Source organism: Malus domestica, chromosome 11, assembly GCF_042453785.1.
Source record: "Malus domestica chromosome 11, GDT2T_hap1".
NCBI lineage: Eukaryota > Viridiplantae > Streptophyta > Magnoliopsida > Rosales > Rosaceae > Malus > Malus domestica.
The window spans coordinates 17,461,244-17,525,510 of record NC_091671.1 but is presented as its reverse complement, the minus strand read 5'-3'; the positions used below and the strand labels follow the sequence as shown (position 1 = coordinate 17,525,510).

The window sequence follows — 64,267 nt, the reverse complement described above, 5'->3', positions numbered from 1 at the left end:
AACAGTACATGGCCATATTTGCCTCCGTCTCCAACCAAGGGCCAGAGGGCCAAAAGGCTCGTTTTAGCCCTGTCACAAAAAACCGTCTCCAACCGAGGGCCAAAGGGCCATAGGACCAAACATAATTTATTATTTAAATTTAAAAACTACAACAACTTAAATTTAAAAACAACAACTTATATTTAAACACTACAAATTAAATTTAAAAACAACATTAACTTAAATTTAAAAATTACAACGACTTAAATTTAATATCCATAATTAATATCATCTTCATCATCCGCCATTGTAGGAGTATAGTCAGAGGTAAACAATTGCCGCCGAGCCATAATTTCTTTTTTTTTCCTATCAAAATAGGCCTTACTCATTGGAGTGTAATCCGAAGTGTTCCTTTCCATATTCTTATCATCCATCTCTTCTTGTATTTGTTTGGCTCGCTCTTCATGTCTACACTTCCTTTCTTCCGCCTCACGGGCATTTTGCTCCGCCAGTAATCGAAATGAGGCCGCCACTTCATGTTGAGCGGCGTAATCAGCATTTGCCTTGCCATTTTCCCTCAACCTTCGGGCCTTGTTTCGTCCCATAGGCCTAGGTAAAGAAATTTCGGACGGAGTCGGATTTTCTACCCTTGTTTGTTGAATGGTTGGAGATCCATCTTCATTCATATCTACAGATGGGGATGCAGCTTCCAAAGGATCCACTCTATGTTGAGGTGGATCTTCAAATAACACCCACCCTTTACAAATTTCCCAACAACCGTGAAACTGAAAGGGTTTTAAGCTGCCCTCCATATACAATTTCTCCGCTTGGCGTACCTAGAAAATATAATTAAAAAAATTTTAGGAAATTAATTCACGAAATTAAATGTAATATAATTAAACATTTAAAATAAACTGTAAAAACACTAACTTCGTCATAGTAATTGGCGCCGCTTTCATGTCTACGTGCTGCTGCTAATAGTGCTTGATGTCATTTATTCAAACTTGGATGAAGATGTTTCTTCCATCTTGAAGAACAACTTTCGTGGTTTCGGGTATTTGGTGGAGTGGTGCCTTCGTAGAACTCTAAGTATTTTTTGGACACACGAGTCCAAACACCTTCACTTGTTTGAGAAATCCCCCTCACACTATCTTCTGAGATCCATCTATAAGCCTTGCAAAGAGCTTCATCTTCTTTTCGGGTCCAAGCCCTACCTTTCATTGCAGATGAGGCCATTTTTTTTGAAAAAAAATGAAGGAAATATTGAAGGAAATATTGCAAATGAAGTGAAGAAATATTATAGATGAAGGAAATATTGAAAAATTGAAACAAATATTATAGATGAAGGAAATATTGAAAAATTGAAACAAATATTATAGATGAAGGAAATATTGGAAAATATATTGAAGGAAATATTGAAAAATTAAAACAAATATTATAGATGAAGGAAATATTAGAAAATATATTGAAGGAAATATTGAAGGAAATATTGAAAAATATTGAAGAAGGAAATATTGCAAATGAAGTGAAGAATTGAAAGAACTTCACCATATTTATAGAAGAAAAAAATGTTTAAAATAAATTAAAAAAAAAAAAAAAAAACCAACGGCTAGTTGCAATGGCTAGCTGACTCAGCTAGCCGTTAGATTCAAAAATATTTCAAACTATTAGTGTCGGTTATAACCGACACTAATAGCAGAACTATTAAAAAAAAAAACCCTTTAATGCTGTCGGTTTTAACCGACAACAATAGGAAATATTAAAAAAAAAAATAGCCAGCCCTCCAGCCCTCTCCGATCCCGTGGGACCCTCCCAGATTCCAGAGCCTTCTGGCCTAGCCCTCGGTTGGAGACGGTTTTAGGGCTATTTTCGGCCCTCTGGCCCTCTGGACTCTTCGGTTGGAGATGGCCTAAGTGTGGGTAATATTGTTTGTTCAAAAGAAAAATTATTAAGATATGTAAACCATCAGAGAGTGACCTAGAAGTTGGGATGAGATTCAGACTCATATTTCACATGCATGTCATGGGTTCAATTCTTGATGTTGATGAATCACACGATGATGGACAGGAAAGGCTGAAATATTCTTGTAAATCTTCCTAGTCTCTGGAGTGGTAAACTGTTGTGAAGAAGCTACCAACTAGTCCCCTATTAAAAAAAAATATTTATATAAGTTTAATAGTCTTAATTCAAGATTTACTAATTCACGTTGTAATTCAAGATTTACGCTAATTCTTCAGATGGGGCGTGAAACCTACGTATCAGATAGGGTACTTTTAATTATTTGTATCATCATTTTCTTTTACTACTAGTCTTTTTAAAATAAAATAAAAAAATAAAAAAATAAAAAAATGACAATAATCCAAGAAAAAGGAGAATCACAAACCTATAGCCCCAAGAAGACTAACACCAAACAAAAAGGCACGTAGACTTGTAAAAAAATCCACAAAGAAAACAACTAGGCACGAAAGCCGACAAGCTCAAAAAAAGGCAACAAAAAAAGCAAGAGAATCATATCTAGATCAATTTTGTAGGGATCTTCACATCCTAACTGTTTATCGTACATAGTGCAATAAGTTTTCATCAAATACTATTTGTGTTTAATTTCAAATAAAAAAATCAAATGATTTATGACAATATGATGCACGATGAATGATTAAAATGTGAGAATCTTTAGGATCCCACAATTCGGATCCAGATGGGATCCATTTAAAAAAGGTACACCAATTCACCAAAGGCTTAAAATTGATAGAGATTAATTTAATAAAAAAGCACTACTTGGCTGCTAAAAGTTCAACACCGCTCCTGTTGATATCCAATTACGTTTGAACACGTATTTAAATAATTAAAGTTGTAAATACAAATTAAACAAGTATTCAATTGTCATTAGATATCAACAAGAGTGGTTGCGGAACTTTCAGCAGCCTAGTAGTGTACTAAATAGAATTGATGATGGTCTTTAGAGTCGTGCATTGAATTCTTGCTTTCATTTCTGAAGATCATTTTGTTTCTCTCTCTCCATATGGCATAAATAGTAGAAACTAGGCAAAGCTTTTTAATCAGATTTATCAAATGCTTACCCTTCCACTTATCAAAAACTTTCTCAATGAAATTTGGCAATGGACAACAAAGCCAATTCTCATTACACTTACTCAAAAGGCTCACACAAATCCCATCACAATAGGTGTAACTAGCTAGTAATGCTCGCACGTTGCTGCGGGATTACAAATTGCATGAATAATTATGTATCATTCTCTTCTAATAATTTCTCTAATTATGAGTTTTATTAAACAGGAAATAAGATTATTTTCTTGTCACAGAATTAGCATTTTCAATGCATCAAAGCAAGTGGTAATTATTAAAATGAATATGTTAACATATAGCATAAAATCAAATAACCTGAATAATAGTATTTTAATTGATATCAACAATCAGAAACACAATAGTAAATATAAAGTTGGGTGATTTAGTGGTTACAAACCATGTAAATCACCAAGACATAAAGAAATAAAAAAGTAGATGAAAATTAAGGATTGACTTGAGCTAGGAGTTCACAAAATGCTTTTAAAAGTAATAAATATTCTGTTGGATTGAGTTCCTTGTAATGAGATACTCTTCTCTGCACAAACTGCATGAATAAAATTCAAACTTTCAACTGCCTGTAATTTATAATTAAGTTAAGCAAATACATAGTAAGCACTGCACAATCAAAGTAATAACAATTTTCAAATAGCGTTACATCTATCAATTACTATGCATAGGAATTTCAAAAATGGATTACTAAGCTGTAATTTAAGATCTTTGAAATTGCAATTTTATAAGTCACTAAACCCAAATTACAAATTATGCAGTCAATCTCACTACCCTCCTTATTACACATCGAAAGTTGAAAAAATAAAACAATGTAGTTTCTTTGAGATTTGTAAGTGGAAGTACCTCATTGAAAGTCTTCTGGAAGCACTGCAACACCTTTTGGAACCTTTGCTTCATTCTGGTCCGGAGTGGCAGTTTAAGCATTTCCCAGCACCACAGCATCATATTTCCTATTATTAATCCACAATGCCTCCTCCAGCTTTGAAATAGCAGTTGGGCAAACAAACACAAATATACATTTATAAATTCAAACTCCCAAATTTATATTTCAACTACCATATAAAACATAGAGAATTCCTACGTCTAAAATAATTAATAAAAAAAGGAGAGATATTTCAAGAAAATTCAAAGTTAGCACCTTGAGTTAGCTTCATTGATTCCAATACATTCCAAAACTGAGACAGATTGCTCTCCACTTCTTCTCATAATACACACATGCAGTTTCTATTTTTTGATCAAGTAAAGCATAGTCGACATCTTTTACAGTCGCTTAGATTGCGTCTCCCTACATGATTGAACAAATAGTTGAATCACAATTAACATTTATTAACATAATTTTTAAATCATATATCCAATCTCACAGAGAGATCAAAATCAAACAGTTGGTGTTTGGTGGTGGAACTTAAAAACCAAAAGTACACTTTAATGTCCTAGAGAGAACAAAATTGCAAGCAAAAGTAGAATATTAAAACAATATCATGGTAGTCACGAAATAAGTTTATGAGTTTGCTAATATTGATTATTAGGTTCCATGTTTGTCTCAATATATCATTTTCTGTTAAGCTGAAAGTGTAAACATTTTGCTACTTACCAAGAAAAAAGCAATTAATTATTTGATGCCACTTACAAAACCTATTGGGATGTATAGGCTTTGATTAAAAGGTTACGTATCTACCAAAAGATTCCAGCTGCAAAATGCATGGAATATGTACCAAGTATTTGATACATCCAGACTTTGATTCTTTTTCTTCCTCCGTTTCCTTGCACCCCAAGAAAAGAAAAGCAATTTTGTGCCAAACTTTAAAAAGAACCTGTGAAATCCAGAGCAAACATTAAAGAAAGTTAACAGTGCAGGACATAAATGTTTTCCCAAATAAAAAAGGAAAGATGTATCCCAACTATATTTTAAGCAAGCTTACATACACAGAACATATCAATTCTATCATACACATGAGTCGGACAAAAGCATCAGAGCCAATAATAACACGGAATTGAAAACCCATCAATCAATTTATTAACATATTTTTGTGTAGATCGCTACCTCTGTATTCTTAATTTATCAAACTGATTAAAATTACTAATTCTCTTATTTCTGACAATACCCCTCCCACTCCAGAATGATAAACGAAAAATTTCTCAATTTCTTATAATTCACAAAGAAAAGCACATGCATGTCCATTTCAGCTCTTAAAACCAAAAGAAAAGATCAGGGTTTCTTAGTTTCTTACCCAAATCCACGAATTTGAACAGTTTAATATCAAACCGTTCATTGTCGCTAGTTATACTAAAATATCAAGATTTTTTGTTATTAATATCGATAAAACTCAATTGAGACCTCTCGATCATTCATTGTGCATATTTGCCTCCGTCTCCAACCGAGGGCTAGAGGGCTCGTTTTAGCCCTATTACAAAAAAATCGTCTCCAACCGAGGGCCAAACTTAATTTATTATTTAAAAACTACAACTGAAATTCAAAAAAAGTTATAGAAAAATATAAGTTATAGGGCCAAATTTTGTAAAATATAAATTATAGAAAAAAAGTTATAGGAAGTTATAGAAAATAAATGGTTTAAATTCATAAAAAAAAAAATTGAATACAACAGCTAGTGACTGGCTAGCCGTTGGAATTCAAATTAGAATTCAAATTAGTGTCAGTTATAACCGACACAATTGGAATTCAAATTAGAATTAGTGATGGTTTTAACCGACACAGTTCAAATTGCTATTATATTAACATTGCTATTAGTGTCGGTTATAACCAACACTAATAATATAGTATATATTATTTCTGTTGGCTATAACCGACAGAAATAACAAAACATTAAAAAAAAATGGCCAGCCCTCCAGCCCTCTTCGATTCTGTGGGGCCCTCCCAGATTCCAGAGCCCTCTGGCCTAACCCTCGGTTGGAGATGGTTTTCGGGGTATTTTCAACCCTATGGCCCTCTGGACCGTTCAATTGGAGATGGCCTTACATCCCAGAATGTGAATCAACCTACAATATGTCCTCGAAAAGAATTGAGTTCGGATTAAAACAGCTCTTTTAAGCAATTTTATTTCAAATGTTTATATTTGGCTATTGATACATAATTTGACGACAGAAGCAAAACAATTCGAGTCACTAATTACAACACGATTACCTTATAGTTCGATTCAAATGTTTATACTTGGTAAAATCAATCACAAATGACTGTTCGTATGTATCTAAGATCACCAATTAGGCATAATCACTCAGGACTAATAATATAGGCACCCAAGCATCCCATGACACACTATGACTGAATAACCTGCACAAATATCCCAATAAACCTACATATTAGTACAAATAATAGAAGAGCGTTTGAAGTTGAATGTCAAAAATACATAAAGAAAGTAGGTGGACAGATACAAATTTCCGAAGAGATCGACATTGCAATCAGATGGGGATCCATAGAATTCAAGCCATACGTGGGAATCAAGAGGATTGAAGTTGTGTTTGGACCCGATTTTACATCATCAGCCCGAGCAATCGAGGCCGTTGAATAAGCAGATATTAAACCGTTGGATGATAAGGTGGTTGAAATGATTTTTTGAAGAGTAATATTATTTTAATCATAATATTATCTCTTAATATTAACTAGGATAGTTAAGACCTAATTTTTGATATATCCAGTTGGTTGTTTCGGAAAAGATATCTGATCTGTCTTCAAAGGATTGCACGGAGACATTTGAATTGGCTTATCATATCAGACTCCAAGTGTATGCAGTCTCCTACGTGTTCTGTTTCTGATATAGGAGTGGGTGGTGCAGTTCAAATGGACCTTGAATTCATGGACAAGGTTGAAGCACATGGTTTATTTTTCTTGGGATATGATGATGAATTTCATCAATTGTTTTTCAGAATTTAAGATGATGAAGGAATCATCATGCATGCATGTGGTCCTCGTGTGGGGAGATATACTTGATGGATTGGATTAGTGAAGTGATTGCATGGATATAAACTTGTTTATTTTATGGAAATAAACTTGTTTATTGGTGGTGATCTGATACCAAGCCTAAAAAGGGGGATAGGTCTTAACCTATGGCACGGAGCAGCTGCACTAGTTTGAGTTGCAGATGAACTCTACTTAATTATCTGACCGTGGAGAACAAGTATTTCAGTCCTATAAATACAAGATGCCGTGCAACATTTTAGAGGACCCCTGCAAATCAATACAAAATTGCCCTGCGCAAATTCTCACAACTTGTGATTTTTCTTTTTCCTTTTTCGCTGACACATCTTCCGTTGGCATCAACAGCACTGTGGAAGCAACCGGTGATATCTTAAGTCGGCATAGATAGCTTTGTCACCGTAGAATCAGTCGGTCTCGCAGTATCTTCCGTTGGCATCAACAGCACTGCGGCGAGAACGATTGATTATCTATCCAAGTCTCGGTCGAGAAGGATTTCTGAATCCTTGTTGGTCGAGGTCATCTCATCAGCCTTCTCGGCGAAGTGAGGTGTTACAAGTGACTACATTCGGCACGTTGAAAGCCGAATTTGATATTGAGCTTCGTAAAAATAGTAACCTTGTCTTCAGGTTCGAGAGCCCAAGAGGCCGAGACGTGTTCCTTTCTCGGCCGCAATGGCAAGACGCAGAAGTCAGTAGCGCGACCTAACGCAACATCAACAAATTTACTCCTCGGCCGAGCTCGGCCGACGAGTTGGCACGCCCCGCATTCATCGAATGACGTAGTTAGCTCATTAATTACTCGGCCTGCGCGCCACGTAGGCTCTGTAGTTTTTAGGGTCAACAAGTTGTCAGGCATAAAACATAGTTACTGATTAATAGAAGAAATGGAAATGTACATAAAAGATAAGATATAAAATAAGAAGAAAGTATACTCACTTTCTGAAAAGTGACTTTGAAGGCAAGGACACAATAGGTGCATACTTCTTCATTGAACCCAACCTTTCAATAGAAAGCTAATAAAGGAAAACAGTAGTCTTGTTAATTTCCTCATTGCTCGAACCAAACATAATATTCTTTCAGTAAATTTAAATAGCTATTTGTCAGATTCATAGATGTCACCTCGAAGCCAATGTTACCTTGAGTACAGAGAGCAAAAGCCCCAAAATCTGAAAGAAAAAAAAGAGTCTCCTGAGTCTGAAAACAAAACCAAATTAAACACAAAGATATAGAATCCGAGGTTAGAAACAAAACCCCCCAAAATTACACAAACAAAATTTGAACACAAAACCTATTTTTAAATCCAAATTTACACATCTAAACACATAATATTGAAAACACAAAATTACTTTGGCGGAGAACTCATAGAAAACAATACCTTTTATGGGCTAAGTTTTTATTCAAATCGACACCAGATTCACTATTTTCAGCGAGAAGGCATTATGGTTTGTAGTTTAAGAGTGAAAGTACTGAAGAAACAATTGTTTTCAGCAAGAAAATGAAAGAGAGAAGTCGAGGTTTGAGAGTGAGAGAAGGGTGGGAGAGAGACGAACCTTCTTGCATGCTTGAGAGAGAGCTCGGCTTTTCCGTCCATCTTTCCTTCCACGATGAGCAACACATGTATAGGAGTGTGGAACCAAATGCAATAGCCTGAATAACCTGGTCTCCCTCGTTTGGAAGAATCCTATAAATACCAAAAAAATCTCTACAAATAACCATATTGGCATTCAAATTCTAGCAAGAAACACAACCGGAAAACATAAATTTTTCAGAGACCAAGTCTCCCACCTAACATGTAAATTACATATAAAGAATTTGATTTTAGAAAAAGTGAAAATGTAACATCCCACATCGCCCAGGGGAATGAATTCTGTAAGCCTTATATGTATATTCTCATCTCTACCTAGCACGATGCCTTTTGAGAGCTCATTGGCTTCGGGTTCCATTGGAACTCCAAAGTTAAGCAAGTTCGCGCGAGAACAATCTCAGAATGGGTGACCCATTGGGAAGTTCTCGTGTGAGTTCTCATAAACAAAACCGTGAGGGCGTGGTCAGGGTCCAAAGCGGACAATATCGTGCTACAATGGAGTCGAGCTCGAAATGTGGTGGGGGCCCGGGGCCGGGAAGTGACAGAAAAGGCTTACACAAATAGAAAAACGTATTTGAGTGGCGGTTGTGGCGCCTGTGTTCAGCCAAAGACAATTTAAACAGGAATTAAACAACCAAGTTATGGGTATATTCAAGACTGCTTAAGATGCTAAAAATATTTTCAAGATAACTCTAAATTTAACTTGTACCAATTTAAAAAAATAGATAGTCATTCGCACAATATCTTGCCAATATGGCAAAATATATCATGCAGCAATTGCTAAGCAATTAAAAGCTTGGACGTGCATCCAAGTCCTTATCTTGTTCTTCTTTGCGGGCACCAACCCAAACCAAAACCAAATTAAAAAACTAATTCAACTTGCATATTAATTAAACAAAAGATTTGTATATTAAAATATTATTGTAATTCCGGAATAAATAAATAATAAAACTCTAATTTTTCTTATTCCTGGTTTAAGGAAAAGAAGATAAGAACGTAGTCTCATTGCAATGCTACTTTATTCAAAATCTGAAACCCAAAATCTATGCAACGATAGCTGATTTTCACAAAAAAATTCATTACATCTGCATACAAAATACAAGTGGAATTTGCTGGCTGATTGTCCCCTATTTACTCAGAAGTGCAACATTTGTTTAAAAAAAAAAAAAAAAAAGGTTTGCACCTACACCACCAACAATTTTCAGAACACATTTCATTGCATATAAGGCGCAATCCGTTCTGGCATAACTATATTTAAAACACTGCATATCAACGGAACACTTGCAGACTTCCTACTGCATCATGAACCTTCCTTTTCAGCTCCTACCGCCAGAAACATCTGGACTACTTGCACTGACATATTCAGTTGGACTAAACAAGTCCCTGTGACCCAACGGAGCCCTTCCACGCAGTACAGGAGATGAAACTGGATGAGGAGATCCTGAAATTGTCTCACTTGTTCTATGCGTCTCAGTTTCCAATTCTTCACTTCATCAGTGAGTCTGCTATCTGTTTCAGCAAAGGCCATTCAATTATAAATATAGTTTGCAGTCATAGCCAAACTCTTGCTATATAAAAGCTACAAGCAAATCATAAATTAACATCAATTGAATTGCTGTCCAGCAATTCATCATCATCTTCTCAACTGATAAATGCTTTTCTTGTCCTTAAGTACAACCAGTTGCCTATGTATTGCTTATTTATTCAACATAATGCAATATAAAAACCAAAATGAATTACATGGGAATCACTGAAGCAGTTGATGAAATATGAAGGAAATGAATATGACCAACAAGGGAGAACGAAAGAGGGTTTGATCCGCCAATCGAGGAAAGCAGTACAACAACAACAACAACAACAACAAAGCCTTTTCCCACTAAGTGGGGTCGGCTATATGAATCCTAGAACGCCATTGCGCTCGGTTTTGTGTCATGTCCTCCGTTAGATCCAAGTACTCAAGTCTTTTCTTAGGGTCTCTTCCAAAGTTTTCCTAGGTCTTCCTCTACCCCTTCGGCCCTGAACCTCTGTCCCGTAGTCACATTTTCGAACCGGAGCGTCAGTAAGCCTTCTTTGCACATGTCCAAACCACCGGAACCGATTTTCTCTCATATTTCCTTCAATTTTGGCTACTCCTACTTTACCTCGGATAACCTCATTCCCAATCTTATCCTTTCTCGTGTGCCCATACATCCCACGAAGCATCCTCATCTCCGCTACACCCATTTTGTGTACGTTGATGCTTCACTGCCCAACATTCTGTGCCATACAACATCGCTGGCCTTATTGCCGTCCTATAAAATTTTCCCTTGAGCTTCAGTGGCCTACGACGGTCACACAACACGCCGGATGCACTCTTACACTTCATCCATCCAGCTTGTATTCTATGGTTGAGATCTCCATCTAATTCTCCGTTCTCTTGCAAGATAGATCACAGGTAGCGAAAACGGTCACTTTTTGTGATCTTCGCTAGATTGCTCCGGTCATTAGTGTGGATAAGTATATAAATGGATAGAGATAGGAAAGCAAACACAAGATGTACGTGGTTCACCCAGATTGGCTACGTCCACGGAATAGAGGAGTTCTCATTAATTGTGAAGGGTTTACACAAAAGCAAACACAAGATGTACGTGGTTCACCCAGATTGGCTACGTCCACGGAATAGAGGAGTTCTCATTAATTGTGAAGGGTTTACACAAGTACATAGGTTCAAGCTCTCCTTTAGTGAGTACAAGTGAATGATTTAGTACAAATGACATTAGGAAATATTGTGGGAGAATGATCTCGTAGCCACGAAACTTCTAAGTACCGGAGTGTGGTATCGTCTTGACTTGCCTTATCTGTCTCATAGGTAGATGTGGCATCTTCTCTGGAAGTACTCTTCCTCCATCCAGGGGTGGTATCTGTAACTGGTGGAGATGCACAAGGTAATGTATCAATTTCACTTGAAGCTTACTTGTAGTTTCATGCTTGGTCAAGCGCGATACAAACCATGTAGTAGGAGTCCCCCAAGTCGCCGAGCTAGGGGATCTGCTGAAAGAGGTGACAGACAAGGTAAGCAATCAGAGCTCCGGCTGATTGTTCACATTCTCCCTATCTTGCAGGCAGCATGAAGGATAAAGAGAAGAAAAATGAGGAGATATGATATGGGATACTTTTGCTTTTGAAGAAGTAACTTTCCACAGGCTTATTCTTGAACTGGGCTGGAGGGTTTTCTGGTTTCCTCCAGAGTATAAGGCCGACTGAAGAATTTGAGGGTCAAAACAAGTCCATCAAATCTAGAGTACGTTCGACCCTGCTGATATGGGATACTTTTGCTTTTGACAGAGTAGTGGATGTATCGGCACGTGTGCTGTTACGCTTGTCTCCACATGCTTCCTTGTATCCTTCTCACTTGCCCTATTTGTTCCTCAGGCAGATGCGGTATCTTCCCTGGAAGCATAAGATGTTGAAGATGAGTACTCGAGAGCAATGCCAGGTAAGTAATCAGGTAAGGGGTTCCAGGCAGTCAGTTCCTGGCTGGAAGCTTGGTTCCAAGTGTTGACTGATTGCTCTCTTTCTCCTTGTCTTGCAGGTAAGAACAAGGTCAAAGGAAAAGACAGGGAAAAAGCATGATATGGGATACTCTTGCTTTTAACCCTGATGATATGAGATATTCTTGCTCTAGTATAGCTTGTTTACAGAGGTATTATCGAGGGGAAAGAAAGCTGAATATTTCGAAAGGCTTCGTTAGGAGTGCCCTCTCAGATAAGAGAAAGGGTTGAGCATTTTTGCAGGTCTGCCTGTCCGTTAGGGATGGAGGTCGACATATATAGGAGTCTCCCTAACATCAAGTAATAATGTTATTCATTTACCCTGCTTGGTTATAGCACGGTAGTGGGAGCTGCCAGCTTCACATGTTTTAACTCTATCAGAGCACTTTGAAAAAGTGGTCTGTGGTATCTGGAAAGCTGATGTTGCGTGTGAAGATTACAGACAAGCTTTATCCAAGGAGATCCAGCTCTTGAAGTTGGGAAAGTGGTGCCTCTTCGATTTTCGAACAAGCAATCCTATCGGGGATCTGGCTCTCGAGATTCGGAGAACGATGCCTCTTCGATTTTTGAGAAAGCAATCCTGCTGGGGATCTGGCTCTCGAGATTCGGAGAGCGGTGTCTCTTCGATTTTTGAGAAAGTAATCATGTTGGGAGTCTGGCTCTCGAGATTCGGAGGGCGGTGCCTCTTCGATTTTGGAGCAAGCAATCTTGTTGGGAGTGTTTTCTCGAATGTGAGTAAAGGTTTGACGTGTTTGCTAGTCTACCTTGCCACGAAGCACAGAGGTTGACACACAGGGACTTTCCAATTATCCAGCAGTGGTACTGTTCCTTTACCCTCTCTTCGATTTTTGAGAAAGTAATCATGTTGGGAGTCTGGCTCTCGAGATTCGGAGGGCGGTGCCTCTTCGATTTTGGAGCAAGCAATCTTGTTGGGAGTGTTTTCTCGAATGTGAGTAAAGGTTGGGCCTGTTTGCTAGTCTACCTTGCCACGAAGCACAAAGGTTGACACACAGGGACTTTCCAATTATCCAGCAGTGGTACTGTTCCTTTACCCTCTCTTCGATTTTTGAGAAAGTAATCATGTTGGGAGTCTGGCTCTCGAGATTCGGAGGGCGGTGCCTCTTCGATTTTGGAGCAAGCAATCTTGTTGGGAGTGTTTTCTCGAATGTGAGTACAGGTTGGGCATGTTTGCTAGTCTACCTTGCCATGAAGCACAGAGGTTGACACACCGGGACTTTCCAATTATCCAGCAGTGGTACTGTTCCTTTACCCTTATGGGTAATAATATGGTAGCTAGACCTTCAAAATTTATGTGTTTAAACTTTGTTAGTGTTGTTTCTTTGCAATTCTTTTACCCTTCTTGGTCAGAGCGATGTAGTGGGAGCTGCAAGCTTCACGTGTCTCAACTTTGTCAGAGAACTTTGGCAAAGTTATCTGTGGTACTCATGAGCTACTGTTGCGTGTGGGAAGTGGGTGATTGAACAGTACGATTCATGTGCTTTCTACTTCGTCAGAAATCTTCGACAGAATGCCCATAATTTCCGCAAAGCTGAGTGTGCGTGTGACAGGTGTTGACAAGGCTGGAAAAGTAGGTGCCTCTTCTATTTCTGAGATCGGCCCTCGTGGTATCTGAGCATCCCAGCTTTTGAGAAAGCAAGCCTCTTCGATTTCTGAGATCGGCCTTCGTGGTCTTTGAGCAGCCCAGCTTTTGAGAAAGCAAACGCCTCTTCGATTTCTGAGATCGACCCTCGTGGTCTCTGAGCAGCCCAGCTTTTGAGAAAGCAAACGCCTCTTCGATTTCTGAGCAGGCGCCTCTTCGATTTTTGAAGCTTCGTCGAGTGCAGATTTTTATAGGGGCTGACATTAAGTTCCAAAGCACACTTGAATATCCACCAGTAGAAGCTCCATTCTTGCACTTCTAAGATCTTGATTTGTCCGACCTCTTCTCTCTTCAACACCTTTGAAAATGTCTGGTCCCTCCGACCGTCGTTTTGACTTGAACCTTGTTGAAGAGGCAGCCCCGCCTTCTCCAGACAACATATGGCGCCCATCCTTCGTCTCCCCTACTGGTCCTCTTACCGTTGGGGATTTCGTGATGAAGAATGATATGACCGCTGCGGTAGTGGCCAGGAACCTTCTCACTCCCAAAGATAATAGACTACTTTCCAAACGGTCTGATGAGTTGGCTTTTAAGGATTCTCTGGCTCTCAGTGTTCAGTGTGCAGGTTCTGTGTCTAATATGGCCCAACGCCTATTTGCTCGAACCCGCCAAGTTGAATCATTGGCGGCTGAAGTGATGAGTCTCAAACAGGAGATTAGAGGGCTCAAGCATGAGAATAAACAGTTGCACCGGCTCGCACATGACTATGCTACAAACATGAAGAGGAAGCTTGACCAGATGAAGGAATCTGATGGTCAGGTTTTACTTGATCATAAGAGATTTGTGGGTTTGTTCCAAAGGCATTTATTGCCTTCGTCTTCTGGGGCTGTACCGCGTAATGAAGCTCCAAATGATCAACCTCTGATGCCTCATCTTTCTAGGGTTCTGTCCAGTACTGAGGCTCCGAATGATCCTCCTCCGGTGCCTTCTCTTTCTGGGGCTCTACCGACTGCTGAGACTTCTCCTAAGCAACCTTTGTGAAGGCTCCCTCTTGTTTGTTAATTTTGACTCAAGTATATGTACATATTTGTAACTTATCGGGGATATCAATAAATAAGCTTTCCTTCATTTCAACGTATTGTGTTAAATACACCAAAGCCTTCTTCGCTAAGTTCTTTGAATTTTCTTTTGTTGAAGCTTGTATGTTGAAGCTTTGTGAGTGGAGCATATAGGTTGAGGTAGTGTTCCCTTAATTTCCCGAGTGAGGAAAACTTCTTGGTTGAAGACTTGGAAAATCCAAGTCACTGAGTGGGATCGGCTATATGAATCTTAGAACGCCATTGTGTTCTGTCCTGTGTCATGTCCTCCGTTAGATCCAAGTACTCTAAGTCTTTTCTTAGGGTCTCTTCCAAAGTTTTCCTAGGTCTTCCTCTGCCCCTTCGGCCCTGAACCTTTGTCCCATAGTCGCATCTTCTAATCGGAGCATCAGTAGGCCTTCTTTGCACATGTCCAAACCACCGTAACCGATTTTCTCTCATCTTTCCTTCAATTTCGGCTACTCCTACTTTACCCCGGATATCCTCATTCCTAATCTTATCCTTTCTCGTGTGCCCACACATCCAACGAAGCATCCTCATCTCCGCTACACCCATTTTGTGTACGTGTTGATGCTTCACCGCCCAACATTCTGTGCCATACAGCATTGCCGGCCTTATTGCCGTCCTATAAAATTTTCCCTTGAGCTTCAGTGGCATACGGCGGTCACACAACACGCCGGATGCACTCTTCCACTTCATCCATCCAGCTTGTATTCTATGGTTGAGATCTCCATCTAATTCTCCGTTCTTTTGCAAGATAGATCCTAAGTAACGAAAACGGTCGCTCTTTGGTATTTCTTGATCTCCGATCCTCACCCCTAACTCGTTTTGGCCTCCATTTGCACTGAACTTGCACTCCATATATTCTGTCTTTGATCGGCTTAGGCGAAGACCTTTAGATTCCAACACTTCTCTCCAAAGGTTAAGCTTTGCATTTACCCCTTCCTGAGTTTCATTTATCAACACTATATCGTCTGCGAAAAGCATACACCAAGGAATATCACCTTGAATATGTCCTGTTAACTCATCCATTACCAACGCAAAAAGGTAAGGACTTAAGGATGAGCCTTGATGTAATCCTACAGTTATGGGAAAGCTTTCGGTTTGTCCTTCATGAGTTCTTACGGCAGTCTTTGCTCCTTCATACATATCCTGTATAGCTTGGATATATGCTACTCGTACTCTTTTCTTCTCTAAAATCCTCCAAAGAATGTCTCTTGGGACCCTATCATACGCTTTTTCCAAATCTATAAAGACCATGTGTAAATCCTTTTTCCCATCTCTATATCTTTCCATCAATCTTCGTAAGAGATAGATTGCCTCCATGGTTGAGCGCCCTGGCATGAACCCGAATTGGTTGTCCGAAACCCGTGTCTCTTGCCTCAATCTATGCCACTCATTCGGCATCTTCTTCGTTTTCAAAATCCTATTGAAAAGGTTAGTGAGCCATGTTATACCTGTCTCTCCCAAAACTTTCCACACTTCGATTGGTATATCGTCTCGGCCTACTGCTTTTCTATGCTTCATCTTCTTCAAAGCTACACCCATTTCTTCCTTCCGGATTCTACGATAAAAAGAGTAGTTTCTACAGTCTTCTGAGTTACTCAACTCCCCTAAAGAAGCACTCCTTTCATGTTCTTCATTGAAAAGATTATGAAAATAACCTTTCCATCTGTCTTTAACCGCGTTCTCTGTAGCAAGAACCTTTCCATCCTCATCCTTGATGCACCTCACTTGGTTTAGGTCCCTTGTCTTCTTGTCCCTTGCTCTAGCTAGTTTATAGATATCCAACTCTCCTTCTTTGGTATCTAGTCGCTTATACATATCGTCATAAGCCGCTAACTTAGCTTCTCTCACAGCTTTCTTCGCCTCTTGCTTCGCTTTTCTATACCTTTCACCATTTTCATCGGTCCTATCCTTGTATAAGGCTTTACAACATTCCTTCTTAGCCTTCACCTTTGCTTGTACCTCCTCATTCCACTACCAAGATTCCTTTTGGTGTGGGGCAAAGCCCTTGGACTCTCCTAATACCTCTTTTACTACTTTTCGGATACAACTAGCCATGGAATCCCACATTTGGTTAGCTTCCCCCTCTCTATCCCACACACACTGGGTGATTACTTTCTTTTTGAAAATGGCTTGTTTTTCTTCTTTTAGATTCCACCATCTAGTCCTTGGGCACTTCCAAGTCTTGTTCTTTTTTCTCACTCTTTTGATATGTACATCCATCACCAACAAGCGATGTTGATTAGCCACGCTCTCTCCTGGTATAACTTTGCAATCCTTACAAGTTATACGATCCCCTTTCCTCATTAGAAGAAAATCTATTTGTGTTTTTTACGACCCACTCTTGTAGGTGATCACATGTTCTTCTCTCTTCTTAAAGAAGGTGTTGGCTAAGAAGAGATCATATGCCATTGCAAAATCCAAGATAGCTTCCCCATCCTCGTTTCTCTCCCCAAAACCATGGCCACCATGAAAACCTCCATAGTTGCCTGTCTCCCTGCCCACGTGTCCATTTAAATCTCCTCCTATAAATAACTTCTCTGTCTGAGCAATTCCTTGCACCAAGTCTCCAAGGTCTTCCCAAAATTTCTCCTTCGAACTCGTATCCAACCCTACTTGAGGTGCGTACGCACTAATCACATTGATAAGTTCTTGTCCTATTACAATCTTGATTGCCATGATTCTATCTCCTACCCTCTTGACATCTACAACATCTTGTGTCAAGGTCTTGTCCACGATGATGCCAACACCGTTTCTCGTTCTATTTGTGCCCGAATACCATAGTTTAAACCCTGAGTTTTCTAGATCCTTTGCCTTACGACCAACCCACTTAGTTTCTTGTAGGCACATAATATTTATCCTTCTCCTCACCATAACTTCTACTACTTCCATAGATTTTCCCGTCAAGGTTCCTATATTCCACGTTCCTAAACGCATTTTGCTCTCTTGAACTCTACCCTTCTGTCCTAACTTCTTCACCCTTCCCCGTCTAATAGGATCAAAGTACTTCTTTTGTGTGTCCCGTGTAAAGTTGATAGGAGCATATGCTCCCAAACAACTTTGAGTGGAGTCGTTCGAAAAGAAGTTTCTATAGCCCCCTTGCTCATTTAACACTGCATCCGGGTGCCGATGGAGATACAGCGACCCTTGCTCACTTATCACTGTGCTCAGGCCACACAGCGCGCCACTTACGGGTGACGCCCTAGCTTTAGCGCGATTTCGTTCTGGATTCATTTTCATAAGGATTCGACGTGATCATGGAGTGCCGGCTGTCGACTACCTGACGCCCTCCCCATCCTCCTTTATCCGGGCTTAGGACCGGCAATGTAAGATAAACTTACACGGCGGAGTTCAATCGAGGAAAGCAGTGACATGAAAAAAATTGCTAATGGTTGTAGAAGACCTAACTCGAAGGTGTTCTTATTAGCACGTTTGCAGGTTGCAGTAGTCACCTAATATGATTCCCATATACTTCTTTGAGGCATTTAATCAAACAACTTGGTGGCCAAATATGCATGGTACCCACAAAAGTGGAAAGCGGAACTGGGAATGCCTTGTCACAAAACAAAGATAAATTGTGATTCCCATTTCAATCAACAACCACAAGTTCATTTTCGAAACATACAACGCATGAAAAAAAAATTATTCAAAGTTTGGAAGAAATGAAAAGAAAATTTTCAAGGTCTGGGTGAAAAATCATACCTGAGATATTTCAGAGAATCAACTCGACTGGAGTGGGAATGGCGTCGTACTGAGCAGAGAGATCAAAAGCCAAATGGCGTCGGACACTTTCTTCTGCTTGATATGAGCATCGGTGAAAAAGGCAATAGCTTGATAGATAGATGGAATGGCCTGTTCATCTTCGTCTGGCGTGAAAAGAAATCAGAGGGGTTAGGATCAGATTTTGGATGGCATTTGGTATTTATACCATCTCTTTCAAATCCATCAAAATCCTTCACCTAATAAAATCCTACTAAATCTTTGAGATTTTGACTGCACCTATACTTGTGTGGATTTTTTTTAAATCATAATTGATTACATCGGGATTTGAATGAATTTTTAAAACTCTCTTAAATCCTAATTTAACTACATCATGATTTCAAATCTTTTAAAATTCTCTTTTAAAATTTTAATTGACCACACGTGGATTTCAAAGTCTATTAAAATCCTATCAGATCTTAATTTGCCTAGAATGAATATGTGAAATCAAATAGTTAAACCCTAAAAAGCACCACTGCAAATAGCATAAGAAAATTGAAATTAACCCTAACACTATGTTTGGATGAGGGAAATAAACTTGGAATTTAGATTAAAGACAGAATTTATAAATTGACATGCACCAATTCCCTTGTTTGGATTCATAAACATGGAAATTTAGAATTTCCATATGGAAAAAAAACTTGAAATTTGGGACCTCCAATTCCCAAGTTTAAATTCCATGTAAATAGGTGTCATTTTCCAATTTCTATGATTGAGAGTTTAAAAACAACAAATTTCGTATTCAATTCCATTGTTCTTTTAGGTTACCCAAACAAGAAAATTCACAAATTCTATAGAATAAAATTCCATCATTTAAATTTTCGTCATTTTAAAATTCCTTAGTAATCTTAAATTTCTTCATCCAAACATAGTGTAAAGAAATTGGGAGAGAAGAATATGAAATGGAAATACCTTTCGGCCTTTGAGTTATTGGAAAAAAACCCAACAGAGCAAAAGCCTCCAACTCCAAAGATTGTTGTGGGATTTTGAAGAGAGCGAGAGGGAGAGAGAGAAAATATCAGAAGAAATAAAGCAAGAGCGGCATGGCCTCCCATCCCCGAAACCCACCGGCACGTCCCTACAAAGGACACCTTTGATCAATGTTGAAGTTGTAAACATGAATTATATCCGTAGTAGCAAGCCAAAGAACAAAGGCCTCGCTAGGAACATTTTGATTGAACCACGCCAGATTAGACCAAGAAACTTTAGGTTTAGAGGCTTTTGTTGCCAAGATGACCAAGCGAAGAACATACCGTTACTTTATCGGAGCCGCCTCACTTTATCATTAGAGTGGACATTAAGAATATCGTTGATGAAAATTCTGATTCCAAGGCTCGCCTCAAAAGTATTCATCGAACATCGTTTACAATCAACTCAAAACATTTTTATTATTTTGTAATTTTGTTCGTCGCACATTCTGATATGCGGAATTTTTGGAAGGAAAATATCATCCAACGAAACCTTAGTAGTATACCAGGTGGTGGTCTGACCAGTTGATAGGAAAGCCCTTCAACAATATTCTCTTGTCATTCGTTAGTTAATATGTATTAAGTATTGTAGTTTTAGAAAAAAACTATACATGCGTCTTATGGACATCGTCACTGCACACTTATATGCGGAATTAGATACGAATACCTATATGAAAGTGCCAAAATGACTAAATTCGCCGAAAACAACTACGCAATCATAGAACATGTACTCCATCAATTAGGACGTGGTATAATTGTCTTAATGAAATTTTGACTAGGAAAATTTAAATTATGCGTTTGCAATGGTGGTATATGATAACATGAAATTAATTGGAACTCTTGAAGAGATCAATAAGATTTTCAAATATATAAGAGCGAATTTGAAACGAAGGTCATTTCTTGAGAGAAGGGCATTTATTATTAATTATAGATTTATAAATTTCGTGTGATAAAAAAAAATTGAATGAATTCTTGTATAATTTTTCTTTCTAAAATTCATGTGTAAGAGTTTAAATTAAAAAAACCCAACTACATATGCCTACCCTTATTATCGTTGCTGCCATGACTACCATCACTGCCACATTGTTCATGACCACCACCATTGTCGCCACCACCATTACAAGTTCACAACACACCATTACTAGTACCACCACCACCATATTTCCATGGTTAGCAATCCCATCCCACCAACATTGTCGGAACCCCCACCTTACAACCATCGTTGCCACCACCACCCCACCACCGCAAGATAACAATTCACGTACGCAGGTAAAGTTTGTAGTAGATTGCTATCTGTCACATGCTCTGGGTTCGAAACTTAAATTTTATTAGGTTAATCAAACAAGAATCATCACAAATTTTAGAAAATTATATAAAATGATTTTAGAATTCTTTAGTACCAGAGTTGTTAATTAGCATGAAAGATTCTAAAAAATAAGGGAAATAAAGAAAGAAAAACAAAACAAACGAACAAAAAAGTAAAAACTACTTTTAGCAGCATATATGTCTTGAAGCCAATCCACACAAATCTTTCATTACTTATATCAGTTTACATTCACCCGTTAATGGAATTAATAATAATACACAATCGACAACATGCATGTCTGAAATTTACAAGTCCTAACAATACCATTGTACAGTAATTAAGCTCCTTAATTTCTCATTTTCTTTTAAGAGCAAAAGTAGAATTCACAACCAGAAACACAAAAAAGACTGCTGCGACAAGTGAAGCCACAAGATCCCCACTGAGTGCCTGGCAGAAGTCGTTGTCTTGCCTGCAAATAGCAAGCCAGTTTGCGTTCATGTTCCCGTTATGCGCCAAGTACACAATTGCAGATGAAGCACCATCTGCTGCTATGATTAGAGCAACCATCACCTGCAAAGCATTTAAGGAAATGTTTTCAGTAAGTCAATATATATAGATCAACATATACATAATTAAGGAAATAGAAAACGGGGAGCTCTTTAACGATAGAGTAACGATATATATCATGGTAGCTGATTTTCACATATCCATTTTAGTCTTTCATACACGACACATCCTTCTTTATTCATGGAAATCGGTTGATATCAAACCGATATAATGGATACGATCCAACATGGGTGTGTCGTGTGTGTGAGGAGACAAAGAGTTTACTTATGATTTCCCATATACATGTAACTGATAATCTCTAGAGCATTATTTCTTTAATAGATAAAAAAATTATTAGTTAGGTTTAAAAGGACGAATCACGTGACATGTTGATGTAGTGTATATATAGTGTGTAATCAACTCAGATTACCATGCGTATACAAATTAGTCTTAGATTTAGATTTTAAAAAATTTAAATACTAATAATATTTGACACGTGTGACAATTTGAACGAATACGCTCTCGTCAATCACGACAAAGAAATAAAAAAGGGGACTCATCAGTATGCCATGTGAGTATGGAATAGTAGAATTTGTTAGTCATATTACTGTGTCAAGTTTAACGAGCAGTAGCCTTAGCCCTATTGCATGAGGCCGCAGATTATAGAGAAGGGCAAGGAGAGGGCAATGTATCCCACAGCTACTGCATTCGCAGCCACAAAAACCCTGCCCATATATATCAAGGAATCCATCAAAACCCTAATCAACTAATTTGTTTGCTCAAAAGAAAATTTCAGAATTTAAACGAAGCGTATATATATGTTTCGTACGTCAAAGTTGGAAGATCATTATACTGAGCATGGAACTGGAATAACTACGTGAAGAAAGGAAGAATCTGTTCGGTATTCCCCGTAATGTAAGCAGCAGCAGGAGCAGCTGAACCGGCACCGAGCCGCAGCACAAAGTCTATGATTGCCAAACCCTTTCTCCATCCTCCTCCCGATTTTGGTAGCTTTTGTGGTGACCACAGCAGGAGGAGCAACTTCAGCAGTTTTTCCTTCTGCACCGTAATTCGCCTTCTCATCGATACTGATTGCTACAGATTCACCACTGTTTTTAGAGTCAATTAGTTTTTCATGATCAAAGGAATGCTGGGATGGGGTTTATATAGGGATATGCAGTGATTAATTAATGTGTTAGTTTTAATGTTGTTTTTAATTGGGAGATGAATAGAGGAACAGGAGTTGTTTAATTATGTAGATAAACCTAGCTAAAGCATTAAGTTTGATATTTATGATCATGCTGTGAGTATGATCCCTACTTAATTACTAGTATATATGTTAGTATATTCCCTCCAAGGAATCATTGTCTTACTTCTTTACTTCCTTTTTGTTACGAAACAATTGGAAATTATGTCGTCTAAGGTTATCTTCCTCCTTACGAACGACCTTTACTTTCCTAGAGTCCTCATCTCCCTCACGATCTCACTCTCCTCCATCACAATCTCAACATCCCTCATCTCCTTCGCGACGTTGCAACCTCCATCCACGCCTCAGCCCTGTCATCCGCACCTCCAACCCGTCATCCACTCTTTCTGTTTAACATCGTTGATGGATTGGGGAGCGAAGCTGGACAAACCGAATGAAATTGATTGAACATAACTTAAACGAACCAGATCAATTTGATTGATTTGGTTCGTTTTCAATCTTGGGTGTGATGGGTGAAGCAAACAGACCGTCACTGTGCCAAATCGAAGTCCAATCTCGAAAGACTTAAATGAACACTGGTTTACGAAGGACAATTCGATAATGTCAAACAGAATCTAGAAAATCACTTTAAATTACAAATGAATTATTTTTCGAACAAGAACCATCCCACCTTTAGACTAAAGAAACGCTCGCCCCTCTTCGTAATTTACAAGCCGCAGAATTACAGAAAGCCTTTATTCTATCTCAAGACCCCCGGAAGGGGAAGAATCAAAGATAAGAGCTACAACAGCCTTTAGCTGTCATTCCTATAAGTGCTATCACATAAAGCTTAACTTTCAATGGGTGTGTCTTTCAACATAACATTTGAGTGTGTCTACAAGTAACAATGGTTATCAACTCACTTGCTATGGTCGCAATCTCCATCCACGCTCCGCAAGTGCTTTATGCACTCGACTGGCTGCTTCTGCGGTTTCATTGAGTGGAGGGTAACTCCAGCTCTCTGAAATCTGTCAAAATATACAAAGCAACGAAGGTTGTAAGATAGAGAAAGCCAGAAGTATACTTGAGACCAATATTCATTCGGTAAAGATGGTGATCAAGAATAAATGAGAATGCGGTTAGAATCAAGAAAAAGAAAAGTACAAAGAAGTTAATATATGGAAGGTTTGTCAAAATATACGGAAGTTCCAACCATTCCAAATGCATATATTATCATTATTATCAAACTGAAGTCGGACATTTGTGACTCCACCAAGAAACGAAAACGTGGAAGAACCACCTTTAAAACTATTAATGGCCCATAAACCTTCCAACGAAAGAGAAAAAACTTTATCCTTCAATTGCATGACAAAATCCGCAATTACAATGTGTGCAAGCAAGAATATTTCCTTCAGTTTTGGTATCCTTTGGAATGGATAACAAAGCAATTTTATTTTAGCAGTTCTACAGAGAGTGTGTGTGTTAGTGTTGACAAGGGAAAAAAAAACAAATGACCTCTCCCCCTTGGAACTCCCAGTCTCTTTTATTTCCCAATGTTGTCTGTCAATTTATTCTATTAGCATCTACGTTGACAGAGAATGATGACGAATTATGCAATCCTAAGAAGGGCATCCTCTATAATCTGCTACCTTGTATGGAAGAGTTTTGGAAACAAATTGGTTTTTACTTACATTCTCAGAACCTGTGAATGGCCGAACTACTCCTCGATCCTTAAGTGATTTATGGAACTCTGAGAACTTCCAAGTACATCGCTCAGCTCCCATAATATAGACGGGCTTCCTAGAAATATGGACAGACAAAATTAAAAATGCTTAAATAAAGAATACATTAAAGAAAATATCATGAATACAGATGTAATTTCCTCAGTCATACCCAGTGCTGCAAACCTCGCTTATCATACTGACAGAATCTGCAGTGACAACAAAAGCATCGGCCCAGGCTAGATGGCCCATGTGTGGGTTTGGCTCTGGAGACCAAAATATTCATCAGTACAGCACAAAAAGCCCAATTCACATAAAAGTTAAAAACGACCACAAACCCAGAAAAAGTTAAGGGTTTGTTTGGTATCCTATTTGAAATTTTTTATCATTTCTCAAACCATTTCTTGAAAATAATTTTCTTTAAGACTAAAAAACTTGATTGGTTTGCGATTTAAAATTTTTAAATCTTACAACTTAAACTAGACAAAGAGATCTAAAAAGAAGGGGTCACAGGAGAAAGAGGAGAGAGGAGGAAAGAAAGTAAGAGATGATTGAAGGAAAGAGAAAGGAGAGAGAGGATTGGACGAGATAGAGAGGAAGAGGAGTGAGAGAACCAAGAGAATGAAGAAAGCGGATTGGAGGAGAGACGAAAAAGGTAAAAAAAAAAAAAAGAGAGAAAGAAGAAGAAGAAGCGAGAGAGAGAGAGATTTGGAGCAAGAGGGGAGGAGGGAGAGAAAAAGAAAGGAGTGAGTAAGTTTAAAAACTCTAAAAACTCTCTTTTTATATTTTTAGAGAATATACTATATTTTTGAGTTAGTCTTGAGTTCAATTTTTGAAAATAGTTCTACCAAACACGTTTTTAAGGCCTAAAACTTGAAAATTGTTTTTGAGTTTAAAAAGTTAGATTCAAGTAGAGTACCAAACATGCCCTAAATTTCACATGATACCTTGGCCATCCCAGATATAAACTTTTGGATTACCGCCAAGCTCTTTCGTTATAACATTAGATACCTGACGAGCAAAATGGAAAAATTGAGTACCACAAAAAACCAAGTAAGAACTTGTATATCTGTAGCAATACCTTTTCAGGAGTCTTATTAGAGAAACATATTCTGATACTCCCACAGCTAGGAAGAATACTGAGCAGGTTGGTAGTCAATTGCTTTGCAAGGTCCACACCATAACGACAATTGCCTATTAAATGAAAAAAAAAAGGATACAAATCATACAAGCCCTAACTGGAATAAGTAGACTACTGCAAACAAAAATAACAACGTAGAATGTTCCAAACATCCTAGAAAACTCAGAAAATGAATGATCTAATACTCCTCAAAGTAATCATCTCTCTACTAAATCTTGAACACTAACGTGCAACAAAAATCTATTTAACATTAAAAAAACATAAAACATTTTCAGATTTCCTACATTCCCTTTACTAGGCCATAATGATTTCAACTTGAGATTCAGACAAATTACAAAAAAAAAAAAAAAAAAAAAAAAAAAACACAAATTCCATCATCCTTCGTAGTATAAACTTGGATTCAAATCTAGGTCGGTGATATTACACAAAACAAAAGGTTATACCACGCAACACAAGTCACTCCCTTTGTCAAAGGGAATGCATTCTTCTAAAGAAATCCCGACCTCCAAAATAACATTTGCTGGCAGGATGGCACGAACTTGTGCATAAATAAGAACACAAATAATTTGAACCAAAGTTTTTCCAGAATAACTAAATGCTCGTTTGGTGACATTGAAAGACACATGCCAGTATCAGGTTATTGCCACATTTCATATTATGTCTATAAGAAAAATAATGAATTGGTAATGACTTCCAGACTCTGACTAATGGCTTAGACAATACATCTAATAAAAAACTAGTTGATAAAGGAAAATCCCAAAAGAAATTAACATATAAGTATCGATTGTTAGTTAATTTTTTGTATCCAGTGCATAGTGCCTTTTTTGTTAGCCATTCGGTGTTGAGTGTTGTCAAGGGTGCTCTTGTAACAAAATTGGGCCATTGACTTGGCAATCTACTCCTTACATAGTGTTGTGGACCCTTTCAAAGGAGAGGAATAGACGTATTTCGAGGACAAGAAAGTTACTGTTGTAAACTTTAGAGATATATTTTGTCTTCGCTTTGATTGTTCCAATGCTAGAACTATAGGTAGTACAGGTCCTTAAAGTTCATAGATACACTACACTTACAAATCATAACACCATGTATACTGAGCACCCATTCTAGTCCCCCTTTTCAGTAACACATTTAATATATAAAAGAATAAAAGAAAGGAGAAAGAAAAGCATCACATCGAAACACTAATAGTCTACCAGCTGCCCCACATACAGAGCTTAATCTAACCTAACATGAAGCAGGCATTTATATATGAATCATGATGTAGTACTCAAATACTTATATATCAATCCCATAAACCATTAAGCAACAAGGATTCAGATTATATCAAAACATTATACATCAAGTACTCAAAAACTTATATATCAATCCCATAAACCATTAAGCAACAAAGATTCAGATTATATAACAAATTACCAGTAGGGCCACCAATGTTCACAACAAGTAAGGGTTTCGGCAAAGGAGCAAACTCATCACGCCATGTACTAGCTGCATTACGAAGTGCACCAGCATCAACTTGATGTAAAGCTCCAACAGTAAGAACCTGAATTTAGAAGTTTTTAGTATGTCATACGTTGGAGGAGGGGAGAGAGGGGGGGGAGGGGGAGGGGGAGGGGGAGGGGGAGGGGAAGGAAATTAAGATAGCCTCCAGTTTCGAAGTACTGGGAGCAGTTGATATTAAACAAGGTTAAAGTTTCTTAAATATATGAAATGCATGCATATAATAAAGTCATCAATCATCGTACATACCACATGACTGTCAGGAGGTTCACGTGGAGTTATCCACCTATGAATAAACTGAGGAACCTGCTTTTGTGCTTCGCGTGTCAAAGGATAGTAATCATGCTTAGGGGTAATCACCAAGTCAAATCTATTTAGATGCAACCTGGGATGTAGTATCTGCGAAACAGATGGAAAATGGTGGTGTCAATAAAAATTAGAAGATAATGAACATTTTGGGTATTCAAATGACATGGCAAAAACTGCCGCAGCCACCAAAAGAAAAGAAGATTGGATTGTTGAGCCACTGAAAATTATGAACCTAGTCACAGCTAAAAGTCCTTTCCAGGCAAGCAAGCAAATGATTTCCATAACTGTACTAAAGAGGCATCCACTCCAAAGATCTCTCCAACCTTAGCAACGAATAAAGAGAAAATTGTGCACTTCTTTTGAAGAGAAAATTGTGCACTTCCAAAAACTAAACCCTCATTGCAAAACAGATGAGCAAAGGCATACTCAAGCAAATTCATAACATACTTGATGAAATCAATTGAAATTTTATAACAGAAATGGAGATACTAACTTCATGAAATCAATAAGAGAATATGACCCTAAAGACAAATCAAAGAGTACTGAAATCTGACACTAACCAATAAACAAAGAAAAGGGTCAATTCCAAACCCATTTGTGTACTCATATACCCAAAACTACTCACTCAATCAAAACAATAACATAGTACAGTTTAGATCCTGTAAGGTTGAGAAGCTGAGAAGATATGTAAAAACCACTTAGAATGCACAGGCCAAAAGTAAGTCGAGGAGTCGGGAAACCATGATATCCATAGATTTCAAAAACCAGATATTCAATCTAAAATCTTAAATTACCCTTTTTTAGCCATTACAACAGTAACGGTATATCTGGAACCAAAAATCTCATACAGAATTAGGTACAAAAGGCAGCGAGTAGCACTAGTAATGTTTTCCATAATAACAAGCATCAGTCTGATGTAGAAACAGCATGCAGATATAAATTCAAAGAGGCCATTGCTACATAATTCAAAGGCCTGGTAAAGCCAAGAAAACTATAAGAAAGGTAGAAGGAAATGTTGAAAATAAATATAATGGATGACTATATATGATCACCACCAAGAAGGTTGTTCTGTGTTAAAAAATAAAAATCACACTTCTAAACTAGTTTAACCACAAAAATAAAACTCGAAAGTAAAATATCCAGAGACTATCTCAAGTTGACCTAAACTCGAGCAAAACATACATGAAATCATTAGTGCAACAGGATACTGCAAGCGTACTGTCACAATAAATATAAACATTGTGACATATTCATTCATCGTCATTTCGGCATTTACCGCTAAACCATGTAACTTAATAAAAAATCAAGTCCAAATTCATTTCAGAATAGAATATATAGCTAATAACTGATACAGGAAAAACAAGGTCCCATTGACAAACCTGAACAACAAATACATTGTCAGATGCAAGTTGTTTAATAGAACTTGCAACAGAAATGGTATCCCTTCCAGAAGCTACCACCAATATAGGTCCATCCCTGAAAAAGAAAAGAATGAGTACCAAAAGTTAGACAGGTATCAAGTCAAGCACCACATTCTAAATTTTAAGAGGTAAACGCCATTGCCATTCTGGATATTAGCATGTTTATTTCCTGAATAAACTTTTTGATTTTTGCTTTTGTTTTTTTTTTAGGCTACCCAGAAATCTGTCTAACTGCATTGCCGATTCAGAATCGAAACTATGCCCCCGGCAACCGTACAATCTTTTGGACACAGGAAACTCCAGAAAGTAGCTAATAGGTTCCCTAAGGAATTGAACCCCAGACCGCGTGGAAGCAAACCTGAGGTCCACTCAACCAACTCACGCCACTGAATACATTATTTAGGCAAACAATTGAAGAATACACTTCTTATAACTAACAGTGAACTGTGAAAGAGGAGAAGAAATATTTACTTTTCAAAATTCTGACGAACCATTGTCACAATCTGCTGGACATCAGCTTCTAAAACACATTTCAACCCCACACTGCCACCATTTTCTGCAGGTCGAGGCAAAACTTTCTGCCCCCGATACTTTAATAAAATACAGATTTGTCTTACAATGTAATATAAATTTTTGTGAAGAGAAACTGGGAGCCAGTGAAGCCACTCATTCAATCCTCCTTTCGGCCTTGTAACCCGCTGCATGACATTGTCAAATTAAAAGATAAACAGAGTCAAAAAGTGAAACTGATGTGAGAATAAATTCTGGGATGGGGCGGGACTCTTAATTACAAAAGGTTACAGTGATGTTAACACCGTGTTTCCAGACAATAATTGGTTGCAACTTGTGATATTACTAGTATTTTTCAAATCGCAAGAACTATAAAGGCCTGATCTTTCAGATGTTATTGCTTCAAGTAGTTAGGGAATCACATGCATAATATAAAAACAGGAAGAAAGTAACAATGAAAGATAATAATTCAGACATTTGGATCACAAAGGATATATAGTTAACATGCATATTGCATGCTCAAATTATTAATTGAAACTTGCAAAATTTATAATAAAATTAAGCTTCAAACACGTATTAGAAGCAATAATTTCTTTACAGCAAGAAAGGTACTGTAACAAGCAATCACAAGGATGACCTCCAAACACAAGACACAAGTAATATAAAAACGAAACCTTTTCTACTTGCTATGGCTACCATCCTTGATGAAGACACCAATACATCAAAGACCACCTAATTATTCTTATCAAAACTGATAAACAGTAACAAAGCAAGGTACAGAACCCTCTGCCAATGACCAATAAAACATCTCATACATCTTGAAGAACAATGTAGCTTTTGAAAAATGTAATTGGTTCACACCAACTCTAGTTGGATTTGATAGAGAAATCTATTTCAGCCTAAACTAGTTTAAAGTCAAAGTGGGGATGAAATATTGAGGATGACATACAAAAGGGGCACATTTTGTAATCAACCATCCGGTAGGATTAATTGACAAAATATTGAATGTCATATGTTTTGCAGTTCATTGTTAGTCTTGAATGGTTATAATTCTTTAAGCGATCATATATGTTTTCCTTTTGGTCGATAAGATGAATTGAACTATTGTCATTAACTCCGTCCAGGTTTACAACTCAATGGATTGATGGTTAAACCTCACTTCCAATTAATGAAACCAGATATTGAATACCAACTTTCTACTGGAAAACTTCTGAACTGGCACTGACCCCAACATATGTAAGTTGACAGTATTTTTTCTTTTCAGAAAATTAATTTAAACTCGCTCCATTACAAGTAACCTGGCTGGTCTTGTGGATTGCCAAACATCCAAGTCGAATAGCAATACTGAGTTTATAACATTAAACAACGACAACAAATCATTCAGGTTTGCAAAAACCAAGCCTTATTAAGCTTTTAACGAAATTCAGCATAGAGAGCAACGTTCAACTAACACTCTAGAACCCATAACCACAAAACAGGAAACAATGAACGGAAACAGATTCAAAGAAGAACGCGGCTGCTTTTCAGTGAAAACACATTCAAAACTAGTATGCAACAAATAAATAAACCTATAACAGATTCGTGTACTGGACACCGATATAACATCGTTGTCTAACTGCTAGAGTAATCAAACATTATACTTCAGTAAGTTGCCAACACCTTTATATTCCTTTCAACTAAAATAATTTCAACAAACAAAAAGTACACTAATTTCTATTAAGAACCTAGTAAAACATGCATTTAGGTGGTAAAAGACTAAAATTCATACAAAGGCGATATGTTCTTGAGCTTGAAATTACAACCATCACACAAAAATTAGTACGAAATATTTAATGGGTAGTTTAGCACACAAAATTATAACCATAATTTGGAGAAATCAAAAGGATTAAACCCATGATTAGGTTTAATCACGTAACTTACATATAAGACATGCTTATCAGCGAGGCCGAGAGCACGAACCAAGCCGATGCTCTGATTCTCCGAACCCGGGGAGCCGTTGCCAATCACGACGGCGCGCCTAACGACGCCGTACACACCGCCTTCGAAGATTTCCGGCGTGCGCAGTTTGGGACCGGGCGGCTCCGGAAGCTGTATGGGCCTCATGAAAGTTAATAACTTCGGATTCGGATGTTCAATTCAATTCGAAGCGTAATGCAAAGGAGGTTGAAGGCGGAAAGATTTGGTGCGAACTCCCGGTAGTTAATTTCCCTCTGCCCGCTGTTTGGCTGTCAAGAGAGTCACCGAGCGACAGAAAAAGAAAATTATTTTGTGTACGCCTTTTGGGGTATTACAATTTCTTTGCAGAGGAATGGCTCGTTTGGATGTGATTTTAAAATGATTGAAAGTATTTTTAGATAAAATGTTTTCTGGTTCTAAAAGCACTAATTATGTGCTTCTTCTAGAAAGCACTTTAACTGCTCTTTCAGAATTTACTTACATTTTTATTAAGAATTGGTTCTAAAAATATTTTTACCAAAAGTGCTTTCAATTATTTTCCTAAAAAAAAAAATCCTAATGAAACACTTTGATATTGTTTACTTTTAAGATTAAGGACATTTTAACTCTAAAAAGTCACTCATGTATTACAACACTTTTTTGCCATTTTGATTAAAACTCAAAGTTTTTAAATCATTTTCATTAGTTTTCCTATAAAAAAAAGAAAAAGAAAAAAGAGAATAGAATTCATGTATGACTCGTTTAGAAGAGTTCTTTTAACATGTCCGATGTGGGGCATATTGTGGATGATGCGAAGGTTTGCTCCTCAGGATCACTGGAGCTATGGTTGCCCACACTTGTCGTGAAGCCAATTGTATTGCTCACCCATGGTGTAGCCAAGATTTTCAAATAATAAGGTCATAATATCAACTAATAAGGTCATAATATCAACTAAAAAGTTTCACCCATGGTGTAGCCAAGATGTCCCATGGTGTAGCCAAGACTTGCCAATATATGTCAAAAGTTTGTGTCAATATATGTCGACAATTACTATTATTTGTAAAGGCTTGTTGAGAGTGGATATGATACTATGGAGTAATGTTGAAGATTGCAAAGACTTGTCAACTAGGATAATTCATCGAGTACATGGTACGTACAATAAAGTCGCACATAAAAAAAAAGAAAAAAAAAGAAAGACAAATATAACATAAGAAAATAGAAGTAGGAGGATGAGTTTGTAAAAACCTCGCCCCAAGGCACGCCTAGGTGGCTTTGGAGGCGAGGCGGGAGGAAAATTGCCTCTATTTTCTAAGTAGGCAAAAAACTCGCCTAACTTTGTCGGGCGTGCTTGGACGGCTGAGGCGCGCTTGAGGCATTCACTGAGCATCCTTGTTTTTCTTTTTGAGTTGCCCAAATTTAAATTTTTTTAGTTGTAGGACGTCTGTCTTTCCATCGAAGAAGATGAATTGTGAGGGGTTTTTTTCTTTTTATTTTTTTCTCTTTAAAGTTTAAAATGACTCTACTTTATTAACATTTATTACCCTACTATCTTCTTTTATGTTCACTTTTTTATTTTTATATTATTTTTCTCATATACAAGATAGATAAGCATCTTTTAATTTTTGTTTTTATTATTTTTTTAAGATAAAGAAGCATATTTTCCTGAATATTCTGATAGTAGGAAAATAAACATCTTTTTGTTTTTATTTCTTTAATCCTTTATTATTTTTGAAAAGAAACATTATGATCTTATTTCTTTTTTTAAGACTACATATCCTACCCAAATATTACTCAAAACTCACACACACACACATATATGCACTTACTTAAGATTCTAGATGTCTAATTTCTACTCTATTTGTTTGATTGTTAATTGCTTTGTTAAACTTGTTTGTGATGTGAGTTTGTGACTTATGTGTGACTTATGCACTTTTGAATAACAGTGAATATTTGTTTTACAAAGTATTATATTATTTATTTATTATATATAATTGTGTGTATATATATATAGGTGAACTGCTAATTTAGTCCATGAATTATCACTTGAGTGAAAATTAGATCACTCAACTATTTTTTTCAGAAAAATCAGTCCTTGAAATTAAAAAAATATGCCAATTTCATCCCTAATATTATATTTGAAGCTATTATATTCAAATTTCCGTCAATTTAAGTCACGTTACTTGCATGTGATACACATTGGAGGGTAGATTGGTAATTTTTCATAAAGAAATAGTGCATGGAGTTAACTTTTGGAGGGTAAATTAGATGTTAGATTCACAACCTATATGAAATGTTAAGAGCTTATAGAAGAGAAAATGACGATATTACACTCTAAAGTGTGTCAAGTGACTTAATTAATGAAAAATTGGATAAAATAACTTTGAATATAATAGTAAGGATGAAATTAGCAATTTTTAATGAATTTAAGGACTTATTTTACCGAAAAATCAATTCAGTGACCTAATTTTCACTGAGGTGATAGTTGAGGGACCAAATCAGCACTTCACCCGACATATATATCTTAAAAAAATTAGGTCTAATGAGGATTCGCGTCACGCCTCAAGGCTTTCGCCTAGGGGGGCTATCCATGAAATGCCTTGCCTATGCCTTCACTTTTTAATACATTGAATACAACACACAAACAAATGTACATGAGTTTAAGTTGTTGGGGTCAAGGGCGACTAATGATCCCATACTTGCTCCCTCACTATTCTTGCCGTCTAGCACGTTATGCACTTCACAATGACTCTACCTTCTACTCATGGTTTGAGGAACCACCAGATTTCATTTTGAACTTGTTAATATTTGATTGTAATTGACCTAGGCTTTGCTTCTAAATGGCTTGACTGCATGCTGTTTTATCGATTTCTTTTCGTTGAATGGAATCTACTATCATTACTATAAAAAAATGACTGAAAGCGAAATGTTTTTAAAACCAATCCTTAGTAAAAATCTTATTTAATGGTGGAAAAGCACTTTAAGTGCTTGGCCAAAAGTGCTTTCAATCATTTTAAAAGCACTTTCAAACATGCCTATATTCTATTTAGCTTGTCACGCACTCTTATTTATTTATAATCATCAAATTAAATAAATAAATCAAATTAATGGGCAAAACTAAACACAAGTGTGTGAAAGTCCAACTTGAATGTCTTTTTTGTTGTTGAACCAATTTGAATGTCTTAAATACCAAAATTATCTAAGTGATAAAAAATAATATAGATTTTAGTAGATATGTATGTTGTAAACTTCTAGTTTAAGTGTGATTGTGTAAATCCTAGATTATATTTGATTTTAGTTATTCTTTCCTATATGGACTTGTATTCATTGGAGGAGAAGGATTTCTTTTCTCTCTTATTACTATAAATAAAGGCAGTGCATAAGGGGAATAACACACATATTCCTCTACACAACCCTACAAACACATCTCTCTCTATTTTCTTTCTCTGTGTCGCTGGCCCCCTTCCTTTGTCAGATAAAATAGGTCACAACACGTCATCAGCACGCTCCTACCACTACACTTAGGAATCTGACATGGAAGCTTTATGCATCAAACCAGTTCACAAATATCATCACGTAATTAGGTTTTTCCAAAACAATGGTTTTTATCTCGATATTTTTGCAGCTCTGATAGCATGAACATTCACCATAATGAATGACCCAACTTTACGTTTTTCGAATTTTAGATTCTACATAAATTGTGTGCATTATATCCATAATTGTTGAATTATTTGAATTTGATATTTTCCATGAATTGCATCCTATATCTGCTCATGCATTAAATTATTTGTCAATATGCATTGAATTATAATATGGAAATCAAGAAAGAAAAAAAACAATTTCTAGGGACCCAAGCCACAGCTGGAGCCTGAAGCTCCAAACCTCTGGAACCCAACCCAAAAACCTCGAGGCCCTTCATGGCGTCACAAGCAGCCATGCCCAACCACTGCGGCTGCCATCCCTGACCGACATTGTTTTTGGTCTAGATTCGTATGAATCTTCCCGTATTTCGAAAACCCAAATTTGAATCCTAAATTTTTTGGTTTTTGGACGTTGCGACCTTCTCCGTCACACCATCCTAGTTCCATGTCAAACACAACAACTCGTTTCGAGTTCTTTTGACCAGAACATGATCGTTTGCAGCGGCGACACAGGCCTTCGTCCTCGGTGACCACACCCAATGAAGATGGGGTTTTCTTATGGCTAAAACCCCAAGCCCAATTGGGTTGACAATCTCAGCATGTGACAGAAAAAAAAAGGATTTTTTTTTAATTTTTTTTTTGTAATTGGGCTTGCATGATGCGGCCCAAGACCATGGCTCGGCCTAACATGTGACACTTGCCCGAGGGTTATGATGTCCTTGCGCCCACGATGCATTGGATCCCAGCTTACAACTGGTGCATCAATGCACCTGTACCGTGCTGCACCTGATCAGCGCCCATCTGGGCCTCTATTTCTTAGACCCGGTTCTTGCAACCCATTTGCTGCTATTGGGACTGCAGCCCAAATACTTTGATCAGCATGTGCCCACGGCAACCCAGTTTTAGGCTTGAACCTCACGATACAAATTTGCTTAGCCCACCCATGGGTTTTGGCCCATGTTTTTGGGCCCCGAGCTTGATTGTTTATTTTTTTAGACAATTTGAGTTTTATTATTTTTTCACCCACACTTTAAATTTGGCCTGAAGTCTAAATAATTAATTCAATTATAATTATAGACTTGAAGTTTTATTTGCATATTTCCTTGTTGCATATTTATGTATATATATTTGTGTTTGTCTACAGGAATATATGAAACTGAAGTTCGTAATTATTTCGAAACCTGAAGTTTCTGCAAACATGCCTAGTTTGAAAACCTGAAGTTTTCCTAAAAAACATCACCTATGAAGACCCGAAGCTTTTTTCATGCAAATTAAACCAATGCATGACTATTAGAACTTGAATGTTCTACTCCTATGTGAATGGAGTGATTTTTTTTATCCATTACACTAATCACATCTTGTCCATTTATTTTGTGATAGGAACATGTCGAATTTGAACAAACTCGACTTTACCGCTTTGGAGGTCTCTGAAAGGAACTATCTCAAGTGGGTCCAAGATGTGAAGCTCCACCTCACTGCAAAGAATTTTCATCCCGCCATTAAAGATGAGATGGACAACCTGGTTGGCGAAGTTGAGAAAGCCACTGCCATGATCTTCATCTGAAGACATATTCATGACGCTTTGCAAACTGAGTACCTTGCTGAGGATGATCCATGTGCACTCTCTTTAATCACCAAAAGGACATCTTCTTGCCTGAAGCAAGACATGACTAGCAGCATTTGCGCTTCCAATACTTTAAGTCTGTGAATGAATATAATTCTGAAGTTTGTTGAATCCAATCACTTCTCAAGTTCTGTAACGAAACCTTGACTGAAGATGATCTCCTGGAGAAGACCTATACGACCTTCTCTGCTACTAATATTGTCCTGCAACAACAATATAGGGCTTAGAATTCACAAAGTTCTTGAATTTGATCTCTATTTTACTTCTCGCTGAAAAGAAAAATCAATTGTTGATGAAAATTCATGAAGCTCGACCTACTAGGGCGACTAATGTGCCTGAAGCACACTATAACATAAACAAACGCCAAAATAGGCGTGGTAGGGGTGGCCAGAAGCCACCATGTCAAGGTTAACAGAGCCAACGCCCATCTAAGGGAGGAAACAAAGCCTGGAAATGCCTTAATCTCGCTCCCAAGGTCCCAAACTTCAAGAATAAGGGCAAAGCACATGAAACCATGGATGCAGATATCTGCTATCATTGTGGTTCAAATGACCATTGGTCCCATGTTTGCCGAGCTCCCCAGAAGGTTGTAGCTGAATATCATTCTTGTCGTAAGAAGTTTAAATCAAACTTTGTGCAAGTGATGAACCGGAGAGTACCAAGATGGAGGTTTCTGACTTTCAAGAGGCTGTTACCCCTATGGAAGATTAGAATCTTCGACATAAACTATTTTTTTAGTTGAAATTTAGACAATGGGACCGAATTCCACTTAGTGGCTGAACCCCGTTGTGTTTTTGGTTAATTTTGAACAATTTTCCTTTATGTTTGGATTATTTGTTGTTGGTTTGTTTTTTGGATATTAAGTTTTAAATTAATTACCATCCTTGGATACTTAAATTATTTTGAATGGATATTTGTTTTTAGAACTTTTATGCATGTGACCAATTCAAATTAATTTTCATTACTAGTGGGGAAGTTAGTTGTCTGGCAAATAGTGCAACCACACACACTATTTTACATGAACACATTTATTTCACTAACTTCATACCTAAAAATGCCCTCTCAGGCCCATCCAACTTGATCGAAGGATACGGTAAGACATGTATAATGTTGTCCAACTGTATAGTTTTGACCATTGATGAGGCACTTATTCTTCGCGTTCCGAAAGAACGTTGTTGAGTTTTAAGGACATTAGAGATAATAATTTCCACGTTGAAACCTATGTAGAAAATGGAGTTGAATTTATGTGCATAACTTCCTACGAATATGGTCAGAAGCGTATTCTAGAGAAGATGGAGTGTATTCTGAGTGGTCTGTATACTACGACCATACGCCCTATAGAAAGCCACCATACCTCTGGGAATGCGCGTAAAATTACCTTTTGGCATGATCGTTTGGGACACCCTGGACAAACAGCGATGCGCATTATCCTCAAATCACCACACGGGCATCCACTAACCCAAAGTTTAGGTTTGATTCAAGGAATCACATGTCAAACTTGTTCTATGAGAAAGCTTATTATTAAGCCTTCTTATGACAAGATTCGTTCGAATCCTTCTATTTTTCTACAAATGATTCAGGGGGACATTTGTGGACTGTTTCACCATCAATGCGGACCATTTAGATATTTTATGGTTTGGTTAACACTTCCACACATTGGTCACACGTGTGCTTGTTGTCTACAAAGAATGCTGCATTCTCCAAACTGTTGGCTCAGGTTATCAAGCTTAAGGCTCACCACCCTGATTATTCGATCAAATCTATTCGATTGGATAATGCTGGAGAATTCTCATCTAAAACTTTTGATGACTATTGCATATCGGTTGGGGTTAAAATTGAACATCATTTACCCCATGTTCACACCCAGAACGGCCTGGCAGAGGCATTCATTAAGCGCTTACAAATGATTGCTCGATCGTTGGTCATAGGTACCAAGCTCCCGATCGCTACTTGGGGCCATGCAATATTGTACGTAGACATGTTGGTCTGTCTGAGGCTTGTTGTAACCCAACCATATAGCACCCGTCAGTTGGTTACTGGATACGAACCCAACATAGTGCATCTGCGTGTTTTTAGTTATGCGGTCTATGTGCCTATTTCGCCGCATTTAAGTACAAAAATGAGGCCTCAACGAAGGGTGGGAATTGATGTTGGATATGATTCTCCTTTAATATTCGTTACTTAGAACCTTTGACAGGTGATCTGTTTATTGCTCATTTAGCAGATTGTTACTTCTATAAGACAATCTTCTTGTCATTAGGGGGAGATAAGAACGTCAACATTCCTAAAGAACAACGTGAATTATTGTGGATGACTCCCACTTTGTCTCATTTAGATCCTCGCATCGCTCAGTCTGAGACTGAAGTGCATTGCATATTAGATCTTCAGAGCACAGCTCAGAGCATGCCAGATGCTTTCACCGATATAGCGCAAGTGACAAGATCACATATTCCAGCTTTGAATGTGGCTGTAAAGATGGATGTACCAAATGTACGACAGACTTCCCTTCTGGAGGCCCAGGATGCCAACTGATAGGAGCATATTTATGTGACTTTGTTATCTTATTTCTTTGCATTTACTTAGTTAATTTCCATTTATTTTGGTAATTTAAGTTATTTTCGTATTATTGTAGGTCCAGTTGGTTAAGACGACAATAAATAGCTGAATGGAGCAATTTGGAGCAATTTTGGACTTGGATTGGATAGCATGTGTGGATAGCATATAGACTGGATATTTTTGGTGTTTAAATGGTGCTAGATATGTGCTAAAATCTGGAGAAATTAAAGTTGAGGCTTGGAAGGCAAGGAATTACACAAGAAAGAGGAATCCTAGTTGGAGAGGAACATTATCTTATGCTATCTTATCCAACGTTATCTTATTTTATCTCTAGCTGCAAGAAGGAATCATAATCACATTCCAACACTCTCTACCTAATTTTTAGAGTCCTAAAATAATTCAAAATGCCAAAACCTTTTCCTCCTTAGATTCAGCCGTTCCCCCTATATATATGAAATTCCTAAAGCGATTTAGGGTGTGTCATGCCTACCATTCATCCATTGAAGTTGCTGGAATCTTCAGAGTTCTTTCTATCTTTGTTTTAAGTTTCAATGTTTATTTTAGATTGTTTTTAAGTTATGATGAACATGTGTAACTAAGTTTCTTTTTAGCTAGAGGTGAATTGAAGCCATGATCATATGTTTTATATAAATTTATTACATCCAGTTATTGTTTCGTAAGACATGAATGCGATTTATTTATCTGCTTTATAGAGAACTTATTCATGTATGTTTATTAAGGATGCATACTTAGTTTGCATGCAGGGATATGATGTTAGAATATAAGGGAATTTCACCTAATCGTTATGAACTTATATTTACAAGTAGTAAAAGTCACTAGTCATGATTGAGTTAAGTAAATTCTTGGCAGAAGTATCATACTTTTCATAGTTACGAATGCTTTGTCAATGCTTATGATTTTCACAAAACTTAATGATATTTGAGATGTATCTCTATCATGCGTTTCATAGTTAGAGAACTTGAGAAGAATAATTTGGTTGCGTCGCTGAGTCCAATTCAATGAACTTAGGAAAATCTGAGAGTTAATTAGTGTTGTTCACAATTAATTTGAGGCATTGTCATTCATGGTTTATAGGAAGAATAACTAGAAATCGATTTGTATGCATATGTTTCATGTGTGGAGAAGAATCCTTTAGCTATCATTTCATCCATATTTCATTCACAGCTTAATTTGCTTGCTACTATTTACTTTTGTTTTAATTAAATTCGTCCAAAATCCCCACAATCTTGTTTTGTTGTTAGTTTAACTTAATTTTCAGTTTTATAAGTTTAATTTGTGTTGATTAGCATCCCTTCTAAACTCCAAAATAGAACGATCCCTACTCACTCATACTATGATTGCATAATTTATAGGGTTTAATTTGTGTGTTAGTTTTTACCACATTAGATTTTGGAGCCGTTGCTGGGGATTAGTAAAATTGTTAATCACTTTGTTTTTTTTTTTTTTTTTTTTTTTTTGTTTGTTTGTTTATTTTACTGTTGATATTTGATTTAGTTTTATTTCTTTGATTTCAGGTACTAGAGAAGCAAGACAAGGCAATTGCTAATCTTCAAGCCCAAATGACAAATCTTACTTCTCTTATGTTGTAGTATATCGAAAGGTCCACAATGCAAAGTGTGGCTACATTTGCTGTGTCTTCTAGGTAAGGAGGATATCAAACTAATCAACATCCTCAATTAATTAAGAATGGAGGTTGGGAGAGTGTCAATGCTTGGGGTTATCAAGGCCATAATCAATCAAGAAATGACTTGTTTTGCAACACTTACAATCCATGTGGGACCTCATTCAAATTTTATGTGGAGGGAACCTCAACAAGTTTAACAAGAAGGATATTGGCAGCAATCTGAGGAGTTCTATTCAAGACCTATGCAGCCACCACAATCTTCCCCACAACAATTCCAACCAAATTCAAGTATGTTTATGGATCATGTTAAAATTCTTCGAACACTAAATACTTCTTGTGTTTCTTTGACTCAGGATCTAGAAAACCAAGCTTAAGAGATGGTCAAATTGAAAAATCAACTTAGACAGATCACAGAATTCATGGGACAAATTCGAGAACAAAGCAAACTTTCTAGCTCAACTATTGTCAATTCAATGGGAGATTTTGAAATCGCTGATGCTATCACTTTGGGAAGTGGTATGGAGGTTGGAGCTGAACCAAAGATGTCCAAACATAGCCTAGAAATGGACAAAGAGCTATTGTCCAAAGAGGAGGAGGAAGACTTAGCAACGACAAGCTTTGAAAAAGCCTTGCCGCAGCACCCAATCATCTCTAATCCTATTGATGCAGCTACCCTAGCTCCACTGCCATCCAATTCTAGTAAGGTTGTTCTGAATTCATTTCTTTCTAACCTTAGTCCACCAAATGTACCTTTTCCTCGAAGGTTATGCAATCCAAGAAAGAAGATAGTGAAAAAGACATCTTGGAAGCCTTCCAAAAGTTGCAAGTTAATATCCCGATTCTTGGTACAATAAAGCTAGTTCCATAATGTGTTGAATTTTTGAAAGAGCTTTGTACAACAAGAAAGAGGATTCAAGAAAAAGAAGTGGCTAGGGAGTATCTAGAATTCATCAAAGAGGATGTACTTGAGACAACTATCCCCAAAGAAGTTGGATTTTATATCACGGGACAAGTCACTGCCCTCATACCAAATTTGGTCGAGGGCAACATTCCTAAAACTTTCGAAGTAGTGTTTGTCTTTGAGTTCTTGTCGCAGCACACAGATAAGCCACCTCCTCAAATTTCAATTTCGTTTTCTACTAACATGTTGTTGATTTCAATGATTTAGGCACCCACTCTAGAATTTAAACCATTACTAGATCATTTCAAGTATCACATTCCATTCAAAGATCAACTCCATGCCGCTGGTCCTAGTGAGGATTAATTGGAGGTGTCGTCCGACTGGAAGACGTTAAAGCAAGTGCTTCTTGGGAGGCAACCCATGTATTCAAATAAAGAGACATTGGAATTTCCAGCTCCTACAACCAGATTTGCTGTCTTTTACTCTTCTCTTTATTGTTTTTACTTTGCTATGATTGTCTTGTTTGCTAGTTATCTTTTGTTGCTTTCTTGTTTAAGTTTTTTTTTTTGAAACATTGAGGACAATGTTTGGTTTAAGTGTTGGGGGGGTAAACAAATTGCTTTTCATGATTTTTCTTCGAATTTCACCACCTATCACTACTAATGTTGTTATTCACTGTTTTAAAGTGTTTTATTGTGTGTCATAAAAACAAATTTTTGAAAAAAAATTGAAAAATTTTGAGGAAAAAAAACCAAAAAAGAGTCATTTTTGTTGCTTGTTTATGTCTTAGGGTTGATGATTTGGTTTTTAATTGCATAACAAATTAAACTTACAAATGACAAGATGAAGTTGTTTAGTTACCATTAGAGCCAAAAAGCCTTATCCCTTGCATATGTATTGTAGGTTTAACCCCTTTAAGCCTTATTTAGCCTATTTTCTTTGTTAGCCTACATTACCCCTACCTAGCCTAGTATAGGAATATCCATACCCTTGCTCTTAAAGAGTAGTGAAGCATGACTTATTGGGAATTCCTTTTGATTTACGATTTGTAGAAAAACAAGTGTGGGGGAAGGATTTGTTCTTTTGAATCCGGTGAAGTAGTGATTATGTTTTATGTTTCAAAAGAAAAAAAAAAGTTGAGAAAAGAAAAAAAAAGAGGTTGAAAAGAAGTGAGAATGAGTTCATAAGTGTTGGTTGTTGAAGAATGGTCCAAAAATATGAATCTGACCCCTAAAGTTGCACGAATCTCCCCTTTGTGTTTATAGTTGGGTGCTACAATCAAAAGTTGAATTCTAAGTGTTGATTTCATTACTTTGCTTACTATCACTTTAAAAACCTTTGTTTATCCTTAACCTTTCTTTGTTAGCCAATACCTTAGCCCCATTACAACCCTTAGACTTTTATCTTGATTGTTATGTGTTTCAATATGTGGAGTTTGAAATTGGTACGAGCATATGCAATCCCTGGTTCTCGCTTCGAAGTAGTGGCATTTCATTCATGAGATCATATACATCTTTGTATTAATAATTTCAGAAAGTGCCTTCTTTGTTATAACATATGTGAGTGATACTCTACATGTTTACATCAATCTTCTCACATATACTTAGTATAGGGAGTGTAGTAAAAAAATCTGTGTGAAAATAGAGAGTATATCCGGTGAGGTATTGAGTGAATTCTCTAAGGCATGTTTACTACATTCAAATGTTGTTTTAATTGATTAAATGCGAGCTAGTGAGTGGTTACTGCAGTTGAGTAGAAGCTCAAGAGTAAGGATTGCTAAAATCTATGTGAGTATGAATTTTAACATGTCATGTTTCATTGGAAATCCCTGAGGCAATTGTTAGATGGTTTAGGTTTTGTTTTGTTTTCTTTGGTTTGCTTGGGGACTAGCAAAAGCTAAGTGTGGGGGAATTTGATAGGAGCATATTTATGCGACTTTGTTATCTTATTTCTTTGCATTTACTTAGTTAATTTCCATTTATTTTGGTAATTTAAGTTATTTTCGTATTATTGTAGGTCCAATTGGTAAAGATGACAATAAATAGCTAAATGGAGCAATTTGAAGTAGTTTTGGACTTGGATAAGATAGCATGCATGGATAGCATATGGGCTGGACCTTTTTGGTGTTTAAATGGTAATAGATATGTGCTAAAATCTGGAGAAATTAAAGTTCACGCTTGGAAGACAAGGAATTACACAAGAAAGAGGAATCCTAGTTGGAGAGGAACATTATCTTATGCTATCTTATCCAACGTTATCTTATTTTATCTGTAGCTGCAAGAAGGAATCATAATCACATTCCAACACTCTCTACCTGATTTTTAGAGTCCTAAAATAATTCAAAATGCCAAAACCTTTTCCTCATTGGATTCGGCCGTTGCCCCTATATATATGAAATTCCTACAGCGATTTAGGGTGTGCCATGCCTACCATTCATCCATTGAGGTTGCTGGAATTTTCAGAGTTCTTTCTATCTTTGTTTTAAGTTTCAATGTTTATTTTAGATTGCTTTTAGGTTATGATGAACATGTGTAACTAAGTTTCTTTTTAGCTAGAGGTGAATTGAAGCCATGATCATATGTTTTATATAAATTGATTACATCCAGTTATTGTTTCGTAAGACATGAATGCGATTTACTTATCTGCTTTATAAAGAACTTATTCATGTATGTTTATTAAGGATGCATACTTAGTTTGCATGCAAGGATTTGATGCTAGAATATCAGGGAATTTCAGCTAATCGTTATGAACTTATATTTGCAAGTAGTAAAAGTCAATAGTCATGATTGAGTTAAGTAAATTCTTGGCAGGAGTATCATGCTTTTCATAGTTACAAATGCTTTGTCAATGCTTATGATTTTCACAAAACTTAATGATCTTTGAGATGTATCTCTATCATGCTTTTTATAGTTAGAGAACTTGAGAAGAATAATTTGATTGCGTCGCTGAGTCCAATTCAATGATCTTAGGAAGATATGAGAGTTAATAAGTGCCATTCACAATTAATTTGGGGCATTGTCATTCATGGTTTATAGGAAGAATAACCGGAAATAGATTTGTATGCATATGTTTCATGTGTGGAGAAGAATCCTTTAGTTATCATTTCATCCATATTTCATTCACAACTTAATTTACTTGTTGCTATTTACTTTTGTTTTAATTAAATTCGTCCAAAATCCCCCAAGTCTTGTTTTGTTGTTAGTGTAACTTAATTTTTAGTTTTATAAGTTTAATTTGCGTTGATTAGCATCCCTTCTAATCCCCGAAATAGAACGATCCCTACTTACTCGTACTACGATTGCATAATTTATAGGTTTAATTTGTGTGTTAGTTTTTACCACATCACCAATTTTGGCGATCTACGTATGTTAGCGGTGATAGGAGCATATTTATGCGACTTAGTTAGCTTGTTCTTGTGCATTTGTGTTGTTATTTCTTAGTTAATTATGTATTTTAAGCTATTTTCGTGTGTTTATAGGTCATAATAACAAAGTTGGCAAGAAAGTGCATTTTGGAGCATTTTAGAGCATTTTTGAGCCAAGATTGGATAGTGCAAGCATGGAGACATGAGGATTGACGTTTTTGAAGATTTGAGGGCTAGAAATCAACATGTGTGTGTTCAAGTGTGTTGACCTACAACTCCAAACATCCATCTACTACACCCATTACATCCACTCATTACCAAACATTCATGCACTACACCCATTACATCCACTCATAACCACAACACTCACACACTACACCCATTACATCCACTCATTACCAAACATCCACCAACTACACCCATTACATCCACTCACTACCACAACACTCACCCACTACACCCATTACATCCACTCATTACAACTCCATACACTCCTCTCACTAGCCTATAAATACATCCACCCTTCACCATAATTTGGGGGCCATCATCCAAAGACACCACATCATCTACACAACTTTCCACCCTTCACCATAACTCATCTATATCCATCCACCACCACAAGAGACCATCAATTCACCACTCACACCTTGGTGTCGCATATTTGCAAGGAATGAGGATTGCTTGGAGTTGTGCTAGTCATTCAATTTGGATTGCTGGAGCATTCTAGGTGTATTCTACTTTGGTTTTCAATGTTTAATTTCAATTGTTTCTGTTTAATTGCAAGTATGAGGAACTAAACCTCTTTTGGCTAGAGGAGAATTCGAAACCATGAATATATTTTCAATATGAATTAATTTCTTCCAATTGTGATTTGATAAGTTGTGATTGCAATTCAATTATCTATTTTATTCATAACGGATTTGTGTATGTTTATTAAGGATGCATACTTAGTTTTCATGCATGAATTTGATGCTAGGATATAAATAAGTTTCACCTAATCTTTACAAGTTTATATTCATGAGTAGTGAAGGTTGCTTGTCACAATCACGTTAATTGAATTCTTGGCAAACGTATCATGCATTCATAGTTACAATTGCCTCGTCAACGCTTATGATTTTCATGGAACTTAATGATCTTTAATTGTATCTCTATTATGCATTCATATAGGGGACTTTTAGAGAATGATTTGGGTTGTCGCATGCATTCATCCAATTCAATGAGTAAAGGAAAATCTGAGGGTTAATTTGTGCATCACGGTTAATCTGGGGTGTTGAGCATCATAGTTTATTGAAAAGCAATTTGAGATTGATTTGTATGCAAGTGTGTCATGTGTGGAGAAAGACCTTCTAGCTAGCCCATCATCCATCCAAAACAACCAATTTCGTGCAAATCTGTTTAGTTCTAGTTTCTGTTTTGTTTTACTTGATTTTCGTCCAAAACCCAATCCCCCTTTACTTTAGTGTGTCTAATTAGTTAGAATCTGTTTTAGTTTGTGTTTTAAGTGTTTTGAGTCTATAGAGTCTAGTTAAGTGTTTTTAAGTTTCTTTTTGTAAGTCAGTTTAGTTTAGATTAGCAATCCCTCCTAATCCCCGGTCCAGAACGATCTCTACTTATACATATACTACAATTGTCAAAAGACGGTTTAATTTGAGTGCTTAACTTTCATCGCATCAAGCGACTAGCCAAATATTTGCCCCTATACAAAAGCGTGGCATACCACTTGGTTCAAAGAATTCACACCCCGAGAAGAGGAAACCCACTTGCACAACACCTGAAGAGCCTACCGTGAATCTGACTGTTGCTTACTCATTCTATCCAAATCATGAGGAAATACTAGATTACGGAAGCGTCCTTCAAGAGATAAATCTACCTTCCAAGAATTGTGATATTTCAGTCTATTATGCTAGCTTAAATGATGTGTGGTGTAGAAATGAGATGATCGTCGACGATGCATTAGCATATTGAAACCGTCTTTTGAGGAATGTCATGTTGAGCGATGGCATTGAACCCCATTCCGTTGAGCGATGGCATGGAACCCCATTCCGTTGAGGAATGTCGACGTAGAACCGATTGGTCAAACTAGAAACAAGTAATCCAAATAGAACTCCATTCGCTTGCCAAACGTAAGATGTTTGGACCTGTAGTTCCTACTTTTCCACATGTGAAGCCCGTTGGCTACAAGTGAATTTTCGTTCGGAAGCGTAATGAGAAGAATGAAATTGTGCGTTACAAAGCTTGTCATGTTGCACAAGGCTTCTTACAACGCCCCAAGATTAACTATGACGAAACTTACTCACCCGTTATAGATGTGATTACTTTTCGCTATCTCATCAGTTTGGTAGTTTTTGAAAAATTGAGTATGCAGCTGATGGACGTAGTAACTGCGTATCTCTATGGGGATCTTGATACAGAAATTTATATGAAGGTTCCCAAAGGACTTACTTTGACTAGATCAAATATTTCCAAACCCTAGAACATGCTTTCAATTTGGCTGAGGCATTCGCTCTACGGCTTGAAACAATCTGAAAGAATGTGGTATAACTGTTTGAGTGAGTGTTTGACTAGTCATGGATATGTGAACAACGAACTATGCTCTTGTGTGTTCATTAAGAAGTCACATTCCAGTTTTGCTATTATTGCGGTATATGTCGATGACATGAACCTTATTGAAACTCCTGAAGAGCTTGTGAGAATTGCCATGCACCTGAAGTTGGAATTTGAGATGAAAGATCTAGGAAAAACTCGATACTGTCTCGGTCTCGAGATAGGGCATTGTTCGGGTGTAATCTTAGTACATCAAATGAACTACACCTAGAAGGCGTTGCGCTGCTTTAATGAGGATAAAGTGAAGCCTTCGAGTACTCCTATGGTCGTTCGATTGCTAAATGCAAAACGACATCATTTCCGTCCGAAGGAGGATGATGAAGAGATTTTTGAGCCTGAAGTTCCTTATCTAAGTGCAATAGGCGCTTTATTGTACTTAGCTCAATGCACTAGACTCGACATCTCCTTCGCTATTAATCTTTTGTTAAGATACAGTAATGCACCAACATGCAGACACTGGACTGCTGTGAAAGACATTTTTCACTAGCTTAAGAGTACTACGGATCTGGGCTTATTCTATCCTTACGGATCATCAAGTGATGCCGCACCCTTTATCTCGAGTCGATTCTTGCCTTGTTGGTTATACCAACGCAAAATACTTATCTAATACGCACAAGGCGCGTTCTCAAATGGGCTATGTCTTTACCGTTGAAGACACCACAATCTCTTGGAGGTCAACTAAATAGACCTTAGTTGCCACTTCACCATGTTGAAATTCTTGCCTTACATGAAGCAACTCGGGAATGCTTTTGGTTGAGAGCAGTTTTGGGCCATATTCAAAGCTCTTGCGATCTTTACCCCATTGTTGATGTCCCGACAATGATCTCTGAAGATAACGCAACACACATCGAACAGCTCAAGAAGGGTTACATCAAATGAGACAACACTAAGCACATTGCACCGAAGTTCTTCTTCTCACATCAACAACAAGATCATCAGAAGATTGAAGTCACGCAAAATCCATTCACAAAGACAATTTGGCCAACATTTTCACCAAAATCACTATCGAATGCGACATTTCAGAAGCTTGTTTAAGGAATTGGTATGAATAAACTTTCTGAGTTGTAACATTGCTAGTTCTCTTTGGAATTGTGTCAAACTCAAGGGGAGTATCCTGAAGTATACTTGCTTGATCTTAATGTACTATTTTTCCTATGATTAGGAGCATTTTTCCCGCTGGGTTTTTGCTACCTAACTAGGTTTGAACGAGACACCCATCTTGAGTTGATCATATCTCTGATGACGTCCCGTAGACGTTTCATTTAACTTTGCATTACTCACACAGTTTTCCTTAGACTATGGATTTTGTCCCTACTTGGGTTTTTACCATAGTCATAGGGTTTTTTTGTGGGACTTACTTCCTTATGCAAGTTCCTACCTCATTGAGAATAGCGTGTTCCCATAATCAGTGCTAACGAGTCGAGTTCGTCAACCTCTACATGATAACGAATCTACTTGAGTATTTACACATTTAAAGGGGAGTGTTGTAAACTTCTAGTTTAAGTGTGATTGTGTAAATCCTAAATTAGATTTTATTCTAGTTATTCTTTCCTATATGGACTTGTATTACTTGGAGGAGAACGATTTATTCTCTCTCTTATTACTATAAACAAAGGCACTGCGTAGGGGAATAACACACACATTCCTCTACATAACCCTACAAACACATCTCTCTCTATTATCTCTCTTTGTGCCGCCAGCCCCTTTTCCTTGTCAGATAAAATAGGCCACAACAATATAAATAAAAATCACTAACACAAGAGCTTTCATTACTTTAGGCAAATAAAACGCAATTGCTGATGGGAAGCAAATAGGATTGCAACGGTGTGACACAAGATCTAGTTTGATTTGAGGAATTTTTGGATGTAATTGTTTATTTGTTACTTAGCAGAGGATAGAATTTATTTGTAATTTGGGGCAGGACATTCTCTTCAAACAGATTAAATTTCTCGACAAAATCATTATTTAGCCCAAATAAAGACACCATTATATTACACTTTTTTATTTTCCCATTAGTTGATATTGTAGTTATGTAAAAACAAGTCGACACTTAGTACTACGGTCTAATGATATTTATTTTCACTTGTAAGTGAGAGATCTTAGGTTCAGATCTCGCCAAAGGCGAAGTTGAACCACATTATTATGGCAATCTCATTATAAGACTTAGCCCACTCCTCAACCCCCTTAATGTAGATACTATCGTTGTTCCATAAAAAAAATTTAAAAAAAAAAAAAAAGCCAATAGAACATACTTAAGCTTTGTTCGTATAGACGTGCACGCTTTTAGAAAAGTTTTGAAAGGTACGTCCCATGAACTTTCTTCAAGGTGTGTACCGTAGCCATTTCCTAATAAAAGTACTAAATTGATCAGAGTAGTCAACCCTCTCTTTCCAAACCCTCCGTATATAAACACAGATTTTTTTTATTTTGAAACGTAAACACAGAGATTTATTCATGATATATATGACCTTGTTACCAGAGTTTTAACTCCAAATTAGTTCTAATATATACGAAATTGTAAATCCAAGGGACCTTCCTATGTTCCCACAACTAGCAAAAGAATGGTTTGAAAAAATGCCGACGGGAGAGGCTTCGCTGATGCACTGACCAAACAAAGATGGATTTTGGAGGAACAAATTCTTGTATTAGTCGATTGTCGAAAATGATTTGCCCTGTAATTCACAATGATAATGTCATAGCGTGATATGTTGCTCAAATTTGAAAACCCTTACTGAGTCTTTCCTTGTTGACAGTTGAATCCCGAATTGAGATCCACCATAAAAATCAATTAACAATATAGAGAGAGAGCAATCAAGGTAGGCCCGGGACCATTCTGGTCCCTTCGTGGCTCTGCCCATGCTAATTGGGCGACTCCCCTTTGAGTTTATGCACGTCGTCAAGCCTTCTCCGGTACATCTGTTCAGGTTATGCTGCAGTATTTCCTTCATTTCAGACTCTCATTTTCAATGGATACCTGCGGTCTTCTATCAATAAGTTTTCCAGGTAAAATACGTAGCAAGTCAATTTGATCAAGTATGAGTGAAATCGAAAACGTAGAAATGAAGTTACATATAAAGAGAAGGGCCTTCCGGAAGAAAATATTGAAATGAAACAGAAGAAATTAAGAAAGTAAGACTAGCATAACCAACTACAGATTAAGAAATTGGGGAATTAAGTATACCATCCAAATAACATTTGCACATGCTCTGTGTCTCAGCTGATCATTTGACAAGAAGATCACTTGTAAAATCAATGGAACGAAAACCAAACTCTTGTTACTCAACTAAATTTCCATTCGTTTCTTAATCTCCATATAAGACAACACCGGCCTACTAACAAGCGAAGTTTCTTCCAGAAACACCAAGTTCGAATCAAATGGCATTGCATATAAAAACGTTGGGAATCTAGAATTACTAGTGCGCAAATAAGGCTCATTATCGAGATGAGAATCTCTCCAATCCATTAGAAGCATCTTGTCCAAATCAAACGGGTGTTCTTCCACTTCAGCCAAAATACCATGAGCAATCTGATAGCCATGGTTCCTTCTCATACTCTATGAAACTGCTTGCAAACCCACTAGCATCAACAATCAAGCTTGCCTTGAACTCATTCTCATCATCGCACAGAATAGAGGACTCGAACTCTTCGTGTTCGATTTTCCAAACCTTAGCCTTATGAAATTGAACCCCATTGGAGAGACACCTCTCCAACAACAGAGTCTTGAGTTTCTTCCTACTAACTCTACCATAAGGGCGGTCCAAATACTTAGTCTGGCTATCGTTCACATGAACAGAAGCCATAGGCCACGTTTTGTCGAAGCAACTTTCAAGATTCAAGCTTTCAAATTCATCAACCCAAACTCCGTAGTTATTTGGCCACATAGAAAGAGGAGAAGGATCAACGCTGCATACCTTAATGTCGTAGCGAGAAACTTGCTCCGCAAGGCGAAGCCCGGCCGGGCCGGTCCCGATAATGATCACATCTAAGCGAGACCGCGTTGACGGGTCGAATTGGTGGAGATCGAAGTGCAAAGACTCGGGTTTTGCCTCTGGTTTTAAGTCGAGAAAATTGCCGAACCTGCTGCTGTGGAATTCGGAGAGAGATTTTCTTGAAGATGGGTGATGGGTTTTTGGAAAAGGGAGTGGAGGGGTGGATGAGTGGAGGAATTGGGAAGTTTTGGCCGCTGCCGGCGGCGGTGGAAATGGCCAGAGAAGGGTGGCCATTAGAGCGAGAAATGAAGGTCAACGGGAAGTAGGAAGTAGTGTCATTAATAGAAGCAGAACAAGAGAAAGCGACAGAAGGAATCTAATGTTTACCGTCAAAAAGATACCTCTTCATAGTTTTGGTGGATTGCCTAACTTTTTATTGACAGATCTTGAAGAACCGAAGGAGAATTTTGATGATTAAACAATTTCTTTATAAGAATTTTTATTCTAAAACTTGAAGCAAATGAAATCCTTAATAATTGAGTTTGTGTTGGGGGCCCTATTTTACTGAGGAATTATACAGAGAGAGAGAAGGGTCGGCGACATGAGAGAGAAGAGAGAATTGGTGAATTCTGTGGCACGTACTTCTTACTGTACCTTTATTTGTAGTAGTAAGAAAGTAAAAATATTTGTTTTTCAAGTAATACGTTATAACTAGGAAACTATACTATAGAATCCTATAAGGATTTATACAATCACATTTTTAACTATTTTAAGACTGCAACACTACACCTTGAGTGTGTAAATACTTAATAAATGTCTCATCAAGTCTTCAACAATGAAGTAAGAGCAGTTGATGAAGTTATCGGCACAAGAGCAAATGCAAGTATCAAAACAAACGGAAGAATGCATAAAGAGTTGAACTCACAAAAAAATCCAGGGTTGGATAAAAAACCTATAGTTTAAGGAGAAAAATGAGACTTGCATTAAGTCAGAAGTAAACGCCTTTTGGATGCAAGTAGAATGCACATAAGGGTATGACCAGCCAGGATGGGTGCCTCGTTAAAACCTCGTCATATAGCAAAATTCTAAAGGAAAAAATTCTCCTAATCATAGGAAAAATAATACATTAAGATCAAGTGAGTCTACTTCTGGATGCTTCCATGTGTTTGACAAAACTTCCAAATAAGAACTACAAGCAATTCAACTTAGATAGTTTACACATACCACTTCCTTGAACAAGCTTTTGGAAAGTAAACTTCAGTAGTGACTTTGTAAAGTTGTCAGCAAGGTAGTCCTGGGAACAGATTTCCTTGAATTCAATCTTTTGATACTCTTGTTGCTGATGTGAGAAGAAGAATTTTGGTTCAATATGCTTGGTGTTGTCTCCTTTGATGTATTCCTTCTTAATCTGGACGATATAGGTGGCGTTGTCTTCATAAATCGTTGTAAGGACGTCAACAACGGAAGAAAGTCCGCTAGTACTTCGAATATGCTCCATAATGGATCTAAGCCGAAAGCATTCATGTGTAACTTCATGAAGAGCGAGAATTTCAGCATTGTTCGAAGTAGTCGCAACTAAGGTCTGCTTGGTTGATCTCCAAGATATTGTGGTGTTTTCAATAATAAAGACATAACTTGATTATAGAGAGATGAGAGGGGCCGGCGGTTAGAGAGAGAATAGAGAATTGGTGAATTATGTGGTTTGTATTTATTTATAGTAGTAAGAAATAGAGAATCCTTGCCTTTCAAGTAATACATTACAACTAAAAAACTATCAAAAGATACTAAAGAATTCTATAAGGATTTATTCAAAGACATTCCTAACTAATTTAGGACTGCTAACAGTTTGATAATTGTAAAACATTTTAAGGCCTAAAAAATAAATTTCTTAGGTATATTGTATACACCAATATGTATTAGATGCTATCATCAAGTATTTCATATCTAGCTCCATTAAGTGAGAGGTTTTATATTTGACTCTCGTAATGTGAGTTTAATTTTAAGTTAGAGTAAATTACATTTTACCCCCCTCTAGTTTGGATATAATTACAACCTCATATATCATTTCTAAAACATTTCAATCTCATACATTCACTATTAATTAATTTCAATTTCATAATCAATTAGTCAAACCCTCAATTTGACTGTTAAGTGATGACCTAACACTTATAAGGCCCACATTTTTGCTAACGTGGATGTCACTAACATGCCACATAGAATTATGCTAATATATTTTTTAGAACATAATAGGCCCCGCTAGGGCTGGGCATGGCTCGTCCGAGACCAAATTTGGAAGAACTTGACCCTACCCGTTTTAAAATGTAATAGGGCGGGCCGGGTCAGGTAAAGGGATTTTGAGTTTGTGAACTAGACCTAATCCGACCTGTTTCAAACAGGCCTGTTCGGGGTAGGTCCACGAGTTTTGGTTCCGGTGCAGATTGCGACGAAGACTCCGTCGCTTGACGAGATTTCACCTGAGCGGTTCCATGAGCTGATTGTCGAGCTGGATTGCGAGCAGCAAGCTCACGAGGCGGTGGAGAATTCGAAGTTGGATTTGCAGGTTCAGTTTAACCTTCATACTTGCCATTGCAATACTCATCATCGAACCAACACCACTGCTCGTCCTCCTCACCACGGTCCTATGGACCAACTATCTCTCACTCGATGGCCTCACCAAAAGGTTAAGAACCCACTGCCGTCTTCGTCATCGTCGAACGACGCCCGCTTGAAGTTGTGTGACCTCCTCGTGGTCATATTTCGATCGAGCTTGATGATCATTGTGCTGAAATAGTCGCCGTTTTCATCGTCCTCTTCGTCGTCGAAGTAATTGATTGAGGCTCCTTCGCCGAAGTCCTTGGGGAGGCGTTTGAGGAGCGAAGGGAGAGATGTGTCGTCGTCTGCGTCTTCGTCGGCATTACCCTTATAGGTCATGGTGGTGTAGAGGTCGAGTTATAGGTTAGAGCTCTTGCGCTTGCTCTGTCGATCGGCCTCGAAGTCATCATCGTCGTAGATTACTATCGTTGAGTAATCGGGTTTGGGTGGGATTTTTCGGGTCTGGTGAGTGGTGGGGATCTGATCCATTTCTAATTAGGAGTGAGAGATTGGGAGATAGAGAGAGAAAGAGTGCGTTAGCTAGAGTCTAGACTTGCAGAGATAAGAGGGGTGAGAAAGTGAGTTACAGAGGCGATGTCGTCAAGGACTCGAGGTTGCTGGGCTGTCCATTCCAATTACAAACAGGCCGGTCTGGGGCCCGTTTTCCTATACATCTGGAATTGGCCCACCCCTAAAATTTCAAAGCTCCGCCTCGTTTCTCTCATTAAAAATTTGGAACCAGCCCGTACCCACAGTTCCTATACCCGTTTGCCCATCCCTAGGCCCCGCCGCACCTCTACTACTATTCACCTTCAACCTCCTCCCCTCCCCTGTGGATTCCATGTCATCACTTAACATTTAACTCAATAGATTTTCTAATGGATATATGAAATTAAAATGAATTAATATTAAATGTATAAGATTAAAATGTTTTAAATATTTTGTATGAGTTTCCAATTGATCCTAAATTTAAGTAAGTCATATGTAATTTACCGTTTAAATTATTATAACTAGTTAATTGCATAACTTTCTCATCCCCCTAATATTGTTGTATTTCCTAGCAAATTTTTAAGGACCGTCCCAAAGCCCTATAGACTCTATCGCCAATACAGTCGTGGGTTATTATGTTGTAAAATTAGCGTGCATTGGCTTTCTCGTCGAGTTCCTTAACGTGGTTGGCTACTTTTTGGACATTTGCTCACGGCGCACATGGGTTGTGTGCATGACCCGGCAGATATTTTAGTGATAATGGATCTTTACCATATTGATAATCTATATATAAAGGAGGCAAAACTGATAAAACGTTCATAATTTCAAAATTATCCTCTCCCATTAAATTTTCAAATAAAATAAAAAAAAATGGGCATTTAGACTTAAGGACTTTAAGAAGATTATTTTTTTCATTATAACCGGAACGCTTTTATAAATCTAGTTTTAGTCTCTAACTTGGGTGTGTTTGTTTCACCTTCTTAAGTGAGAGTGGACTAGGTAGGACTATTATCTCATGTTTGTTATGTTTGGGGACTAAGTTAAATGAAACTAGCCCTCACTTGCTTGGACTCGGGGCTTCGTTAGGTTGTCAAATTAGTTCCTTGCTGAACCATGGGATTGCTAAGGACCTCACTAAGCGCCTCCTTCTTCGCTTCCTTGATTGAGCTTCGTTTCTTTGCTTCTCTTTAGAATCCCAGCCAGTATGTAAATCTCGCCACAAATTCGAACCTCAAAACCTTGATTTCACCGATTTCCCCCAAAAATCCTCTTCTTATTTTCCACCGAATCCCCATCAAACCCGCCTAAATTCACATCAATCCATAAGCTTCAGTTTCCCTCTAGGGTTTTCAGAGCTCTGTAATTGCAGAGATAGAAAGTGGGTAGTCATCAAAATGCTAGGTGGGTTGTATGGAGACTTTCATCTGCCCTATTCGACGGAGAAATAGAAGCCCTGCAATAGCACGATGTGGTTGAGCATCACGAAAATGGTGCCGCAGACCCTCTGGAAGCCGTCGTCGATTTTGCCCGCAGACGATTTAATTGCAGAGCACTATTTCGCATAGAAAAGGGCTATGCCCTTGTATTTTTGTTTTTGATATTTCCAAGATGGAGAAGGATTTGGATATTTTCAAGATAGATGTTAAAGACTCTTTATTTTTTATTTTTAGTTTGATATTAAAAGACTTGGAATCAACAAGATTAATTTTCATAAAAATATGGAATCAATAATATTAATCTTCATAATAGTTTTAATCGGAAAGAAATTAAAACATACATTAATTTAGTAATTGTCCGAGCAAATACCAAACCGAGAATAATATTTTTTTCATTATCCTGCATCTTAGTCCGACACTGCACCAAACGCTTCACTAATTTAGTCCAGCTTAGTCCCTAAAGTTAGTCCAGTCCAAGATAGTTTGGTACAACAAACGCACCCTGAAACTCATTATCAATCATATTAAATACCCCTGCCCACTTTTATTGTTTTCAAATTTTCTTTCTAAAATTCCTAACTTAATCATCAATTAGGTCTTAAAAATAGGAATTTTATTTCTACAAATCAAATTTAACAATTTAAAATGGAAGACTTTTTTTGTTTGTTAAAAAAAATGGAAGACTTTTTTAAAATATTTTGCTAATGAGAATTAAACTATATAAAAATTTAAACAGACAATCACAAAACCAAACAAACAAACTAATATGCAGACACAATAAACAATATACATATATAAAGGTACATGAATATATATATATATAGGTGCATATATATAGGTACACATATTTACATAGGTTCATATGCACAGGTGCATAAATGTATATATAGGTGCATATATATACAAAAGTTCATAGGTATAGGTACACAAATGTATATATAGGAGCATATATATATATATATATATATATATATATATATATATCAATACATAAATATATTTTTATGTACATATGTATAGGTACACAAATTATGTATTTATATACATGCATATAAACATATATTTATTGTTACCACTTAAGCAATTTTTTACATGTATTGAATACACATTAAGTAAGAATCTTTTATTTATAATACTATAAATAAAACAAAACTGTCACAGCTCGTCCCGAGATTCTATTTATCGAGGTTGTGAAATGACGAAAGTACCCTCGACGGTTACTAAGGTATGTGTGTGGCATGTTTTGAATAATGCATATTTTCCTAAGTTTTGGAAAATTTAAGTTGGATTAAAGGATGTGTGTATATTTGTGTGGTTAGGGAATTAAAGAGTGGCTTGTTTTGGGTGGACCACACACACACACACGGGACAAACCCTTTCCTTCCCCGTGCTCTCTCTCTTCCCTCTCAGTTTTTCTCTCTCTCTCTCTCTCTCTCTCTCTCTCTCTCTCTCTCTCTCTCTCTCTCTCACCGTACGGACAAGAACCCAAAATCCCTCAAAACATCACGGATCGACGTCAATAAGGTGAGTTTCTTCAACCTTGCAACCTCCTGAGTTGAATGGTATCATTCTTGGAACTTAGAATCTTCGATATCGCGTGAAATCCGAACCCCAGTTTGATGTCACTGTTCATGCACATGTGAATTGTTGATTTTTAGGGAATTCTAAGCTTACAGGGAGCTTAGTGAGGTCCCAAGGAAGCTCGGAGTGCTTAGTTTGAAGGTTTGGGATGTCGGGATCGCCGAGTTCGAAGTTGGCCGGTTTTCTTGGAATTTCTCTGGTGAGATTTTGTATGTTTTGAAACCTTAAAGTAGTGTAACGTGATTCTACATACTTAGGGCTTCATTTTGATATAAAATACGTAGAAAATGGTGGAGAAATGACGGAGAACAAGGAGATTGAAAAATCTCCAGTTTTCCGACGATCGGCAAAACCAGTCTAGCGACTGGAGGAAGAAGGTGACGCGCGTGGGGGCGCGTGAGTTCGTGTCCCTCCCGGCGCGTGGGGGCGCGTGCAGCCTCGAATTTTTTTTCAAAAAATACCTCGACATCCGTGACGTCGAGTAGGTCACTGTGGTATATTCATATACCCAAATTGAGCATCGTATGAGAAGTTATTTTGAATTGTCGGTTATGTGCTTTAATTAACGTTTTTATAGTTGTTTCGCATATAAGTGATACCTATCCCAAGGACGAGTGCATTCAAGGACGTCACGGGGGTTACGACCTTTCAACTTATCAGTGAGTGGGCAGTTATTTTCTGTTATTACCTATATACTACTGAATTTCCCAAAAATCGAATTTAAATGAAAGTATGTTTTTAAAATGTCATGCATGCATATTATGAATTATATGAATTAGTAATTGATGCACATATATGTGAAATGGTGTTGTGGACGCACATGTGAGTATCATGTGAGTTTATGTTATTCATTTGAACTATTGATGATGTGAATTGTGTTGAGAGCTCATAACCTGAACCCTTGTTGTTAGTGCTTATATTATTCACCCCGCACCACACGCTCACCTTGGATCCAAGTAGGTGCATGTCGTACAGTCCATGAGAGGGTTCCGACATGTCATACAGACCATAGAGTGGTTCCGACTGTACGTGATTTTAGATTATTATACAGCTGTTGATGAGAAAAGCACTAGAGCGTATTCTTACACATTTCTTATTGTACAGACTACTTCAGGTAGTTCCGATTTATGTGCAGAGTAGGGCCATACAGGTCACTGCGGTGACTCCGGTTGGATGGGATATTGAGCTTTAGAATTAACCGTACAGGACCAACTGCAGGGTCTCCGGTTGATTCCTTATTTCACCTGTTATAATGTTGCATTCTTATTCTGTTGTTGACATTTATTACATGGCATACCTTCTGATTTTTGATTAAGAATTGTGATTTGAGATATATGAAGATCATATGCATATTATGTTATTTTCTGGGAAAGTATACAGGTTTTACAGCGAGGGGTTGATAGGAATTTATAACGCACCACAAAGTAGCACACAATAATCCTATTAATTTTCCTTATTAACACTAAGATTTGTCAATTGTAGCATATGAAAATAAGGGTCTTTCCCGCAGAAGATTGTTTTATCCAAATACTTAAAAATGTCACAAAAACAGGGTGGCTGTCTCCACTGACCAGCCACCGAACAATAATTATTAAACTAACTTACACTTATCCAAATGCAACGACATTTTATACACATAAACTAGACACACAGTACGACAGTCTCACAAAATTTTGGGATTTTTGGAGTTGATTTTCTATTTAAATTAAATCGTACAAAAACAGTACAGAAACAGATTTTAAATAATACCAATAGATTTTAATTCACAAGTTAAGAAAACGAGTTAGGGGACATGCTATCCACCACCAAATAATCATGCAAACATGTTATGTTTCATTCAAATTCCTTTTATTTCCGGATGAAGATGCTCAAGTTGGCTCAATGTTAGAACACAACCTATTACTCTTTCTTACGTAGTATGTTAAGAGAATGACGTTTTCAACTTAACTTAGTCCCTAGCATGCAATCTAGAATGGTGTGTTCATAGATTTAACAAGTAGAAATCATTAAGAATAAAAAGAGTTTGAGTCATCACAAGGCATCGTAAGTACTGATGTTGTCTTACTTATCCTAGAAATCGTTTCACATGTTAACCACAATTAACAAGTGCTACTCTAGAACATATGTAGGTCCTCATTCAACAAGGGCAGGCAGACATATATTCATAGCATTAAAATCCTAGATATGCTCACGATGTATGCATCCATAGAAACACATAAAGAATTTATCAATGACATAAGTAGTGAAACAATTTTCATCCTTTCATAAAAGTCATTCAAACAAAATATCACAACAAACATACAATCATATTCGGGGCTTCAAAACAGCCCCTAACTACTAAAAATTAGTTACACATTATTATCAAATTAAACCAAAAGTAAAATATAAGTTTGGAAAGATTTAACCGGGAGAGAAGACAACTTTGCTCTCTCCCTCACACTGTCACTTTCCCTGCCTTCCTGCCCACTTCTGTCCTTCTGCTCGAGCTGCCAAGGGGCAGCTTTCTGCTTCTCTCTCTTTTATTCTTTTCCGCACCCTCCTGCCTCTGCTCTCTGCCCTTTTTATTTCTATTTTTTTCCTGCCTTTGCCGTCTCTTTCTCTTGGTCTCTCATCATTTCTTTTATATTTCTTTTCTTTTTCTTAGCAGTCGTGCTCTCCCACTCCTTTATGTCTGCCATGCCCACTATTTCTACCTATTTTATTTCTTTTGCTTTTCACTCAAGTCAGTGCCGCACCACTTCTTCTTTTCCTTTGATTATTCCTCCATGAGTCCATTATTTCTGCTCCCTTGTCTTTTATTTTCTTTTCAGCACATTTTGTTTGAAATTAATCCTAAAACAAAATTAATTATACATTAACACAAGGTAAGGTAAAATGCCACAATTTTAACATAAAAACATCACAAAGATTTTAGAAATGGATGGTATAAATGCATGAAATATATGAGTGATCAAATACCCCCAAACTTACATTTTTGCTAGTCCTCGAGCAAAATAAAGAAAATATGAAAAAGTAATAACATGAAAAAAAACATTAGCTTCCCTCTATGTGACCCTCATAGAATTTCATTCAAGAAAACAAATCATCAAGAACCATAGCTAGCATCAAGGAACTAATCCAAGTTCATCTTCCTTATTCAAATATTAGCAGTAATCTTTGAATCATCCTTGAAGTGTAGTGTGTGAGATAGCCATGCTAATGCAATTTCAAAATTTTTATATTTTTCAAATCATCATATGCAAACTAGCAACATTCTCACAGGATATACACTCAATCACACATGTGTTTAGTTTAAATGTGTTTCGCTCAAAGAATCAAATGTGAAATTTCTACCATAAGCTTGCATAAAGATCTCATCTCCACAATCATAATTGCAAAACTTAAATCAAGAGGACTTTTATTGGATGTAATGAGGTTTAGGGAGAGGGTTATTGAAATGAAAGAATAGGTAAACACAAGTTCCAAGCTACATTGCAAGCAATTCTTTTCTTTAGATTTATAAGAACTCAATCTTTCCAACGATTCTTTTAGCACCTCCAACCACACCCTTAAACTGAAACTTGAACAACTTTTTATTTTCTTTGTGTACAATCTTTCTTTTTCTTTTTCTTTTCTTCTCTTTTTTTTTTTTTTTTTTTTTTTTTTTAATACAAACATGAAATACCCCCACACTTATTCTTTTGCCAAACACCTTCAAAGTACTTCACAAACGTTTCTCATAAGACAATCTCGCATTGCTCGCTTGGAAAGGGTAAGGAAAAATGTTTCAGGTATAAGGGTAAACATATCTGGTGATAAGAAATAAAAGGCTCAACATACACGGCTCAAATTGGCAATCTAATGATATCATTTTTATTTGGGAAACATGGTTATTTGGGCCATAGTGGTAAACCTAATGCCTCTATCATTTCCAAGTTCATGCAATCAATGACAAACATTTCGAAAGATCGTTACGCAAGTTCTAGAGATGTATCTCACATAAGTTCATCACACATGAAAGAATAGGAGTGTATGAAAAATGCACACACTTTCAATCAGCTCAAAAACTCACATAGGATGTATATGGTCACTAAATTCACATATGAAGCTTTAAGTCATACTTTAGTTTCACATTAACAAGGCTATGTGCATTTGGTTTTTCAAAGATGGTCAAACATGTACAAAACTAACAAGAGAATTAGGAATTTCACAAAACACATGTTAACTAAGTTCTTGATGATCATGGTTCAAATTTGATCCAATTATATCATTGGGTCGGGAAACTAACAAAAATCTAATTCAAAACAATAAGGGAAACAAGACAATATTTTTGGATTTTTAAATTTTCCGATATTTTTTTTTTAAATTACAAAACAAAACTAATTAAGAAAACAAAAAACAACAACACGGAAACAAATGAAACTCGTTCGTAGTTGAAGGTACAAAAAAATTTCAATTTGGTCATTTTTTATACTCTTTACCCCCAAACTTAAACTGGACATTGTCCCCAATGTCAGAAAATACTATAATGCAAATAAAAATAAATAAATAAATAAATAATAAAAAAAAACAAAATAAAGCAATTGGACTGAAAACTTCCCTAGTTTGCAGTAAAATCAAGCGATGACCCCCCAAACTAAAATTCTACAATCAACTTCAAGGGTGAAAATAACCAAAAGTTCCTGCAAAGAAAAGAAATAATTCAGTTAAGTAACACAAGAAATAATGCAAACGAAAAATTGAAAATCACGATAAAAGACAATGAATAGAACTAATAAGTGATCATTGGTCGTGCTTGTTGACTTTCCACAGCTTTCCTCTTGAACTGGGTGACACTTAGCTTTTTACTTGCAAGTGATGATTTGATGATATTGTACGGCGAGGCTTTGCTCTTTGGCGATGTTGTTGAAGCTTCTTGAGTTCTTCAACTCAGATTCCTTCTGCTCTCGAGTTGATTGTGCAGGCTCAATTCCTTATTTGTTCTCCAAGCAGATGTGGCAGCTTCTCTAGTTCTTCAACTCAGACTCCTTATGCTGGGTTGATTGTGCAAGCTGCATTCTTCTCTGCTTGTTTCTTCTGCACGTTGTCTCCACATGCTGCTGGTATCATTTTCGATTGCCTTATCTGTTCTACAGGTAGATGTGGCAGCTTCTTTGGAAGTACATCAGCAGTGGAAGACGAGTACTCGAGAGCAATTTCTCCATGTCCTGCAGGTTAGAACAAAGACAAGGAAAAGGACATGGAGAATGCATGATATGAGATACTCTTGCTTTCAACCTTCATGATATGAAATACTTTTGCTTTGGATAGGTTGTTTGCAGAGGTACCCCAAGGAATAAGGAAAACTGAGTGACTCGAGAGGGTGTGTTGGAAATACATTCTCGGAGATGAAGAAGTGTTGAGAGGGTGTGCCTTTGCTGTGGAAGGCGAAGGTAGATACTTATAGGACTTTTCTTCACAACCGGAACTATTCCCTCACTCATTGTCGGCAGCCGGTGGATGGATGAATAGTACAAATTACGCGCTTTCTGACAAAGCTGCCCGTAATTTCCGTAAAACTGCCAGTTGCATGTGACGAGTGACGACACGTCTGGACAAATTGATCTTTTGAAATCCGGGGTTCGGCTCGTGGTTTCTGAGCAAGCCCAAATTTTAAGAAATGAAACGCCTATTTTGAGAAAAGAATCCGGCTTTTGAGAAAGGAGCCCCGACTCTTTGATTTGCAAGAGGACGCCTCTTTTTCTGAGGAGCGCCTCTTTGATTTCTTCTTTTTATAGAGGCGTTAATTTTGTTCCACAACACACTTGAGCTCCCTCCTGTAAACACTCCCTTCTTGCACTTCCGAAATCTTAATCTGTCCGATCTCTTCTTTCTCAACACCTTCAGAAAATGTCTGGCCCTTCCGATCGTCGTTTTGACTTGAACATTGGTGAAGAGGAAGCTCCGCCTTCACCAGACAACATATGGCACCCATCCTTCATATCCCCTACCGGTCCCCTTACCGTGGGGGATTCGGTGATGAAAAATGACATGACCGCTGCGGTGGTGGCCCGGAACCTTGTCACCCCCAGAGATAACAGACTGCTCGCTAGACGGTCTGATGAATTGGCGGTTAAGGAGTCTCTGGCTCTTAGCGTGCAGTGTGCGGGTTCTGTGTCCAACATGGCCCAACGCCTATTTGCTCGAACCCGTCACGTTGAATCGTTGGTGGCTGAAATACAGAGTCTCAAAGAGGAAATTAGAGGACTCAAGCATGAAAATAAACAATTGCACAAGCTTGCACACAATTATGCCACAAACATGAAGAGGAAAATTGACCAGCTGCAGGAAAATGATGGTCAGATTTTACTTGATCACCGGAGGTTTGTGGGTTTGTTCCAACCGCATCTGCCTTCGTCTTCTGGGGCGGCACCGCGTAGTGAAGCTCTAACTGATCAACCTCCGATACCTCCTCCTTCCGTGGCCCCGCCGACTGCTGAAGCTCCGCCGACTACTCCTAAGTAGCCTATGTGAAGGCTCCCTCTTGTATTTATCTGCTTAATGTTCCTTTCGTTTTCATGAATGTACAAGTACTTTGCAAGAAGTTGTGGTAGAGATTGCAACATCATTACCTGCATAAAGGAACAAAAGTAGGACTTAAACACACAAACCAGAAATCACGAGAAAAACAGAACAAGAACATTTAAAATTATTCAAAATAAAGATGAAAGATAAAAAGCTTGGGTTGCCTCCCAAGAAACGCTTTCTTTAACGTCTTGCAGCCGGACGATGCCTCCAGTACTCATCCAAAGGGAACTGGTTCTTGGAGAGGTA

At 37.4% G+C, this 64,267-nt stretch overlaps 2 protein-coding genes, 1 long non-coding RNA gene and 2 pseudogenes across 3 annotated transcripts in view; all 5 read right to left on the bottom strand.

Annotated features, from left to right (window-relative positions):
• Window positions 1-9,586: 9,586 nt before the first annotated feature.
• Window positions 9,587-18,983, bottom strand: LOC114819844 (uncharacterized). The gene is made up of 2 exons (XR_003767144.2): window positions 18,520-18,983; window positions 9,587-10,093 (listed from the first exon to the last, which is right to left on the bottom strand). It is a non-coding gene; the product is annotated as an uncharacterized lncRNA (long non-coding RNA).
• A 2,065-nt stretch (window positions 18,984-21,048) lies between these two features.
• On the bottom strand, window positions 21,049-22,506 carry LOC108170369 (casparian strip membrane protein 3-like; annotated as a pseudogene).
• Window positions 22,507-23,218: 712 nt separating this feature from the next.
• LOC103409270 (mitochondrial fission protein ELM1-like) lies at window positions 23,219-31,492 on the bottom strand. The gene is made up of 10 exons (XM_008348082.4): window positions 31,102-31,492; window positions 29,143-29,369; window positions 28,630-28,726; window positions 27,191-27,340; window positions 26,858-26,984; window positions 25,385-25,497; window positions 25,251-25,314; window positions 24,476-24,569; window positions 24,274-24,382; window positions 23,219-23,610 (listed from the first exon to the last, which is right to left on the bottom strand). The coding sequence occupies exons 1-10, from the start codon at window positions 31,282-31,284 to the stop codon at window positions 23,509-23,511; spliced, it is 1,266 nt and encodes a 421-aa protein (XP_008346304.2). The 5' UTR covers window positions 31,285-31,492; the 3' UTR covers window positions 23,219-23,508.
• Window positions 31,493-50,603: 19,111 nt separating this feature from the next.
• LOC103401409 (capsanthin/capsorubin synthase, chromoplastic-like) lies at window positions 50,604-51,898 on the bottom strand (annotated as a pseudogene).
• An 11,990-nt stretch (window positions 51,899-63,888) lies between these two features.
• LOC139189460 (uncharacterized) overlaps window positions 63,889-64,267 on the bottom strand; it is a 3,313-nt gene continuing 2,934 nt past the window's right edge. Inside the window, exon 7 of the mRNA XM_070808416.1 lies at window positions 63,889-64,065. Coding sequence (XP_070664517.1) covers window positions 63,889-64,065 — 177 coding nt within the window. The remainder of the gene's footprint in view (window positions 64,066-64,267) is intronic.

Bases quoted from the DNA above. Each gene is read 5' to 3' on its own strand.
- LOC103409270 (XM_008348082.4), bottom strand. From the start codon at position 31,284: ATGAGGCCCATACAGCTTCCGGAGCCGCCCGGTCCCAAACTGCGCACG. The intron at 24,570-25,250 runs GTATCATGTGAA...TTTGGTCTCCAG, and splicing joins TTATATCTGGGATGGCCAAG to AGCCAAACCCACACATGGGC. The intron at 24,383-24,475 runs GTATGACTGAGG...CCATATTTCTAG, and splicing joins AGCGAGGTTTGCAGCACTGG to GAAGCCCGTCTATATTATGG.